At 39.1% G+C, this 70,010-nt stretch overlaps 5 protein-coding genes across 11 annotated transcripts; 4 read left to right on the top strand and 1 right to left on the bottom strand.

The window, feature by feature from the left end:
* Positions 1-1,548: 1,548 nt before the first annotated feature.
* Positions 1,549-5,341, bottom strand: fam167b (family with sequence similarity 167 member B). The gene is made up of 2 exons (XM_028001020.1): positions 4,936-5,341; positions 1,549-4,261 (listed from the first exon to the last, which is right to left on the bottom strand). Exons 1-2 carry the CDS (start codon positions 5,233-5,235, stop codon positions 3,998-4,000), a joined length of 564 nt encoding a protein of 187 aa, XP_027856821.1. The 5' UTR covers positions 5,236-5,341; the 3' UTR covers positions 1,549-3,997.
* A 3,438-nt stretch (positions 5,342-8,779) lies between these two features.
* LOC114134665 (myotubularin-related protein 9) lies at positions 8,780-15,535 on the top strand. 2 transcript variants are annotated; one of them, XM_028001388.1, is made up of 11 exons: positions 8,780-9,305; positions 9,612-9,668; positions 10,023-10,131; positions 10,237-10,362; positions 11,201-11,374; positions 12,368-12,585; positions 12,669-12,830; positions 13,240-13,381; positions 14,729-14,949; positions 15,041-15,192; positions 15,292-15,535. In XM_028001388.1, the coding sequence occupies exons 1-11, from the start codon at positions 9,121-9,123 to the stop codon at positions 15,390-15,392; spliced, it is 1,647 nt and encodes a 548-aa protein (XP_027857189.1). In that variant the 5' UTR covers positions 8,780-9,120; the 3' UTR covers positions 15,393-15,535. The 2 variants fall into 2 exon arrangements, with proteins under 2 accessions (XP_027857189.1, XP_027857190.1); XM_028001389.1 differs by lacking the exon at positions 9,612-9,668 and having other exon boundaries at positions 8,782-9,305; positions 15,292-15,534.
* A 2,042-nt stretch (positions 15,536-17,577) lies between these two features.
* Positions 17,578-21,814, top strand: tdh2 (L-threonine dehydrogenase 2). The gene is made up of 9 exons (XM_028001390.1): positions 17,578-17,693; positions 17,789-17,995; positions 18,587-18,629; positions 18,705-18,775; positions 18,865-19,014; positions 19,093-19,265; positions 20,184-20,274; positions 20,375-20,644; positions 21,156-21,814. Exons 2-9 carry the CDS (start codon positions 17,803-17,805, stop codon positions 21,299-21,301), a joined length of 1,137 nt encoding a protein of 378 aa, XP_027857191.1. The 5' UTR covers positions 17,578-17,693; positions 17,789-17,802; the 3' UTR covers positions 21,302-21,814.
* Positions 21,815-22,462: 648 nt separating this feature from the next.
* Positions 22,463-34,868, top strand: srrm1 (serine/arginine repetitive matrix 1). 6 transcript variants are annotated; one of them, XM_028000886.1, is made up of 17 exons: positions 22,463-22,596; positions 23,181-23,270; positions 24,296-24,418; positions 26,944-27,114; positions 27,362-27,456; positions 27,963-28,172; positions 28,267-28,458; positions 28,548-28,667; positions 28,820-28,992; positions 29,117-29,197; positions 30,876-30,962; positions 31,166-31,301; positions 31,428-31,514; positions 31,596-32,066; positions 32,157-32,358; positions 33,755-33,928; positions 34,025-34,868. In XM_028000886.1, the coding sequence occupies exons 1-17, from the start codon at positions 22,576-22,578 to the stop codon at positions 34,133-34,135; spliced, it is 2,544 nt and encodes an 847-aa protein (XP_027856687.1). In that variant the 5' UTR covers positions 22,463-22,575; the 3' UTR covers positions 34,136-34,868. The 6 variants fall into 6 exon arrangements, with proteins under 6 accessions (XP_027856687.1, XP_027856686.1, XP_027856685.1 ...); XM_028000885.1 differs by having other exon boundaries at positions 28,817-28,992; XM_028000884.1 differs by having other exon boundaries at positions 28,784-28,992.
* A 1,035-nt stretch (positions 34,869-35,903) lies between these two features.
* On the top strand, positions 35,904-53,255 carry clic4 (chloride intracellular channel 4). Its single transcript, XM_028000891.1, has 6 exons — positions 35,904-36,352; positions 47,223-47,332; positions 48,986-49,111; positions 50,273-50,379; positions 51,219-51,400; positions 51,667-53,255. The coding sequence occupies exons 1-6, from the start codon at positions 36,284-36,286 to the stop codon at positions 51,829-51,831; spliced, it is 759 nt and encodes a 252-aa protein (XP_027856692.1). The 5' UTR covers positions 35,904-36,283; the 3' UTR covers positions 51,832-53,255.
* The last annotated feature ends 16,755 nt before the right edge of the window (positions 53,256-70,010 follow it).

Raw genomic sequence — 70,010 nt, 5'->3', positions numbered from 1 at the left:
AAAATAGATTTGCCCTGACTTTTTTTTTTAATCTGAAGTCCAATCAAATCAAACTTGAAGAAACTGATTTTATGTATCATATCACCAAACATCACTTTCCTTGAAAAGATAAAAATAATAAAATAAACTTCGCATAACATGGGTTTGTGAGGTCTCTCTCTCTCTGAGCCCCTACGTTTACACTTCAGACACCTCAGGCTGCGGGCCGCATTTCTTCTCTTGTGGTGAACGGATGCTGCTGTAGAGCTTGCACTGGCAGGAAGTCAGTCCAAGCATCACAGACAGTGCACAGAAATATGTGCTCTGAAGGCTGCCACAGCTTAGATTGAGTCTCGCTCTTGACAAAAACCACCCGAATTCTCTCCTTTTTTCCGTTAGAGTGAAATTCTGCAAAAATGTACTGAGGGTGTTTAAGTTTCCCACATCGTGATACACTCCAGAGACTTTCTGGTAGCTGTTTTGACTAAATCACCTAATATATGTGTGTAAACAGTAGCAGAAATCCTCAAATCAGATGGCTCAGCCAGCTCAGGGTATTCCTGCTCCACATTTGTCACTGCTTCCAAACGTGGTTGGAAATCACATTCTGTTACGCAATCAAACTTAGATGCTATCGACGCACAGAAAGTTTTCCAGTCCTCCTACAGCCCGCTTTGTGATGCAGGTGCAGTCTTCTTTCATGCTGCCGATGCTTACTACTCGCACACACCGTATCAGCTTGAGCTGAGAGCTGTGCATGCTTTATTTACTCTATTATATCAGCTTTAAAGGATGTGTTAGCATTAGGTATGCTGAAGAAAGGTCAAGGGAAAATATCTGAAGGGCAAACTTGAGTGGCGTGAGAAACACAAAGGTAAAGAAAAAGGTTTTGAAGGTGCAATAATCCAACTTTTTTTATTTGATATTCACCTTCATGTCCGATTGTTCTGAGTTCAAGTTACACATGATGTCATGTGTCCTGCAGCACTCCATATTATGAGGACTGTCTGCTCATTTGCCTCGGTAACAGCAATCTGCCAAGGAATATTTTGTTTCATGTTCTACAAGTTGTGTCTTACAAAGTGTCTGATTCGGCACAACCCTGCAGGAAATGAACAACAAGACATGAAAGAACCAGGACACTTGTGTGCAAAATCTGTTTTTAGTAGAGGGGCCAGATGATAGGTTATAGTCTGTGGTAATCTTTACTTTAAATAACTTTCAGGTTTTGCGCTGTGCAAGGTTCTTGAGTCATCTCTGATTTGTTTATCTTATTTCTAGAGAACAACAACAGATTAATAAAGCCTGGAAGACTGGAAAAATCTGGTTAATACAAGTAAAATATTGAAAATGATGGGTGGTTTAAACTTTATTGTGAACTTGAATATTAGTGGGGAATTTAATACCACTTACAGGATTTCATCAGGGTAAGCTTGGAAAAAAAATAGAGTGTGGAAAACATTATATGTTAGTTAGATTCCAGTCCATCCATCCATCCATCCATCCATCCGGGAATTTAAGTTACTCTTATTATTACTAAGCATTTTTGTGCAAGAAAGAAACGATTCAGCCAAGGTATTTTCTTTTATACTCACATGCATAGTAGATACATTTACAACAGTACTTAACAACCAAAAATCTGCATAGAATTAAATGTTATACATTTTACTAAAATACATCAGTATACGAGGAGCAAAAGTAATCAGTCGTGCATTTGTTACTTAAGTATAAAGCAAATCATTCATCTTGGGTGGGAGTGTGTGCTAAGGGGGAAAAAAGCAACACTTGGTCAGCTTTATACAATCAGTGCTCTGCAGCATCTCAACATGTCACTGGGAAACAAAACAGCCTCCTGGCTCTTGTCACAACCATGCTGAGGTTGAAGAGATATTTTTGGTCCATGAGGGAGAGGTGTAAAAAAAATCAGGAGGGTGACCCCCTGCTTCCTGGTAGAAACTGGTGAAGGCTTAAAGTGTACTGCTGTGTGAGGAGACGTTGTTTAGCATAGAAACTCGCTGAGCATTTTCTTTATCTGATTCTACGGGGCCCAACAAATACACACCGGCTCTGAGCTCTTTGATTTCATTAAAGCATGTGACAGCCTGAAAGGATCTAACTTGTTGGCGCCTCGACCCTCAACCAGTTCAGACAAAGTTTGACCTTTTGTCTTCTATTTCACTTTCACCGCTTTGATGGCCAAATTCCTTTTCGCTTCAAAAATTATATTTTACCTCTCTGTTTGAAGATTCTGTCAATAATTGGTCCCTGGGTCTTTGAGAAAATAAACAAAAAATGTCTCTGGTGAGTCACGTTTCAGTTAAATAACATGTTACAATGTGTTGCCAAAAGTATTCAGATACTCACCATGACGTTTACATCAATTTAAATAGTTCCCCCACACATGTAAGATTTAACAACCTCAACTCCTCTAGAAACTATTTCCACAAGGCTTAAGAGTGTGTTTATGAAAATATTTGACCTTTATTTCAAGAGAACATTTGTGAGGTCATTCCCAATGATCTGCTTCTCAGTCTTCACTCTAATTTATCCCAAACGAACTCTATCAGGTTCTAGTCAAGGCTCTTTTCAGGCCAGTCAAGTACCGCTACACCAAACTCACTGATGTACATGGATCTTATTTTTGCTCTGGTGGGCAGTGGAGCTGGAATGGGAAAGCATCCAAATATGCTTGTATTCTGCAGCACGGAGAGGACCTTCAATGAACCTAATGGGGTTCATTGAAAGGGGTTGCTCCTCAGCCCCATTCCTGAGGAACAACCACACACCATAATACCCCCACCACTAATATTTATCCATGACACAGAGCAAACCCTGGCAAACCCAAACTCCTCCAACAGCAAAAAAACCTTCAAGATCTTCCCCACTCAGACCATCTCCTATAATCAATTCTAGATTTAACAAACACCATTTTCACTGGGGTTACTTTGAATAAAGATCTACACACATCAGATCCTTCATATTTATTCTGCAGAGCATACTAAAAGGAAACACAAAGTTTAAGGAATCCTCTTTTCATTTACAGCTTTTCATTTAACTCTGGGATTCTTGAGGTGTCTGTTCTGCTTTGGTTTCTAAGGCCATTTGGATGTGTGTGTTGCAGATCTGAACTTCAGATTTACAGAGGTTCTGGAGGAGAGTGCGGCAAATCTGGGTGGTGACTTCACACCCAGGCCCAGCAATGTGCTGGAAGGCATGTAAATATGATCGACAGAGCAAATTAGCCACTGCCAAGCAGAGATTTTCCAGTCCGGCAGCTGCATGCTTTACACCACAACATCCGAAGGTTTAACTATGTACTTGGACAGAGGTTCTTGTCCATGGAAACCCATTCCTTAAAAGCCCCTAAACACTGTTCTTAATCTACTCTGAAGGGCGCATAAAGCCTAAAGGCAAATAGAGATTGACTCCTCAAGATAGGTGACAACTTGTACACACTATGTGCCTGATTTTATGATTTTACGTTGTCTACTCAAAACAGTTTTCACTTCATTCTGAGGCACCAAACAATTTACTTTTGTGCAAGCAGGATTGTATCACAGTACTACGCTTGACTTCACTGACATCCTGAGACTGCTCTAGAAATATTTGCAGATCCAGTTTGCTGCCTCGGTGTGGCCATGGAGGTGTTTGGAACAAATTAAATCAAGGACTTGGAGGTTTGTCTTAATGCTTTTGGCAATATAGTGAATCCATTCAAAGTTATTGTTTCTGTGACAAGTCTGTGGTATAAGAAAGCAGAATCAGACTCGGACCAGCAGGATGTTCTGGCAGTAGCAGAGGTGTGCATGCCTTCTGCAGGTGAGTACATAGATACTTCCTCATTCGTGTCATACCCTGACACAAATCAAGGCAGACATTTTCACTGCTGGCAACAATTGCCGCCTGCCTCTCACCAGTCCGCTCTTGAAAAGGAAGTAACTCTAGTGACTTGCCTTGTACAAACACAGAGAAGAAATACGAGAACATCTGTTGCTGTGTGGGTAAAATTTGACCCTTTTCAACACAGTGAGAAACGTCTGGAGTTGATGTTCATTTTGGTGAGGCCTAGGTGTTTCAGAGGCGTGGAGAGAGCAAAGGCGGCCTTCATGGGGATGTCGCACAGTAGGTCAGACTCCTCTTCGCACTCCTCCAACTCGTAAGTGGCATCATCCAGCATCTCCTTGTGACGGTGGCACACCTGCTCTACTTTCAGACGGTGGATCTCCCCACGAAGGCGGATCAGCTGCCGGGCCAGTCGGTTGTCCTGGACTTGCATCTCCCTCTGGGCAGAGAGAAAAAGAAGTGGGAAACTGGGGTCAGATGTAAGAAATCAGTAGTTTTATCTCTATAGCAAAGAGTGTAGGGTAGCACGTTCTTGATAAAAAAGGGTATTTTTTTATATTCACTATATTTAATTAACCACCAACAAGTCTGATAGGGTGTGACAGCCAATCACTACAGTTATAAACTTAGTTTCATTCTAAAATATTTTTTCTCATATAGAAACATAAATGTTTTCAGAACTCTTGGTATATTTCGCAGATTGTTGCAAATAGTCCTACCCTTTGATAAAGCTAAAAAAAAAAATAAATAAAAAAAAACAACTGAGGGCAGATTCCACATTTGATCACTTATTTAAACCTCATATGTTCACTTGTGCCAAACTAAAATTATTTACATTTGGATGCTTCCAGGTAAAGGCTGTGAGAAAACAGGCATCATATTGTTTCACAAGGTGTTTGTTTAAACTGAGTTAAGCATGCCATCATTCATGCTATCCTTGAAATGAGAGAGGCATTCATGCAGACACCGAGGAGATGATTATCTACCTTATAGTGAAGTAGAAAGCTGCCTCTCTCCTGACTTTATCAGATTTTGGTTTTAGATGGCTGAGAATTAGCTGGAAATCATTCATGTCAAGTTGCAATAAGTTAGTTAAACATAAACCCAACTCACCAGCTCTTTCCTCAGAAACTCCAGCGCATCATCAATGGTATCAAAGCCGCATATGTTGCGCACAACAAGCTCTGAGTTGTCATTTCTCAAAATTGCGGGCATGGAAACGTCTCCTTCAGCGGAGTCCGGACAGTCCGTGGGGCTCCTGTCCGTCCAAGGGCGACTCTGCAACCGTTCCTGCCACTCCAGATAGGACGGTCTGCGCGTCTGCAGTTTCAGCTTCTCCGTCAGCGCCTTGACGCTGTCCAGATCCTCCGCGTCTCCCTCCGAGCAATCAGCTCCAAGCTCTTTAAAATCCATTCATGCAACGGGGAAGCGAAACTTTCTGAACTCAGTTTGACAACGGCTCTCCGGAGGGTGCGGAGAGCGCAACAGGTCCATACCTCCTTTATAGGGAGAAGTCACACAGTGGCCGCCCATCCCGCAGAGAACGGGAGGGGTGGATAATTTATTAGCTGTTTTATGAACGGGGAAGACGGACCTTAAGACCTCAGCAGAGAGTTTCATTTCAAGAAAAACTTCAAAACAAGTATATACAGTATATATATATACAGTATATACGGTGTATATATATACAGTATATACGGTGTATATATATATATATATATATATATATATATATGTACATTGGGGGGGGGGGGGGGGGGGGGGTGCAGGGGTGTGTGTGTAAACAACCCAATTCTTACATACATGCAAGTGTAAAAAGTCAAAGTTCCTCACGAAATGTAAAGTAGAGTAGTCTCTGTGTATTTTGATGCTCAGATTTGACTGAAGGCCCAAACTCAAGAAAATATAACCCAAAACATAGAGGCACCACCAGTCCGGCCAACTGGTCAGATCCATGCACATGCGTTGTTCGTTCAGAACTCTGACCCGATATATCTTACAGCTGAAGTGAAGAATTATTGGGTCAGGTTTAAATCTTGCATTCTGTAATTGTTTAATTTTAGTGAGCTTGTAGGAACTGTAACTTCAGTTTCCTGTTCTGAACTAACACCCGATGTGGTTTTCAGGTGCCGTAGTTAAAGAATTTTGCATTTTGAGATTGTATTCTGCACACCTTAGTTACAGCATGTGTTCACTTGAGCTTCTGTTGCCTCTTCATCGTCTCAAACCAGTCCTCTCTCTTCCTCCTGTCCACAGATATCAATTAGGGGGATTCATTTCCTCTTTTTCTGACAAGTTTAAAGATAGTTGAGAGATGGATGAAAATCTCAGTAAACTGTCAATTTCTGAAATACAAATACTGCGCCACATTCAGAGTCACTTAATTCCCCTCTCCTCCATATCTTGGTCTTTGGTTTGAACTTTAGTAGCTTATCTCCAGAAGACTAAACCTATTCAGTTGCTGTCGTGTGATTGGCTCATTGTGTTAACAAGCCATTGAAAGGGTGCATCCAATAAAAGGCCAATGAATGTAAAATGGCATGTACTGTTCAAATATTGTCAAGTAACAACCACAAACCTCACATCTTATGTAAGATTTTATGTGATACACCAACACAATGAAGATTTGTAAGGCAGAAAGAAAAAAAGATTTTTAAGAGAGCACCAGAAGACCAAACACTTTAGAAATCAGAAGATCTAAATCAGTGATGATGTGTAAGGTAAAAGGTAAATGGATCTTATCATGGGCTAACTGATATTTCTGTAGCTTCAGGAGAGAAATAGTTACTCTAGTATTCCAGTCTCTCTTGGCCTCAAGCACAAACCTCTAGCATCAAGGTCCCAGCAATTGATGACCAAAACAAAATATTACTTTTTGTTTCCTTTTCAGACAAAAAAGGCTGAGGCCAACAGATGGCTTTCCACATTCTTATGCAACATTAGTATTGTAATATAATGTAACACATTGTAATAATTAATCTTCACAGGAAAAAGTTTTATAAGTTATAAATAGTTATTTCAACTAGCCAAGATTCCACCCTATTATTCATATAATAAATCTTACTAATGCTAATCAAAGTTGTACGTTTTTTTATTTTGACTTCCCAAACGGATTTGCTAAGATATTGCGTTTACACATGAAACTCTCAGGATTTATAGAGTTGGTTGACTAAAAATTGTGTGGCACATCTTCAGAGAGTGGGACACCTGGAGGTCATTTTTAGCTGCATCTGTTATAACAACAAATATGATGTTTTATTTATTTATGAAAGGATGAAATAAAATACCAGTCTTGTGTTTTAATCATATTTTACGGATTAGCTTATTGTATAGTAATGAAATACATCACATGTGTGGTGGTTTTGCATATAAGCTCCCTGTGTTTTATGCAACATATCATAAAATATGACTGGGTTGTGTATTTGGGACATTAGTTAAAATGTTCTACTTCTAAATCTGTCATATGTCTGTAAAACTAAGTAGAGTCATACACGTATCCTCAGCATTGTATTTTAATTTTGTTTTCATTCCTTTGTGTTGAAATTCTTTTCAATAATTCTTTATTCAGTTTCCATATATGGGGAAGTTATTTTCTTACTTTAAATCAACTTATTTGCATGTGTGGGATGAGACAAAAACAAATTTTAGTTGACTTTGCACAAAAAATAAAAATTCATCCATTAATTCATATTTATATGCTTCGAGAGTCGAATTTGTACACATGAGGTTAGGTGAAAAAAAAAAAAACACTATTTGAGTTCTTCTGCTTAACACTACACCATCAAGTTGAAACTGAAAAAAATCTTGCATTTGTTATGATAAATGAAAATATTGGCAATTGTGTTCACAACAGGGGAAATTATATAGCAGTTGACATGCATTATATCTGAAAGATACCAGGGAAAATAAAATTATGTTTTATAGCTTTTGTAGGTACAGACAGATTTAGAAAAGCTAGAGCAAAATAATTCTAATCCTCTAATCCACAGGTGTCAAACTCCAGTCCTGGAGGGCCACTGCCCTGCAACGTTTAGATGTGCCTCTGCTGCACCACATCCGAATAGGATAATTAGGTCAATAGAAAGGTTCTGGAGAACTTATCTACATAAGAAGGACGTAATTAAGCCATTTCATTCCAGTGTTTTGTACCTATGGCACATCTAAAAACTGCAGGACAGTGGCCCTGGAGGACTGGAGTTTGACACCCCTGCTCTAATCTAATCTAATCTAATCTAATCTAATCTAATCTAATCTAATCTAATCTAATCATTGCAAAAGTCTTCAACTCCTCACCAGAAGCAAAGATCTGTAACCTGAGGCCCCAGAGACTCAAGTGGCTCTTTGGACCTTCCACAATGGCTCTTAATAAGTTTGGCTAAAACTGACTAAGAACTATCTATTGTTTTTGTTTTTTAAATAGATATGATAACAAATACTTTTCTAAACAGTGTTTCGGATTTTGTATCATGGAATAACTGAGATTAATTTAATAGTTTTCCACAAATATCAACATCCAATCTAACAAAATGAATCAATCCTAATTTTGAATGAAAACATTGATGTTGTTCTTTATTTTTTTAAATTTATTTCAGAAACTAAAAATAGAAATAACGTGCTTTACAAATTTCCTATTGTCAATATTTATCAACAATTATATACTGTCCGGTTTTTTTGTTGTTGTTTTTTTGTTTTTTTCAAATAACCAGGCACATTTTTTTCAAATGACCAGGCTCATTGTTTTCAAATGACCAGGCTCGGATGTCAGCAAATGTTACACTGACTGAGGGCAAAATTGCCTCTCTGGGTCAGATTGCAAAAAACTTGGCCTACAGCTAACTTTTGTTGCCTTGTGGTGCCACATGGTGGCCGTTTTATGTATTGCATTCGCACCTCAACTGCTTCTCCGTTCGAAACTGAACTAAACTTAACTTAAATGTCACATCACTCTGGGTCGCTTTTTGTCTCAGGAAATGCGCACTTCCGTCTTTTGTTGCCTCAAGTAACTCATTTTCCATTTCCACACCAGACACCAGCTTAACAAGTAGTAACAGTAAAAGGTGAACCCGCATCTGGTTCAGCTATGTTCAGGCAAATATGAAGTTTCTTCTATTTTTAGACGCCTTATCGTCAAACCAGCAGTGCAACTGCAAGACAGCCCAGCTAGCTCTGAGTACAGAAGAGGAAGCTTGCTTTCATTTTCTTAAACAGAGGCGAGTGGGTGATTTGAAGTGAAGTGCGGGGGGTAGAAAGAAGAAAAGTTCGTTTCTGTGAGGGTTTTTCTGAAGTCTGAGGGGGCTGATGGAGTTTTCTGACCACATTAAGACGGCCAACGTGGAGGATGTTGTGCTCCGTCAGCCGCTGCACCCACCGAGCAGAGGGACCCTGTGCGTCACCGGTCACCACCTGCTCTTCTCGGACAGGGAGGAGGGAAGCTCCAGGCAGGTTCTGCTTCTTCTCAGGAATATCGATGCCATTGAGAAAAGGTGAGATTGGGAGGCGTCCAGAACAGCGAAACTTTACTGATTAAAGACAACATTTCTCATCACCTACTTGACTTCTTAGAATAAGGATTTGAAACAAGCATGTTGGTTTCATCTATTCTTCATTCCTTGCAACTTAAATCAGACTGTTAAATCCCTCTAATATACCAACTGATCACTATGCCGTCGACTTGGAATGACATTCAGAGTTATTGACTTTTACACTGCCAGGCTGACGAATGAACTAATCATAACTGTGTCATTTAATCCCACTATGTCTAATTCGCTTCCTTAAATCTGTCCAACCAGTGTGGAAAACCTTTTGGGCTATTCCGGCTTCCTCTCAAAAGCAGCCCACAGTGACAGGTTGGAAATTGTTGGTGTTGCCATGTGCCTGCTGTGTTCTGCCTCTGCTGAAAAAGGAAATTTCCTAACAAAATTGCAGCCTCTCTATGCAACTTGCTGCTGGCCACATGTTTTACTGTCTCCTGTGCCTCTTGCTGAAGCTTGATTTCAATGCCTTGTGGAAGTACTTCTGAAACCACGTGAAACTATTACGGTTCACTGACTAAGAGAAACACACCTTCAAAACAACCATTTTTGTTTCCTCTTCTGCTGCAAGTCGGGCAAGGAATCCTTGCATTGGTGGAAGCAAAAGCATCCACCATCCATAGAGTGTCTGTATGAAAAAAATGTGTATACTTACTTTTACATTCACAGGATGCCTGGATCCTCTGGGACAATCACCATCAAGTGCAAAGATCTGCGTGTGCTTCAGCTGGACATTCCAGGCATGGAGCAGTGCCTCAACATTGCGCACTCGATTGAGGTACAGTAATACCTTAACAAAAGCAAAGGATCAGTATATTTTGCCCTAAATTGTTATGTTCTTGGATTACAACATTTAGCAGCCAACTCTCTTTTTTTTCTGCAGACCCTGTCCTGCCTGGACAATGTGTCGGAGATGTATCCTTTCTTTTACAGGCCCAATGACCTCAGCCTGCGGGAGCAGTGGGGTCTCTCAACCCCTGAAAAACACTACACTCAAATTAAGGAACTTGTAAGAAACTACAAACCTTTTTTACTTGCCTAACAAAAGTTAAGCATCGCATGTAGTAAAGCATGACACAAAAGCTGTAAGAAGTAACCATTTTTTCAACAACAGTCCAGCAGGCATATGACAGGAAAATGCCAGGGAGGGTGGACGTAAAGGTCACTTTTCAGGATATCCCTGTTGCTTAGCTTTCATTTGTTTTCCCCTAACGTCAGAACATGCAAACACACAGCTTGAGTTCATGTCTTTCCCTGAGAATAGCATGTCGCCATGACAAAGGGTTGGGCAATAAGGATCTTAATTGTTGGAAGTGTTTATGAGCACAACATTCTTCAAGTAGGTGGAATGTATGTATCAGGGTGGCCTGGTTACTGGGAGAAACTTACTGGAATTTGCATGTCTAGGCATTTCTTTTCCCGTTTTTTCTTGTTTTGTTTGAAGCCTTTCTGCAGCACATTTCAAATAATAAAATTTACTGTTATCTATATATCTTGAGCACGTTAAAGACCCTATATTTTGTTTAACCGCATTTAACCACATTCTGACTGACTTTTGTTGATGTCTTTTTAAGGCCTCCCAATGAAATGCAGTGTTTTTCAATGTGCTACTTTGTCCAAGACAGCCTCTACATTAACTTGTCAAGCTTTTCTGTTATCGAGTTGTTAGATGTGACATGATAACTTACTATATTGAGTAACAGTCTTTTTTTATTCAAACTTCCTGAAGCCTAATTTAATTTAAGATGGTCGTGAGCCACCCTTCTCTAGGCATTCTAGCAGATTTATTTATTTATTCAGGAGAGTAATTTCTGACCATATACTATGTCATCTTTCTTTATTTTCAGCATAAGAAATGGAGGTTGAGCAGTGTGAACAAAAAATACTCCGTGTGCCCTTCCTATCCTCCGGTAGTCATTGTTCCAAAAGGCATCGACGATGAAACACTGAAGAAAGTGGCCAAATTTAGGCAGGGTGGCCGCTTTCCTGTCTTGTGCTACTATCATCGAAAGAATGGCATGGTAAGGGGATCGTGCTGCCTGATAGAATGGCTTTCGAGATTATACAACACTCTTGAAATTTCTTACAACTTTCTTCCATTTAAAGGACAAACTTCAATTTATCTTATTCCAATTTCATCATGTGACAGACAATGTAGTTCATGATTGTGGAGTGGAAAGTAAAACAGATATTGTTATACAAAAGGCTCGGTGTGCATTCGGATTCATCTTAGCATAATTCCAACTGTTCTGCAGAGGCCTGAGAGAGTTGTTAGAGAGCAAAACCATGAAAACCAAGGAACACAACAGATAGGTCACAGGGAGAAATGTGTGGAGAGGTTTTAGTTTGTGAAATATTACCCTAAAGCTTCAACCTCTCACAGATCACTGTTCAAATCAGGATCCAAAAATGGAAATAGTACGGAAAATTTGCTAACATAACAACACATGACTATCCAAGTAAATTTAAAGACAACTGTTAGGTGAGTACATAAATCTGTTCTTTATAAAAAAAAAAAAATTGGCAAGAAGAAAGTTATTGTTAAAGGAAAGTGATGAAACATCTGGTATACAGATTTTCACAAGCTATTCAGGGATGACAGCAAACATATTATACAAAGGTGAGCAGCTCATTTGAGAATGAACACTGAATACATCTCATAGTGAAACATGGTGGTGACACCATCATCCTGTGGATATTGTGTTCTATAGAGGAGGTAGGGAAGACCTGATGTAAGGTTTTCCAATTTCAGGCTTTACGTGTGAAGACCCCCATATATTGCTGTGGTTGGACACAGTGTCCAACTCGGACGGGGTTAGACAAATCCTAGTCTCACTTTTCAGACTTTTATCTGTAAATAAATCATGAAAACTATCACACAAAATCCCAATAAAACAAAGTTAAGTTTGGATTGTAGCCTGTCAAAATGTGGAAACGTTCACGGAGTATGAACACTGTACAAGCACCATTTTATGCACCATTTTATTTCTAACCTGCGTTCTGTATTTACTCAGGTGATCATGCGCAGCAGCCAGCCACTGACGGGTGCCAACAAGAAACGCTGCAAGGAAGACGAACTCCTCCTTCAGGTTGTGATTGAGGACTCAGATAAAGGTTTCATTATTGACACTCGTTCAAGTCAGCAGGTTCAGCAGGCTCGGATGACAGGCGGCGGCTTTGAGTCCAAATCGTGCTACGGCCACTGGAAGAGGCTTCACAAACAGATGGAAAGGTATGTGTGTTAGTATTTTATGTTAGTAACTTTGCAGATCTTTCTCCCTAGCTTCTCATTCTTCTTTGCCTTTGTGGGCCCAGGGGTAAGGCCCTTCAGGAGAGCCTGATTAAACTGGTGGAAGCCTGCGGAGATGAGTCCCACAACGTGGACCGCTGGCTCAGTAAGCTGGAGAATTCAAAATGGCTGTCTCACGTCCAGACTGCTCTGTCCGCAGCTGGCCTGCTGGTAGAGTGTGTGGAGAGGTAGGAGCAACACCAACAGTACATGTCCGTGATGAGATTACACCTGGTGGGCACCTAAATTTGCATAATAACAACTTAATAAACTTCAGTTTGATAAACATTTAGTAGAGTAAACAAGCATGGCAACTGGGCAACAATTAAAAGCAGAATAAATATGATAAGATGAAACGTAATTTTTTTTTATTGCTAAAGTACTAAAGAAACGTGAAATTTGTAATTTCCATTAGCAGATATTAATAAAATAAAAGCACTAAGTCAAATAAAAGGAGCCAAATTACACAAAGATTTTGGAAAAAAATTAATAATGAAGAAAGGATGTCTGTGTCTTGTACCCAAACTTCCAAAACATGCTACATTAAGGAATGAATGCATATGACTCTTTTTATTAAACTGTATTGTTTTTGTCCAGGGACGGTCATTCAGCTCTGGTCCACGGCTATGAAGGTACAGACTGCACTTTGCTCATCTGCACTCTGGCCCAACTCATCATGGACCCGAGCTGCCGCACTCTGGAGGGTTTCCTGGCTCTCCTGGACAGGGAGTGGCTACAGGTGGGGCTACAGTGTGTATGAGAGAAGAAAGGAGGTTCAGAGCATTGTTTCCTTATTTATTTTTATTTTTCCAGTGAAGACTGTTTTTAGTGGATCATATTTTTGTGAATATATAATAGTTCACGAAAATAATACTAAAATAATAAATTTTAGCAAGCTGTCTTGCTTGCTAAAATTATAAGCAAGACCCGAGCTGCCTTGCAAAACTTTTCATACTCTATGAGATTTTCACATTTTGTTGAGTTATAACCAAAAAAAAAAATCTTCATTACTATTGCTGAGATTTTACCAACTAGTACAAAATCGTGAAGTGGGAAGAAAATTATTCTTGGTTTTATTTTTTTCCAAAATTATTGCATTTCATCCCCAAGCCATTACTTTGCAGAACCAGTTTTACTGCATTTTCAGATACAAGTTATGTGTGGGGCAGTCCCTTTTATATCTACAGCTCTTTTTGCTCCTTCTTCTTAACCAGCTCAAGCTTAAGGTTGGATGGGTAGAGTCTGTGTGCAACAACTTTCAAGTCTTGACACAAACTCTTGTTTGAAGTCATTGAATTGGACATTGAATTTGCCTTTCTGCGACATGAATATGATCATTCCATCGTGGCTCTGGTTGTTTACTGACGTTTGTTGCAGTTTGAAATGATTTCCAGAAACAAGTAGGAATTCTTCCAGAATTGTCCAATTTGTATCTCTACTCAAACCATGATAAACATTCTTGCACCTGGTGAAGAAAAGCATTCCCTCTGAATTATGCATACGGTATTTTACATGGTGTACTTACAGTTAAATTGTAGTCCTGCCTGGTCAGAGCACCTTCTTTGACATATTTGCCAATTCATTAATATGGCCTATAACTTCTTATGGCTTTCCATCAACAATAACTGTCTTCTTGCCATTCTTCCACTGTAAAGCCAGTTTTGTGAAGTGTAAAACTAATAGTTATCCTGTCAACAGATTCTCTCCATTGAACTGTAAATATGCCAGAATTACTATGGGCCTCTGGTGGCTTCTCTGATTAATAATCTCCTTTCCTAGTCTAAAAAGGCTTTCTGATGCCAAGTTGTGTGAAGTTTTTTTCCATTTGCAGATGACAGATTGAACAGTGCTCCTTGAAATGTTTACAATGTTGTTTAATGACCCAACCCTAACTTAAACATTTTGTTAGCTTCATATTTGAGCTGTCTGCTATGCTCCTTTGCACTTCATGATTCTGTTTGTTCAATCATTTTCTCCCAAAAACCTTTGAACTCTACATAGTACAGCTTACATCGAGACAAAAATTTCTGGTTTTTGCAAGACATCATGTTTTCTTGTTCATTTGAGTGCGTGGCCTATCCTGCAGGCAGGACATCCGTTTCAGCAGCGGTGTGCCCATTCAGCCTACTCCCACGCTCGCCTCCAGCAGGAGTCTCCAATCTTCCTGCTGCTGCTGGACTGTGTTTGGCAGCTTTGGCGCCAGTTCCCCCTGGCGCTGGGTTTCTCTGAGACGCTGCTCCTCAGACTGGCAAATGAGGTCTACGCTTCAGACTACGGCACGTTTCTGTGCAACAATGACCAGGAGAGGTCAGTTCAGCACCGGCGGGTTTTTCACTCAGTACAGATTGCAATGCAGAGCTCATCAGTGTTGATCATTGAAACTAACAATCACTTTCAGGTGTGCCATGCAAGTGAAGGACAGGACTCACTGTTTGTTCCAGGCCCTGCTGAGGCCGCCTGAGAGAGATTACTACTCAAACCCTCTGTATGAATCCAACGAGCTGGCAATCTGGCCCTCAGTTCACCCACAGTCCCTGCAGCTCTGGAGAGGTCAGCTGGAGTCCGATTAATCATACCACTTTAGTATTACAGATTCTGATGCGTATTACATGACAGTGATTGGTCTTGATGTTTTGATTTGACCCCCAGGCTTTTTTCTGAGGTGGACGCAGCAGGCGCGACATCTAGAGGCAGTTCAGGAGGAAATAAGGAGCATGGTCATTGAGTGGCATAGGGTGACCCAGAGGTGACACCCCTACAAAGAAATTAGGATTTGAAAGAGAAAATTATTTCACAGAGCCATATTTTAATTTTTTCCATGTTTAAATGTACTGTATTTTTTTTTGCCTTCATAAATGTCCATCCTTTTTTTTCTTTCTAAGAATTGTGTGTTGTTGTCATTTTTATTTTTTTTTCTTAGGATTTTATAAAGAAATTTACAGATCATTAATATGGATTATTATGAGAAAATATTGGATTAAAATATCTGGTAATTATTAATACCTGCCTTAGTACAATATAAGGACAAATACCTTTATTAAACCTTAATCAAACCTTCACATAATGGGTTTTTAGTGTTTTAAGACTTGAGATTTGAGTGTTTTCCTTTAGCAGCTAATGACTAGCTTAACTACTACAAGATAGTTATTACATTAAAATATCTCTTTCATGCATTGTGGTCCCTCGAGTGGACAGCTATTTCCATATGTATATGTGTGGGTGATGGTAAATTTGCATATACACAATTTAATTGGACTCTAGCGTGTTGTTCCATACTCGGCATCGACTGGTGAGCCTGTGTGGGTTTATCTCTAAAAATATATGTAACACAAATTAACAACAAATGAGTAAACAATGGGCTGCACAGTGGCGCAGTTGGTAGCACTGTTGCCTTGCAGCAAGAAGGTCCTGGGTTCGATTCCCGGCCGGGGTCTTTCTGCATGGAGTTTGCATGTTCTCCCTGTGTATGCGTGGGTTCTCTCCGGGTACTCCGGCTTCCTCCCACAGTCCAAAAACATGACTGTTAGGTTAATTGGTCTATCTAAATTCTCCCTAGGTGTGTGTGTGTGTGTGTGTGAATGGTTGTTTGTCCTGTATGTCTTTGTGTTGCCCTGCGACAGACTGGCGACCTGTCCAGGGCGTACCCCGCCTCCCGCCTGGAACGTAGCTGGAGATGGGCACCAGCAACCCTCCCGACCCCATTAGGGACAAGGGTGAACAGACAATGGATGGATGGATGAGTAAATATTAATTGTTAGGGTTTGACCCTATGTTGGGATTACATTTTAATTAATCATCTTCATGTTAATGTGCATATTATCCATTGCTGGCAATATTGCATGTAAAACATTAGCAATTGTTGTGACAATAATGGTCTTGAACAGATATTAGCAGCTAATTGTTCTGCAACAATTAGAACATGTTTAGTGCCACCTTAATCATGGCACTAAACATGTTTTATTTATATGACTTAAATGCTCAGTAACATTGAAATTAATGCTGTCTGTCAGACTGTAAAATAACAACCTAGAAGTGGGGTTGTGAAGCTAATATTCAGTTCAAATGAGGATAATAATTGTGATGGAGAACATCAATGTCTCAAAAAGAAAAAAACAAGAGCTGAGGTAACAGACGCTGATGTTCCTGAAGTAGCTAAGGATTTTGATTAAGCTCAGGATATACGAGCTCTAAGACATAAGAAGGTAAACTATCAGAAGCTCAGTGTGTTTCAGTGCTTTAGTGATGTTTTTTTTGTTCTTTATTTGTGTACGCAGTTTATACATGACTTTCATTTCCTGTTTATTCAGTTTCGTGTGCAATATTTGGGTTGTTCTTGAAGAAATGTTAATTTTAAAATACACAATTCAACAAGGGATAGGAAGAAGAGCTGAATTAAAAGTAACAACAGTAGAACGTAAGAAATGTGGTGATTTGTATTATTTTAGAGTTCTTCTACGCCTTAATAAAACTTTTCTAAATTCATATTATGAACTTAGGTGAACATAAAGAGCCAGTTGGAAACACGCATAATAAATAATAATACATGTATTGCACTTTTCTTAAAGACAAATATAAAAAATAGGGGGAGAAACGTAAGTGAGGTTATCACAGTTCATTCATAAAAATGATATATAACCACACACATTACATAGTAGAAGGATATATGAGAGACACACCTCGCAGTCCTGTTAAGCTCAGCTAAACAGTCTTCACAATGCAAATCCCTGTGCGCAGCAAGTCAGCATGTTTGTCCACACGGAGCTGTGCAGGCTGGAGACTGTAGTCCAGTGCAGTCGGGAGGCACAGGCCGCTGTGATTACACAAAGGTAGGCCAGAACCACATCGCCCAGCATGTCTCTCCACACCTGCATGTTTACCCAGTGGTTACTAGGAGATTTAAAAATGAAATTCTAGAACACACAAATGCAGTCTTGCAATCTTTCGATTTCTAGTTTTGTTGTGAGGAACTGTTGTGGATTTACCGAGTTGCATCAGCTGATTTTGAAATCAAAAGTCACCTGTCGGGGATTTCTGAGTTTATCTGCATAAAGGTAATTTCTGTCTTCTGTTTCTGATGTGTAAATAACTTAACTATGATCATCATAGTAATGAATTTAACCCCTTTTGGTATTTTAACTTTCCTAAGGACTGCTACTGGACATGCAGCCTGGCCTTCAGGTGTGTATGCCCACCACTGCGTTGCTGGGCCTGCTGTGCCGAGGCTGCCTCAGCAGGGCACACAATCGACCCAGTCGCAGCTTCAGCTCTTGGCCTAGAAAGATGACTAGGTGGAACAGTCAGGAGTCCTGCAATGCTGATACACCTCAGGAAAACCCACGTGTGCTCATCACAGGTGAAGACGATTTCCAGCCTTTATTTAATCAGAATTATTTATATCTGGTGGACATTGAACATCTCTGAATTTAAATATGATTAATACACCATTCCACTGTTTTCTGTTGTTGGACATGAGTTGTTACAATAAGAGCAGAGAGCTGTGGTGATGAGCATCTAGTGGGCGAAGTAAAAGGAATAATTCCCCAGATCTTTTCTAAGCAAATTCAAGCAGTCACATGTGAAGAAATGTTGCAGTTTAAGGATGAAGGGCTGGTGTTGTTGAGTGATTGTTGTCAAAAGCAGAACACGAGAGACATGTGGACTTTGTTTTCAATCTGCACTTGCAGCAGGACCCTGTTTTGACTCATCACAAAAGAGTGGAAACAGACAGTGTTTGTGAGATGAAAGGGAGGAGAATAGTAGGCTTGGGTGACTTTTTGTTCTGTAACAAAGCCTTGGGACAAACAAAACCCTTTTGTGCCATCCATTCTTGTCTATCTTCTAAATGCATTCACAGCCAACTGACTATTGATGTACCAATATCTCTGTATGTTTGTTTTTGTTTTTTTCTTGGAGAGGTAAAATATACAAATATTTCTATCTTCAGGTGGTTTGGGGCAACTGGGAGTGGGGCTTGCTCAAATGCTTAGGTAAGTTCTGCACAAACTTTTTGTATCTCAAAATTAAAATGTTTGAAATTTCATTAGAAGTGTAATAATGTCCAGGAACCAGTATGGGCCAGAGAGAGTGATCTTGTCTGACATCAAGAAGCCCCCTTCTCATGTTTACACCAGTGGTAAGGAAACATAATTTGGTTTTCCCCTTTTTCTGATATGTTTTATCCTTAACATGTTTTTTAGTTTCCACTTTCTGATTATTTTTTAGGGCCATTTGTGTATGCCGATGTGCTGGACTACAAGCACCTCAGAGAACTGATCATAAATAATCGCGTTACTTGGCTGGTTCACTACAGCGCTTTGCTTAGCGCTGTGGGTGAGGCTAACGTAGCGTTAGCACGAAAAATTAACATCACAGGTCGGTTTCGATGTCCGTGGTTTTCCATCTCTCCAGGTTTTAAGCTACCCATGTCTGAGTTTCTGTTGCGCCTTCCAGGTCTACACAACGTTCTGGATCTGGCCCTGGAGAACTGCCTTCGCCTCTTCGTCCCCAGTACCATTGGGGCATTCGGTCCTTCTTCTCCCCGTGACCCCGCCCCTGACCTCTGTGTACAGCGTCCTAGAACCATCTATGGTGTCTCTAAAGTGCATGGCGAACTGATGGGGGAGGTAAGGTTTAAAAACACCCCTACAAAGAAATTAGGATTTGAATTGAACTGCATTGTTCAATTTATGCAAGACTCTGTATTGTTTATGCAATACAGAGTCTTGCATAAGCATTTATGCTGATACAACGTTTTCACATTTTCTCACGTTACAAGCACAAATGCTAATGTTTTTGTGAAACACCAACAAAAAGTAGTGCATCACCATGACATGGAAAGAAAATGATGTAATAGTGTAAAAGAGTTTCGCTAATAAAAGTTTTAAACCGATGCTGTGCATTTGTATTCAGACCATTTTATTTTGAAACCCCCAAATAAAATTGAGTGCAACCAATTGCCTTTAGTCACCTAACTTTTAAATAAGTTATGTAATTTAATATCAGTGTAGAAACAGATGTTTGTGAAGGTTTAACGAACAAACAGTGTCATGACGATCAACGAACTTAGCAGACACATAGAGGATGAGGTTATTGAGATGTTTAAAGCAAGGTTAGATTAATAAACAATATCTAAAGCTTCAGATATATCATGGAGCTTTGTTCAGTCCATCATCTATAAATGGAAAGTGTTACGCAAAAATGTTTGTTTCTAGATGAAACTGGTAGACAGAAATCTCTAAAGATTTACAACTGCAATTGCAGAATGGAGTGGTTCTAAAAGGTATTGATACAAGAAGACAGAATACAAATGTATGCCACACTTTTCAAAATGTTTTAGGTAACAGGATGGTTTACAATTTTTTACATTGCAAATGTATATGTAATTTTCTTATGCACTACTTTGTGGTGATCTATCACTTGAGATTCCAGTAAGATTGGAGTTTTTGGCTGTATTGCAACAAAAGGTGGAAGTGTTCAGGGCGTCTGAACACTTGTACAACCCGCTAATGGTAAAAACTCACTAACGCATTATTTTTCTCAAGTATCTCCATCATAAATATGGCTTGGACTTTCGCTGCCTGCGTTACCCTGGTGTGATATCAGTCAACACTCCTCCTGGTGGAGGAACAACAGGTATTACTCACCTCATAAAATGTCACCTCACAAGAAGCGCAGTTCCACGGCGATAAGCTAGATGTGATTGACTAAAATCTTTGGCCTTATGTTATTACAGACTATGCAGTTCAGATCTTCCACGATGCTCTCAGCACTAGTCACCATGAGTGCTACTTGCGACCTGACACCCGTCTTCCCATGATGCATATCTCTGACTGCCACCGGGCCACTGTAGAGTTTATGCAAACTCCAGAGTGCCAGCTGTCTCTGCGCACTTACAACATAGCCGCCATGAGCTTCACACCGGAGGAGGTGGCCCAAGAAATTCGCAAGCATCTCCCACACCTTAAGGTCACCTACAATCCAGACTCAGTGCGCCAAACAATTGGTATGATTTCTTTTTACTGCTTTGCTAACATAATGTAACATAAACACAGGCAGTTTTGTATTTATATTGCAGACAAAAAGTAATTTGAGTAACTCATTGATGTGTTGATTCAATTTTCTTTTGACAAGCTATATTAAGTGAATCGCAACATGTGTCACGACAAATGCCATTTCCAGGCATTAACAGGTCCCAATCCTGAGGAAGCATAAACGAAAACTCCAACAGAACCACAATGCCAAATGCTGGAAAGTGCACAAAGTTAATGGCACCAACAGCTCCATCACACATGATCTGCTATGAAATAAGAGAAACAAAGCCAGAAGGTTACATTATTTCTTGCATTCCAGGTGATGTGTTAACTAGTGTGACAGTTTCTGAACCAACAAGTTTTTCAGTCCCAAATAGCACTTAATTGTATTTCCACCCCTCTCCCAAGCTCTGTGAAGTTAAAGACTGAACTTCTACTGCTAACATATTCTTACTGATGAAATGATTTTGTGTAACTTTCCAGCTGACAGCTGGCCTGTGAGATTTGACGACTCCAACGCCAGGAGGGATTGGGGCTGGGCACCAGCCTTCGGGCTCGAGGAGCTGGTGAAAGACATGCTGCGCTGCGTCAGAGACAAGAGGACCAGAGAGGGATTTCCTGTCAGCTAGCAGTTCCTTTTTGGCAGCTGATAGACAAATACTTCACCACTGGCTTTTTCAACCTGCATTTATCAACAACTTTCTTTTACTTCACTGCGACAGAGCATCAGTGAACTCTTTTAATCAGAACCTTTTAGTTTATAGTGAAACTTGCTCAGTCTACTTCAGGAAATCATACACTGTTGAAGCTTTTCACATTTGTTTTTTGTCTTGTCATAAGCATCACTTTACACATCAGAAAGTTGCATAAATTACAGAAAAAAACCACACATTGCTATTTTTAAGGAACAGAGATCTCTAAATGTTACGTTTCCCGCATGCAACAACATAATATTCTATTACAGTATATTTTTTTACAATAGACCAGAGGCAACCTTTAGATTTACAAAACTGTTGTTTGCCAGAATATTCTGGTATGGCCGCTCACCTAACTCTGGACTGCTTACCACATTGTTCATTCTGGCTGCCTTTAAAACACTCTTTTATGATATCAAAAATAAAGCTACTTGATGTAGAATCTGACAGGAGGTCGTCATTTATTTATTTGATTTTTTGCCAGAGTTGTGCTTGGATGACCATCATCAACCTTTAATCACTTTGGAGAATAGTGCATGGAAATGTGGTGTACGCTGAACAGTTACCATAGGACGGACGGATAATCAAAATGTTTTTCTGCCAAAATTGTGTTTTACTCTATCTATAAAAATTAGAATTATGCTTTATATTCAAATGTAAATAATATGAAAGTAACATTTTTACCATTTAAATTAGTCAACTCTTCAAAACCCAAATAATGTACATGTTATATCTCTTGATTTTACTGTTTCATTTAAGAGAGATCTAGGTTTTCTCACAGGAATGCTCTGTATTTAGTTCCACCTATCTTTCCGTCAACTCTGGCGTGATAAACAAAAATATCCCCACATTATTATGCTACCCCTACCACGTTTTAAAGTCGGGAAAGTGTGTTTATGATCACTTATTTATATATAAATATCTACAAAAGGTCCCACGAAGGTGCTATGTGATCTGGCTCTAATCTAAGATTCTTGTTGTCTTAATGTGAAACGATACTCATGGTAAACAGTGTGAATTTATATAGATTTGCTTTTGTAACTTTCGTTCTCCAAAACCATTGGACAGAATAGGAACTACTCCTCGAGCTGCAGTACCGGTTCCTTCCTCATGGGACGCACGTTTCATCCGTCTTCCCACTCAAGAGTTTAACCGGGCCGACGCACGTCCTTCTCCACTGCGCCTGAAACAATCATATTTCAACAAAAATGGACGCGGGATTTTTCCGCGTAAGTGCTTTAAGCAAGTAGTTAATGCGTTATCGCCGGTTTGGTTGGTTGCATGTTCACATATTGTTGATCTTTGTCGTGAATCTAGCGTGTGTGTTTAGGTAGGAGGCCATACTGTTAGAAGCAGTGCGGTCGTGGCTTCGTCTATCAACTGATGTCAAATAATTCGGGATTTCGTTATGGGTCTTCTTTGAACTGAGGCATCTCAGGAATGAATTAGCGTTTATATAACAAATGTTTATTACAATACTCCATCATTAAATGCTACTTTGCCGGTTTAAAATGTTTTTAGGTTATTTGTAGGCAATATTGCAGGAATTAGACCAGACCTTGGCTTAAGATGGCGCCTGGCCGGTGCGTCGCTAATGTTTCGAGAGCTATTCGCTAACACGTTTGCGCCGATGTTAATTAGAAATGTTACACACGGGTTTGTTGACTTCTTGCTTATTAATGTTCCTACCTTGCTTTTAATGTGGCGACTACTACGAAACCATTATCTTCCTGTTGGTGACTTAGCAACTGATCATCAGGTGTGACCCAGATTGACTGAAAAATGTTTGCCTGTTTTTATTCTATTATTTCAGGGCACGAGTGCGGAGCAAGACAACCGTTTCAGCAACAAGCAAAAGAAATTGCTGAAGCAGCTGAAATTTGCAGAATGTCTCGACAAGAAGGTGGGCTGTTATCTGACAACGAGCTTTATTACTAACATAGGTGTCTATATTCTAAAACACGAACTTGTTACATTAACATTTCTCAAGTATTGGTTACATGAAAATTATTAAACCGAGGTTACTTCTGGAAACACGTATACTGGACTTCCTTGTCCATTATGCATAAGGTTCTATTATATATTAGTACATGTATCAGTTCAGGACATCATATTAACGTAGATTAATAAAGGCATTTAATCTTAAGCTTGTAAATAAAAGCTTGTGATGCTGTTGAGTCAATTTGGTTGAAATAATACCTCAAATTTTGTACATAATGTTGCCATTTTGTTTGTTCCTACTTCCAAATTGTGCAGATAACAAACCATCTTTCACCTCTTAATTTTTAGGTAATTTAAAGACTCCCGGAGATAAAGAAAACATACAAATCTTTTATATTTTTGTGAATATATTGTATGTTCTTTTTTTGGTACAGTAACTTGCAGCAGCAGTTTCAGGTTTCACCACTATGCCTCATAACTGCTTATAAAAAATTATAAAAACACCGTGTGAATTAAAAACTGAATAAATCAAAAATCAACGATTATTGATGTCGACTGATGTGAAACACTTGTATCATGGGTTTTTCAGCCATATCTCCCAGCCCTACTTTGAAGTTAATATTTCAGCTGGGACAACCTAGTGTCCCAGCTGTACTTGAATGCAGCGTGTGTAGTTTTTGGAAAAATCCCTAATCATCAATGAGATCCCTCCAAGTTAAATTTTCTAACATGTGTAGAGATGTTCTGGCTGCATGCTGGAGGCAGCCATTTGGACATCAGCTGAATTTATCTGTTATGCTTACATTCACTTGAACATTGGTTCAAATTAGTTATTTAGTGTAGTGCAGAGTGAGCCATTTACCTTATTGTTTAAAAATATGTACGCTGACATAAGTTTTTTTTCTTACTTTTATAGTATTTATATATTTAATTAACATATTTTCTGTATGTTTACATTTCCACAACTGTTGCTTGTTCTTTCCGTAGGTGGACATGACCAAAGTGAACCTAGAAGTCATCAAACCATGGATCACTCAACGTGTGACTGAGATTCTGGGATTTGAGGATGATGTGGTCATAGAGTTCATATTCAACCAACTTGAAGAGAAGGTAAAGTCATTGTCTTAATGTTTTGTTGTTGTTTTCTTATTGAAAGAACTGTTGTTAATTTGAGGGTATTGTTAAGCCAGTAAGAAGGGACATGAACAAATATTTACAGATCCTAGTGACACTGAAATTGAATGGGTAAAGTAAAAATTGGTTTAAATCTGACTTGTGTTAAATTTCCATGTTTTGCTGTTTTGTGACAACATGCCTTTATTCAGCAGTCTTCTAATGATGATGTGATTTATGATTTAAAAGGCCTGAACCAATATGGATGTTATACCTTGCATCAGAAGTATAGCACCAACATCTAATTAGCTCTCTCCTGAGCCCAAAGTCTCTGAGCCCAACTCTCCCTTCATGATGCAGTGTGTGTTTTGAGGTGAGTTGTATATAGGGATCATCCATATCATGCCAGTGAAAGACAAAACTGAACAGTACCATAATCATACTGTCCGTATGTATATATAGTTTACAATTAGGCTGCTAAGTTTATATTTAACAATGTTACAGATGAAAAATAATACAGAGAAAGGTAAATAAAAAAATCTGTAGCTTGTTTCTTGGTATAATTAATATTTATTACTTTACTTATCAAATCCAAAACTGAAAAGTATTGTCTCACTGACCCCCCTGATTGCAAGTTTCACCTTTAGCTTTTTAGGGTGGGGTCTGAAGTTGCTCTACACCCTGCCGTAGCTTTGTTTCCATCTAATTGTGAAAAATAACATAGGCTTCTAAAAGTTGCTAAATAAAGAGTGAAGCAGTGTTGCGAGGGCCAGTAGGGATCATTATCAATAGCCATAATTTGTTAAAAACTAATAAACAATGCTGTTAAGGAAGGAAAAAAACAAATCTTCTCACCTTAGTCATTAATTGGAGAAAAACTGAAAGTGAAACTGTTTGTAATGGTATGTAAAGGCCATAGTAACCAATCACAAACTGGTGCCTTAAATTTTTTCTAGCTCAAATTTTTACTAAAACCTTAACTGCCTATTCAAGTTTACTTGTTTTCCTTTTTTTAAGTTCTTGATTTTTATTGATCAGTTTCTCTTTTTTTAATGAGCTTTTTATTGCACATCTTTAAATCCCAAAACTCTCCTTGTTTATAGATACAAGGAACAAGTTTTACATTTGTAAGTTGATAACTTCAACCACTGGAGGTCAGCAAAAACAAAAACTGTTTTAACTACTAGAAACAATACTTTTCAGCTACATATCATCTTATCAATGCACACATTCATTAAACACTGTTTATCTGTTCCATAACAAACTTTAGTCTAAGAAGTTTAGTCTGAAATTTGCACTCCTGTCAGAATAAGCTATCGCCTTTTTTCCCCTCGTACGTTTTTTGTTTAAAACAAGGAAATAAAACAGACAAGGTTTTTTTTTTTTTCCGTATAATACACAAGCCTCTTGTGATGTCTACTATTGACTGGTTATGATTGCACACACATTTATTTTTAGTAATATAAGGCCAGTGTGAAGCAGAAACTCAAGTCATTAAATAAAAAAATCCTAAATAATATTTTATTAACCCATGGGATACCCTTTGCAAGCATCTATGGATACTGGCCTTGGTTAGGACCTTGATTTTTCTATTGTGTTCAAATTCTTAGGCATTTATTTCACATGATGTTTGTTTTGACAGCAACATAGGTTTTAGCTAATGTTCTACTTTAAATTTTAGCTTGGCTTAGTTTTTTATTTGCAGGGGTTGTGTTAAAAGCTAACTGTAAAACAATTACTTTTGCATTGTGGAAAGAAATTGTACTGTAATAGAGTTGAGATTATGATATGTCTCAATTTTATCTAGTTTGAATAAAAATATATTTTTTTGTGTAACTGTGTACTCATTATTGCTTGTTCGTCTCTTGCAATTTAGATAAATGATATAACATTATGCTCAAGGTGGTTGAGTCTCAAGCAGTAGGGAGGCGGAAGCCAGCCAATGGAGCTCCGTGCCCACTGATCCCACGGGACTCACTGAAGACACCGGAACTGTACTTGCTGTGTTGGGTTTTGATGCACTCTGTATTGTGCTTACTTGTTTAACCTCAGAACTATAGACTGTGGGGAGACTGGAAGAACTGGGGTTGGTTAGTGGCACAGGGATGAAAAGTAGTGGGCTAGCTCTGAGAAATGCAAATAATCTCTCAAAAGATTGCTATAGGGTTTACTGGGATGTAACTAGAATTTTAAAACATTTTTTGCATGCATTTTTATTACTAGATATGTCTCCCCTCAGCTAACTCACATCGTCAGTCCCAAGAGATTGAGTACAATACAGTATGAGTTAATCTATTAGTTTTTTTGTGTACAATTCTAATAGTGAAACCCTGAGATGTTAAGTTTTGCTTTCAGAGCTGTACATGTTTTTGATAAGGCTAATTATAGCTCAGGATTAGCTTAGACAGGGTTAGAAGGTAGGTCACCCCATTTCTGGGGCCCTGCCTCCCTCTAGATGTTTTCTTTTCAATTATTTAAATGGCCATATTTGTTTCTCTCTCCCCTTCATGTTTGTGTTGCAGCACCCTGATAGCAAGATGATGCAGATCAACCTGACGGGGTTCCTGAATGGGAAGAACGCCCGGGAGTTCATGAGGGACCTTTGGCCCCTGCTGCTGAGCGCGCAGGAGAACATCGCTGGCATCCCCTCTGCTTTTCTGGAGCAGAAGAAAGAAGAAATCCGACAGAGACAGGTGATTATCTTCACAACAGAACAGCTTGGGGTTGTGGGGAATCTCAAATTTGAATAAATAAATAAATAGTAAAACTAGTTGTTTTTTTGTTGTTGTTTTATGTTGTGTTTTTTCCTGATTAAAACATTCCTGTAGAAATCTGGACTGAAGTGATCCAGTTTACCTCAGTATTTTTACACTGATATTATTAAAAATCTTATAAATTTCCTATTGCAACATCATTTTACATGCGATTCATATCTGGCAGATTGAACAGGAGAAGCTTGCTTCCTTGAAAAAGGTTGACCAGGATAAGAAGGACAAGGACACAAGAGAAAGGACTCGATCAAAGAGCCCAAGAAGGTATGTGTTTTCTCTTTTGCTTCTTTGGGCTACTTTTGCTTTGTGTGTGAATTTGCAGACATTTTTTGTTGTTGTAATGAAAGTTATCTGAATTTATCTTCTTTGCTAATCTCAAAAGCAGTTAAGTGACAATATTGTACTCTGATCAGCATACAACAGAGCTTTTTATTTGCCTCTTTCAAACCAAAGATTTACACTTTTACTCTGCGTTTGGGGTCTTAAATTTTAGCCCCAGACAGGTATACTTTAGGTTTGCAATGACCTAAAATATACCTTTAGTAAACATAAACATAATAAACATAGTAAACATAAAATATACATATTTAGTTACAAGTTCTTTGAAAAGTGATTTTAAGGATTGCGATGTCAGAAAAGCAGGAAAGTTGATGTCAAAAGCTGTAGACAACTTAAGGATGCTTTTCCTTAAGTTAAACATAATTTAATCCCCTATTAAACATGTGGATTTGTCTCTGTATCGAAGCTAACGTTGCTGCGTGTCTGATCAGGTGGAAGACAAGGTCTCCAGGGAAGCGTGAAAGGAAGCGTAGTCCATCGCGATCCCCAGTGCGCAAACCCAGTCCAGTTGTTGGAGACTCCCCCCCTCCACCTCTGATGCAGTCCAACACTAAAACGTCACAGCAGCCTGAGGAGCCAGACACGTCAGGAACAGGCCTGCCAGAAACCGTTATCCAAGAAGCTTCGTCTACTGGGTTAATGTAAAACTCCCTGTTCTGTGACCACTAGATTTTGCTTCTTTCTTCTTGCATACTTAAAATGTATTGATTCATTTGTCCTTTTTTTTTTTTATAGTGACACAGTTGTAGAGTCAGTTAAAGCAGACTCTGTGGCCGAAGTCAAAGAACCGTCCCCAGAGAAATCCCTCAAAAAAGAGGAAAGACCGAGGTCTCGTGAAAGAGAAAAGGAAATGAGGAGGGAAAGACCCCACCACCGCTCTCGCTCACGTTCTCACTCTCGTTCTCGCAGGCGACGCTCCTGGTCTAGGTGATGCTTTCTCTTTTTTTGCAAAAATATCACAAAAACAAATGTATAAAACATGTAATAAAATTCTGTTCTCTCTATATCTATATTAGATCTTACTCCCCTCGTAGAAGACAAAGTCCCAGAAGGAGAATGTCTCCCCGTCGGAGGAGTCCCCCTAGACGGGGCCCCACCGGCTCAAGGCACAGACACCGGCGGTCTCCTGTTCGCAGGTCAGTCACACCTTCACAGAAGCATCAGATATTTAAAGTCCCCGAAGATTAACTTAATTAGATTTGATTTCATTTGATTAGGTTTTCCTAAATTACTGGAAATATGTTAATTTTAGGAGGCGTTCCCGTTCTGCTTCATCTTCTGGTAGCAGCTCCTCAGGGTCACGTTCACCTAAGAAACCTGTGAAGAGAATATCTGCCACGCCGCCCCGGAAACAGCTCCTTCGTCCTGGCGCTTCTGTAAGCCCCGTTGGGAAGGACAAACGCTCGCCGTCTCCTCGAGCCAGGAGAGGCCGGGGCTCCGCTTCCCCGGCAAGATCATCAGGTAAGACCTTCACCTCTTGTTCTGCTGAGCAAACGTTTTTACTACAGTCAGAATATTTCACCCACAGATCTTCAGGTTTCAGTTACAGCAAATGCATGTTGAGTTTTGAATCTGTCACTTTTAGGTGTAAAGCGAAAACCTGGAGGAAGGGGAGATTCTCCACCTGATTTTGTAAAGGCCAGAACCTCTGAGGGGTCTGAGTCAGGTAAGAGTTTGTCGTCTTAAAGAAAAAAATACAACGACGAGCCCTGGACTTTAAATGGGTTTTTAAAAAAGGACTGGTGTGGAAAGCCATTGAGTTTATTTTTTTTACATGTCCATATAGTAAATTGCTGATCTTCTGACAGTTCCACTAAACAAGTGTTCCTACAAACATATTCTGTAATTTATGAATATTTTTTTATTTCTATTGAAGCCCAGTGTTTTTTTTTTATTATCTTAAATTAGAGTGAATGCTAAATTTAATACTGGTTCCAAAAAATGGTGCTAAAACATTTTGGATTGGTTCTTGGTTTCTATGTCCACACCTCCAGCTTCTAACAAAAATACTAGTACTGAGTTATCACTAGCACCAGTTTAGCACTGGAATCAGTTTTGTGGGGAAAAAAATACTATTTGTCTAAAAATGGCAAACATGCTGTGTTACCATGATTTAATGTACACCACTACTGCTGTTTGCCTCAGTACTAAATCATGATAATGTACACTAATACTGTTTGCAAAGGTGAGTTGTGAAAATGCTGTATAAAGTATCAAATGGTCATCAGTAGAGAACATAAATGACAATTGTCACACCAAAGAAACTGTCCAGGTATTTGAGAAAATTTAGGTCCAAAAATAGCAAATATATAGCAGAAGGTTTAGTAAAGCTTTACTTAAGAATATTTTTATGAAGCTTTAATTTTCTTACTTGATCCAAGTTTTGTTGTGAGTGTACAGAAATGTGTCGAAGTTTAATACATCTTGACCTTTTTCATATTTTGCAACCACAATCTTCAGGTTTTTTTTCTTTTTTTGGTTGGGATAAACAAATACAGAGCAGTTCAGTATTGTAAAGAAAAAAAAATGATTCATGATCTTCAATTTTTATAATTATAAATGTAAAAAGTTTAGTGTGAATTAATATTCAGCCCTCTTCTTTACTCAGATATTCTTATTTACATCTAAATAGACTGCACAAGTGTGATATTTTATCTCTTTTTAGATGTAGAAATTTAAAATTGAGTTAGATTATAAAATAATATTCCAAGCTCTGAGCATCTCATAAAGCACTATTTAATTCATAATCGGAACATGGAAATTATGGCCCAGCTTTAAGACAGTGAGAGAAGTGGTGGGCAGTATCGACCTTTAATTTTTCTTTGAATGCTCTCATGGAGAAAATTGTAAAAATCTATCAGTTTAAATTAATTTTTATATTTTAAAAAAATCCAGATTCCTATCATAAGAAATTAAAAATTGTCACTGCGGCAATAAATGATCCAAAATGCCTTAGTAGCCCTTGGTAATTCTGAAGGACATGCAGAGATTCAAGACTGCTGAAAAAAATCTGTTTAAGATTTCCACTTTACAATTCTTAACTAACTTATATTTGTCATAAAATCTCTTGTAGTTTCTGGTTGTCGTGTGTCAAAATGGGGAAAAGGTCAAGGAGTATGAACACTTTTGCAAAGCAGTGACAAAGTCAGTTTATTGAACAAAAATGGAACCAGTCATACAGTATAACTTCATAAAGGAGTGCAGCACCCCCCATGTTGTTGTATTGCACCATATTCTGACAAAGCCAACTGTAAATGCTGTTAAGTACTTTCTGTAACTCTTCCTTGGCACTCTGTTCATGGCCTTGCTCACACTGATCAGACGCTCAATGCTTTACATTTCAGAGGAGGATAAAAATGAAAAAGGGGCAACAGCAGATTCGGTGCAGCAGCGACGTCAGTATCGCAGGCAGAATCAACAGTCCTCTTCAGGTTAAGAAGCGTTTTTGTTTTTCCACGTTATTTTTTTCACCCTTCTTTCTAACCGAGTCTCCTTCTGTCGTCTTGCCTCCATCGTCTCATGGACTTTAGAAGCTGTGTCCTTGTCCCAACCTTGGTGTTGTTCTTGTCTTTTCAGCAAAGCGTAAAGTCATAAGAAAAAAAAAAAAGTTAGATTTTTGTTTTCTTTGTTTCAGATTCAGGATCTTCCTCCTCAGAAGATGAAGAACCTAAGAGGTCAGCACCGGGGCCAGGCGCCAGAAACGGTGAAGTAAGGAGGAAACGCAGCCGTTCGCCTTCACCTCGTAGGCGACATAGAGATCCCTCCCCAAGGTCGGACAACTTGATTTTTAATCAGCTAGATTATTTGATAGTGATTTGTTCTGCATTTAATTTTCATATTTTTCCTAATGTGAAGTAAAACACAAAAAAACAATTGTTTGACACTTGTACCTTCAGGAGGAGACGTTCTCCATCTCCTGGACGCAGACGTCGCTCTCCTTCTCCCCCTCGACATCGTAGATCTCCCTCCCCTCCCAGACGCAGGTATAATCTTGCTACTGATGAAGAACATTATCATTTAAAATTTGAAAAACTGGTTTGCTTTATAAATGCCTTTCTTCCCAGGTCTCCTTCCCTTCCTCCCCGCCGTCGCTCTCTGTCCCCCAGACGATATTCTCCCCCTATCCAGCGCCGCTACAGCCCCTCACCTTTGCCTCCGCAGAAGAGGAAGCTGTCCAGTTCTCCCATGAAGCGCTTTTCTCCAGGCCCTAAGCGACGCTCCTCCAGGTCACCTAAACGTAGAAGCTCTCCCGCTCAGCGGAGACGCTCGCCTCCTTCCTCCTCGTCTCCCCCGAGACATAGAAGGAGCCCGCCGTCTGCTAGGCCGAACAGGGACACCCGATCCCCTCTCATGTCAGCTAGACGCCTCTCCCCCTCCCCCGCTAACCGAGGTCGCCCTGTTCGGCGGTCCACTAGTCCCCAGAGACGCTTTGATTCGTCCAGCACGTCCCCCTCCGCCCAGCGAAGACAGCAGTCCCCTCCACACAGCAGTAAGCTCATCCGTAGGGTGTCTCGTACCCCAGAGCCGCGTAAAAGGTGACTTTAGAACAAGTTTTCATCAGATGCAGATTTAATGTTGCTTTTGAATATTTAGCCTCTAAATGTCTCTCGTTTTTTTGTTGATAGAATCTCCCCCAGTCCGAAGCCTATAAGAAGAGCTTCGTCCCGATCCCAATCTCTTTCTCCTCAACCGGCAGCTCAGAAACGTCCGGCCCCAGCTCCGGCCTCGGCTTCCCCATCACCTTCCCGCTCTGCCAGCGGTTCTCCACCTCCTCCTCCCCCGGCCAAAAAGGCTACCAGTGGTTCTGGCAGTCAGTCTCCCAGCAAGGTTTGTACAATACAGTTGCTTCTCAATAAACTAGAATATCATCAAAGCTAATTTATTTTAGTAATTTAAGTAATAAAGGAAACATGAGTGGGTGCATTTTATGCAACATCATAAATACCACGTGTGTATTTCTAGTCATTTTGATTAACAGCTAATGAAAAGCTTTTAGAAGTATTGAGATCAATTTCTTAAAACTAATTTGAGAGGCTCTGAATCTGAGCTGCTTGATGACAAATGTTAATCCTCCACAGTCTGTTCTGATTTGAGGAGCCATGTCATCTGTTGGTATTTGTCTGAATTCTTTGATCAAAACCACAACTGCACCAACAACATATTTAAAGGGCTTCATGCTTCTCTCTGCTGAGTTTTGTGAGGATTCTGATTTCATTCTCCAGCAGGAACTGGAGTCCTGGTGCCTTCTTTAATGACCGTGATGTCATCGAGCTTGATTTCTGAGCCTTCTGATCTCAATTAAACCCCATAGAGAGTTTACTAAGTCTTAAAAGGAAGATGAGACACCAGAGTTAGTGATGTAGATGAACCGAAGGCCAGTATTGAATACTGTTGTCACAAAATTTGATACTCCACCATTTTAGCTACTGAAGTAACCTTTTCTGAAGTCGCAGGATTCTTTCTAGTAAAGAGCAAAAGAATATAAACTGTTACTTATGATGTGTAACAATATGCTTACTGTGCTGCTAATACACATTTTTTTCGTCTTACAAGGTAGACAAGATCTTGTCTTTAAGAAGGTTATTTTCCTGTTCCTTTGACCTCATAGACAAAATACTTCAGATCAGTCATCTCCAGATAAACTCGCCTTGTTGGTGGATTTTTAAACTTCACAATTAAACTGATTGTTTGGATGAGCCTTTGCAAATGGCTAAAAGTGTCTGTTTAGCGAAGTTTGTATCAATTTTATTGAAAAATCTGTTTCTGCAAAGAATTTACAATTTTAGTAGCACATATATGAAAATATAATTTATTTTGACAAATGTAACATCAAAGCAACATGAGCCTCCTGAAGTCAGCAGAGCCAGAGGCTGTTTTTCCTCCATGCAACACTGCAATGATGCATTATTCCATGCAAAAGAAACCCCGACCAAGCACTGAGTGCATGTACTGTGCAATACAAGGACTTTCCAGTTAGTCAGCACTTCTACGTCACACTTTTTTTTTTTGGTCTTTCATATATAATTTTCTGTGCAAGAATTCAATTTTTAAATACTAAAATCATTTCACATTTTGATGATGCTTTTTAATTTTCTCAGATGCGCCTGTACTAGAATTTGACAGAAAACGAAGCTCATGACTTAGACAAAGTTCACTTCTATGGAGTATGCGAGGTTACATTTACATTAATCATAATGTAAACATCTATTTGTTTTTTTTTCAGAATTCAGATGTTGATGGTGGTGGAAAGAAAAAGAAGAAGAAGAAGGAAAAGAAACACAAGAAAGATAAGAAGCACAAAAAGCACAAGAAGCATAAGAAGGAGAAAAGCAGCGCTGCTGTGACCGGCGACGTCCAGGAGAGTCGACCTGCAGAGGAAGACGGTGATTCAAGAAAGGTAAAGGTTTCTTTTGTAGTTTTTTGCACCTACGACGGCATGATGTCAAAATTATTTTTGCTAAATTTTAAAGAAGATGTATTAATCTTTATGCAGGAATCGGAGAGTGAAGTCGATGACACCTTGGACGATCTGGAAAAGCACCTCCGAGAAAAGGCACTGCGCTCAATGAGGAAGGCCCAGACGTCTCCTTCAGAGATGTCCTGAAATATGAAGCTTTTGAGTTTTCCTTTCACTTTTGGTGTTTGTCATCATCCTAGGTTCAGCTTTAGAATGTACAAATTGTTGATTCTCGAATCTTGTTTCTTTTTACAGGTTTGGTACATTCTGGAAAGTGAGTTTCTTTTAAAAAAAAAAAAATGGATCCATTAGATAGTTTATCTAAACTGTAAAATTTGTGTTGTCAATACTTTCAGATTGTTAAACAGGAGAAATTTTTAATTTCATAGGTTTGAGTTGGGCAGGTTAATGATATGTCGATGTACAGTAGATCATTTAAGAAGCGATTGCATGTTCAGTGATTACCTCTGATGTGCATGGACCACTGACCATATGAAGAGCGTAGGGAAATAACACCATACAATAAGAAACTGTTACTAATGTCTTTTCCCAGTGGATGCTGCGTCAACGTCATGCGCAGCTGAAGAGGCTTTAACAAAACATTCTGTTTCATATTCTAACTTAACTGAGATGTTGGATCATTTAACCTGCTTTATTCTGACTTTGAAATTGTCTTATTTGAAAATGAAAGCAATTTGATGTGAAACATGCTTTATTTTTTTTTTTTCTAAACTGATTGATATGCAATTTATGTTGATGCCCCTGACCTGTGCTAATTTCTGTGGGACTGCTATAGTGTATGATTTGTATTTAGTAACCTTTTCTCTCGTCATCCTGTCATGCTTTCAGAATTAAAATTTTTTTTAAGACACAGCGTAAACATTTTTGTTTAAAACTGAATTTTGTCACTCGTGTTTATCTACTGAAGAAGTATGATTGGCAAAGTGTAAAACAAAGCACAGCTCCAGAAGTTTCGAAAAGTTCTAGCACATAGATGTTGAACGTGGCTAAGTACAAACACCCCTCTGCCACGACTGACTGGGTTCCTTTTGGATCTGATGCCAAGTAAAGAAAAGGCACAGTGTCACCCAGCAGAGGTCTGACAGAGCCATGGCGCCCAGCAGGGGGATTCATGGAGTGGCCATGCAGTCATCACAGTGCACTTCCTTTTTTTTTTTTTTTTTTACTTGCGCACTTTTGATCAAATGTGAGCAAGTAAAACTATATAACATATTTCCAGAGAAACATTGCAAAGTGCTTCTTAAGAAGATAATACAACAGCTTGAGCCAACAATGCATAAAACAAGTTATTTGTAAAATTAAATATATATAAAAAGATAAATTTGTAACTTTTTAAAGAGCCCAGAGAGTTGAAAGGAAGAGAGCTCCAGAGTCTGGAGGTCACTAAACAGAATGATCTGTTTTTCAGATTAGTCTGGGGGATCATTCAGCAGCAGTCCCTGATTTGATGCAGTAGTCCTCAGATACCCTGGTCCATGTCCACAAATAGCTCTTTAAGTCAGTAAAAGAAGCATTTTGAACAAATTACATCCGTTCCTGGAAGGTTTTGGTTTTTGGGTGATAAAAACTTGTCAGGAGGGTTTCATTGCTGTGATGTCAATAAAAAAAATTTCTGCTGATTGTGCAGGAGTATAGCTAATTATTTATATGCCGTTTAAAAAAAAAAGGTAACTTAATTTTTCAAAAAGTAATTTAAAGTCAAAATGTCAGGGATATGGGGAATTCTGGACTTTGCTTTCCCCAGCATTTAACGTAAAATGAATAACTATTATGCGGTAAATTAGCTTGCCATACCAGTCGTTCCTCTGCAGCCAGCCACCAAGCGGCTCCGGAGGGATCACGATCTTCAGCACAAGCTTCGCCTCCCTCCCACATTTCTGAATGACATCACGCTGCTCAGTATTCCCGTTGCTTCTTCCCACCCTGACCCATCACGGTTCTGCCCCACAAGACCAGCAGAGACAGCTTCGCGCTTTTAACGACACTTTTGCAGCTACGTTAGCTCAGTTGACGTTGAAACAGTTGTGCGTGGTGGACCCGACCCCTCTGCCCGTTTTCCTCCTTGTTCGCTTTTGTCTGCTTCTAACCGCCGCTCCTCCTCGGAGGGGAAGAAAATATCCACGAGGTTTTGGTGCTAAAATTACCAAAAGAAAGAGGGGAAAAAAAAAAAAAAGAAGTAGTGGGGGGGGGGAAAGAACCGAACTGATTCGGGCGTGGTAGCAAGGGGGAAAAAAGTCATTTTTTTTGCCCTAAAACTTGAGAGAAGCAGCCACAATGTCGTTGTCGGTGCCACAGAACGGAGTAAAGGCGGACAACGAACCCGTTATCGAGCTTTTTGTCAAGGTAAGACTGCAGTACAAGTCGTACAAGTTTATATATATATATATATATATATATATATATATATATATATATATATATATATAGCGAAGACTCATTGCTACAGTAATTTGAGTGAGCACTTTGATAATTTAAGTCTCCTTAACACATTTGGAAGCAAAAATCGTATTAATACATTCAAGTGTTTTTGTTCAAACGTTTTATTTTAGCTAGCCTATGTCTCGGTTGAGGACTCTTTTTTTTGGCGTTGTGACATGCCAAGTGTTTTTGCCTCTTTTAAATACATATTCATATTAAATAACTGGAACCAGGTGGAGTCCGCAGCGTGTTAGCCAGGGTGGATGTAGGTTTTACCCGCAAAGGTGTGGGGGGGTAAACTGGAAACCAACAAAGGCTCACTGCGGTCAGTCTGGGTTGATCAAATAAACAATGGGAATTATGCTTTGTACCATTTTCATTGTGCTGCGTTTATTCCTGAAAGGTGTCGTGTTCTAAAGCAGTTGATTGTGTTGGAAATCAGTTTTTTTTTTTTTTTTATGTTTTGGATTGTGGGTATCAGGTGGTCTGTGAAGTCCCCAGCTTGTTTTGTTTAAAGGCAAGCTGGTTTTGTTTTGACACAAAATTATCGTTTTTGTTTTAATGCAGGATGTCTTAATTTAATTTGCGTTTTCTATATTCTTCTATACTAGTTGTTCAGGCCTGCTACGTTGAGGCCAGTTCATGCAGCTCTGCCTCATCAGTGACCATGATGATGGTGAGGACTTGTGAATGGCTGTTTTCTTTCTTTAGCAAGTGTTTCTTTCCAGGGCGGGAAAATAGTAAATGGGGGGAGAAAAAGGGGGAGGAAAGGAGAGAGGGAGATTGGGGTAGTGGGAGGCGGTCCTGCATTGAGCAAGAAGTTGTTGGTTTGAGAGCACAAATATTTGGAAGGGATGGACATACCAAAAGGTTTGCAACTTTAGGAAATCTCATGTTAAAGTGGTTCTTTTTATTTAGTTTTTGCAGCATTGCAACTCTTGCACCAACCACTTACAGGGTGAACGTAAAGCATAAAATAAACAAATAACTTTACATAAGAAATGTTTTCTCCTTCAAACAGAGGCTAATCAACACAGACATGCATCCACCCATCCATTTGCTTGCGCTTATTTGAGTTGGATTGAGGGTTCACGGTACCCAGCCACCTCCAACACACACTCCAGGTCCTTCTGGGGGATTGCTGGCATTCCCAGCTCAGAAAGAATAAGTGCTCTCTTCAGCATCTGTAAAACCTCCAAAGGGAGGTGACCATAATAATCTTTCAAACGTGCAATGGGAAATATTTAAACTGAAACTTATTATAAGGAACTAAGAATATGAGCACAACATGCCATCAAATCCAAATTGACCAGGTGATACTCATTTCACCTCTTTTTCATTTCATGCCCGACTCTTCACAGATGCTTACTGTGAATGTTTTGCATTGACCATCCATCAATTCATGTTCAAACTGTTTTCTGTATTTTACTGAAAGGAAAGGTGAGTAAAATGTGAGCTAGTAAACAAATATTGGATATTGAAGTAGGTTTGATGTGAAATCTGACAAATTAGATGTGGAATGTGCCTTTAAGCTGCAGTGTTCATGCAAACACTGCAGCTTTTTTCCTCCTTTTTTGTCTGAATGACAAAGAAGTTCAGTTTGGAAAAAGTCCAAGCCTTTTTTTAAATCTCTGCCAGTATGTCGATACTTTTAAGCATTAGTGTTTACTTAGGTGGCAGACTTCCATGGCAACATTGAGGAAAAACTGTCTAAAGACAAGTCTGTGTTATTGGAACTAAGCAACAGGCTTAACCCTCTCTTTATTTCTGATTTCACATCTTGCAGTAGAGGTTGCATCATCCCTTGGTCTCAAAGGTTTAGAACTGTGGTCAACTTTTGTCATCTGCCTCTCCTTCTTTGCTCCATGCAGTCCAAACATTTTTTTGCAATATATAACTTTTTTTGTTGTTGTTTTCGGAGCTGCAGTGGCCCGCATGTATTATTGATGATGTTGTTCTCACTTTGCTGCATTAAACCCAGTAATGGGAGAAAATAGCAGAGACACACAGGTTGCCATAGGCTCATTACTGTGAATTGGGGTTCAGTAAGTTGTCCACGCAGTGCGGTGACTTATCTGTCAGATTACTGTGAAATTTCCAAGTTGACTAATAATCTTTACAGAAAAAAGACTCGACATAAACTCTTTATGAACAGCTTGACTTGTTTACCTTTTAGAAGAAGCCGACACCCCCAGATTGGAAATATTTTTGATGGTCTTACATTTTCTTCTACCTGCCCTTGTTTATAGCAACAATATTGACATTGCCATGGCAGCATTTCACACTGTTCTCATGATTCCTTGTTTTTATAGCTTCGAATTGCACATGGCTATGATATAATGGCTTTGTAAGTGGGATGGTCCAATGTTGACCTCATCAAAAGATTAGATAACATTTTGGTTTCAGTAGTATCCTCCTGCTGGACGTTGACTTCCTGTCGTCTGCTCGTCTGTTTTATTTGGCACCTCCACTCATCGAAACGTCAAGTAGGCAACCTTCATCAAGTGTCACTTTGTGTGGTCATAGTCTCCATGTGCTAAATGTAGCATGTGTCTAATGTGGTCCTGTTACAACTATAAACTTACAAATGTTTTGTTTGACTGTTTTTTTTTTTTCTGTTCCCCTTTGCCCAGCCTTTCAGTTTATGTGGATGGATATAACTTGGATATGGATTCAGAGAAACTACACACGGGTGGACAATATTTACTGATTATATGACTTGTGGTGAAGTTGGCTTATTTGTCAGTATTGATTTAAAAGGCTAAATGAATGACACACTAACCAGTTTTTATAAAACCATCAATGATTATTTCTTTCCCATTTATGTGCTATTTTGTCTGTCACATGCAGCGCTAATGATATAGATAAAAGTTTGTGATGGGACAAAATGTGTATTTAAAAAAGAAAAGTTCAATGGGTACCGTAGGCATATTTTTATCAGTGACTGTTGCTAATTTAGAAACGCTCTCCGCCTCCATCCGACCTGACCGAGTGGAAATGAGCAGAATACTGATGAGTCTGGGAAACAGGCAGTCCTTATCTCCTTCTGCACGCCGAGACCGTGCCAGGGTCACACATTAGGGTTGCAAAGCCTTCTGCTGCTGCCTCCAGACTTCCAGCCTGCTGCCAGTAAATGTGTTCTAAGAAGTGCTTTTAGGTCTGGATGGCAGAAGAGCCCATCTGTGTTTGTGTGTGTCCTCTGGGACGGTCCCATGGGAACCATTGGAGCAGACAACAACTTAGCGTTTCTGTTGTCGTCGATGGAGACGGGCTCTCAGTCGGGTTTAATTTAATCGTCTTTATTCATGAACCTTATGGTAAACATTAATGCTCACACGATCTCTGTCCTGTGAGATTTACTGTGAGACCCGAGGGACAGTTGCTCCAGTGGTGTGCTATCTGTTGCAACATGTGACGATCAGACATGCCTTGTGATTTGCCGGTTTTATGGAAACACAAAGATCTTCTTCTTCAGTAAGCAAAGTGGCACAGTTCTCTTTACTTCCTATAATGACATCCAAGGTCGAATGGTGTCTTATTTTTCTGTTTTAAGCTATTCTTCATCTCATTCTCGGCAACCATTTCTATTAGTAAATCAATAAAACAGTTTATTCATCTGTCAGCATTATGAGTTAGAGGACAAAGATTAATGTCTTGTCTCACAGGTTAGTCACAGAGTTTTGCTGTGTGTTGTTTACGCTTTGTTAATTTGCTTCTGCAGCACGGCCTTGAGCTGCTTCTTCTGTCTGGTTGACTGAGTCTCTGGCTGCTGGTGTGTTATTACACCAATTTGAACAGGTGCTGTAGAAGCAAATCCCTTTAATTTCTATTAAACCAAAACTAATTTGTGTCCATGTCCTTAAAAAACGCAACTCTTCTTGACCACATCAACAAGGTTAATTCTGCCTGTGAAATAAGATCTGGTGTTTGGGTACCAACAAAAGAGATTGTCTTAATGTAGGAATAGACAATAGATGTACAATATCTATACAGTTTAGTTTCATTGTACTAACAGTATTTGGGTCTACCATTCTCTGTTTACCATTTGATGTATGATGCAGCCAGTTTGATGCATGAGTTTTGTCAAGATCTTTCATAAACTTTTAAAACATATATGTATAAAAAGGAAGTCAAATCATAATCAATTTTGAAGCTTTAAGTTTAAAACTTATTTCCACCCTTTTACATTTCAATGACTAATCTGAGGATGAGTGGGTCTGTCCAAGTCACTCAGGGCTTACGGAAATAAATGTGGCCTCTCCTTTTCTGATCAGAATTTGTTGGCAGTTTTTGTTGGAGATTTCACTTTCTAATCTCTAACAAGGCACACAGATGCACCAACTCACTGTTTTGCAGTAGAAAAAGTCTAACAGTGTTAGACTTGGACATGGCTGACTGGTTAGTTTGGTCTCAGAAGAAAAAAAAACCTTCCATTTCATTTATTTCATACAAAGGTGCTCTGTGCTTGTTTTGTTGTGTATGATTGGGCAAAATTTCATCATCCTTGTCATACGACATAAAAATTGGTACATGGCAGGCAATAAAGAATATTTTAATTAGGTGGTAATTTGGTGCTGTTGGTGGATTTCCCTGCCTCCTATATTGCATCTCATGCCATGAGATCCCATTACACCCTTATTTATTACTTTATGGCTGTTTCCTGTGGTAGTAAAACACAAAGACAAAAACTTAGAAGAAATGTTATTCAGCTTAAGAGAATGTTGATTGTAACCACAGATATGTGGAAGAGAAACAAAAATGACCAAAACGCAAACTTTTAGCCTGCATTTTCATAAGTTCAACATCAGGAGATAAAACATTCAGGATTAGAGCATTCTCATGAAATAATAAGCTTAATGTGAGAGTAACTTGTGTTGTTTTCTTGCTATGTATTCACAATTCATCTGCTGAAAAGAAATAGGGTTAAAAAAAGAATATGTATATATATGTATATATATACAGTACAGACCAAAAGTTTGGACACACCTTCTCATTGAATTCAATTAGAAAGTGTGTCCAAACTTTTGTCTGTATTGAGTACGGACCAAAAGTTTGGACACACAGTTGTGTCCAGACCTTTGGTCTGTACTGTAGATATATATATACAGTATATATAGGTGTGTGTGTTTTTAGCAAAGAATGTTGATCATACCTTTCAGATCTTTTGATAGGCTTGAAATAAAGTATTTTCATACTGTATGGAAATTAGAAGTACAACACTAGTTGAAAGGAAAGGGAAGTAAGATGCATAAAAATAGTCTATGTACTGACCCATTCAAACTTGCAGACTGGAGCATGAGCTGTTGCTTTGCATATTTGATTATGTATAGTGTTATAGGGAAAAGCAAGATGTAGCAGATTACCTGGGAGGCAAATCTTTGGCACATCAGTTTGGCCTCTGTCTGTTCAGCAGGGCTGATAAAACCAGAGTTTCTGTGGCATTGATTGGCACACTAGCACTGGAATTAAGGACTGGTTTCCAGCTGTAAAGGTGAAACATTTATCTCCTGTTTTACCTTTATGTACCCTTCATTTCTGCTCAGAGGGTTTTTTTAGTCTTCAGGGTCAAAGTTTCCACAAAAATGCATTGGTTTTCATGGACTAATCCAGGACAGTAGTCAGACAACTGACTGGAAGGTTCTGAGTTTTCCACAGTGACGGCAGCCTGAGTCAGAGCCACACTAAAGATGTGTTGGTGTTCCCATATTCCAGCTGAAAATGACTCCTGTGTACACTCATTTTTCTGACTGTGGTCAGGACTCATTACCCACCCAGTCCAGTCTGAGTCATTCACTCATAAGGCCAAACCTCACCTTTTTACCATTAAAGAATTTTTTTTAGCTTTTTTTTTTTTTTTTTGTCTTTAATGCCTTGAAAAAGTAGGCATAGTCCTTTAAACTTTTTCAGATTTTCTTACACTGTAATCAGAAACTTCTGTGTATTTCAGTTTTATGATAAGTCAGTGAAAATTAGAATGTTACTATAATGTGGAAAAAATTTTGGGTAACAAATCTGAAGTGTATTTAGCTTTCTGAATTAAAATAATTCAAAACAAAATATGCTGGGAGAATCTAACACACAGGAGCAGCATAGTGACCTTAACATGCACTACGTTATGTAGATGTATCATATCAAATCTCAGCTTCACAAAGTATGAACACATTCAAAGAGGTGTGCATAATTTTGCAAGGTGCTGAATGATTAAAAAAATATGCCCCATGAGTAATTATTACACTTTAGTTTTTTCTATCTATAAAGTGAACAAAATTCCAGTACAAGCTCTGTAATTATGTCAGAGTTGTTCATTTCATATGTAGTCAGGGTTTATTTTAGTCACCCACCAACTCTGGAGACTTTTCCAGAAAGCCTCAAGAGGCGTTGCCCTTCAGGTTTACATGGCTGCATTCCTACTGTGTGAAAGCATCAGGAGGGGAAGCTGTGGCGCTCGTTACATCGTCAATTCCTTAGTTCCTTATTCGGTCAAGTGTGGCTTGAACCTTCAGAGCAGTCCAACCAATTTAGAAAAAGAAGTGTGTCAGGGAGGGGAGCCGCACGGGCTGCCACGTTACTAAAATTAGCTTTCCATACCAGAGGCTGAGCGGACTGTGCCCTGCATGAACAGGATTCATTATTGTAGCATATTGTCACGTCACCGTTCTAGAAACGGAATGTCGAGCTTGTATTTTATCCTTGTAAAATGTTATGGGCTTGGACTTGGTGCCTGGGAGTACATAACCAGCCACATCCTGAGTACTTTTGTTTGGCCTCAATGTCCGGGTCATCATCTCCTAGATACGTCACACTCACACCCTCCACTGTAACGATGTGTGTGTTTGGAATCTGTTGATTTTTCTTTCTGCTGTTTGCAAAAGTCAGCTGATTCTTACTTCCTGTTTCAGATATTATTTACATTTTTTTCCAAAGTTAAAAATGTGTACAGCTGCTGGAAATTTCTACCACTGGGGAATACAAATGAGTACAGTTGTGACTAGTAAATATTTCTACATGCTTTAAGAAATCAATTGAATTAATTGGAAATAGGACTGAAATGATTAATTGTGTTGAATTGATTATTGAAAAAATCAGCCACTAATTTAGTAATCGATTAATCATTAACTGGAGCATACAGACTGCAAAAGCCAATTTGCTTAAAAAAACACACACAGCAATAGTTAAGGCAAAACTGTTCAAAAAACATACACATTTAAAAAAAAAAAATCATTTAACTACCTCTTCACTTCTGTGAACTCCTCGAGTGGCATAGTTTTAGCCTTACCCAGTTCAAATTGTGTGAAAAATCTTCTATTAAGCACCTATAGCTATCCAATTATTTATCGGTTAATCCAAGACATAATCAACAGATCAGATCTATTGATGTCAAGTCCAACAGAAAGGGCTGAGCTTTTCACATATTGATGTTAGTATTTTATTAACTGCAGAAGTGTACACTAAATGAATGCTGTTAATGCATTTTAGGCAATCAAATGCTCATTTAAAGTAGCAATGTACTGTATGTATTTATTTACATGTTTAATGCATTTCTAATATTGCATAACAAATAAAAAAATCAGCATAATATGCTACGGTTTTTTGTTTTTTTTCTTTTTCCGAATAATCAGCCCTATTTGGAAAAGCTACACCTTTGCCAATTCATGTGCTTTGCCTTTTATGGGTACATAACTTGTTCATGTGCATGAGTTTTATTTGTGTTTTTTTTCCCTTCCTCTCACTAAAATATGATCTAAAACTTGACAAACAAGCCATGCTTTGTGCTGGTGTGTTACAGAAGCCTCTCCAGAAACCTTCTCCTAAATGTCAAACTCTGGAAAGTGTTAGTAGGACGAAGGCGGCACTGTTTACAAGGCTTCCCAAACCTCTTCTGGGTTATGAATTTTCTAACCCTAACCTTTTAATGGCAATACTGAGGACAATATCATTCTGCTGTTCTGTACAGTAAAACGCTTCTCTCCCAGCATTACCTCCTAAAATAAGGAAGGCATCCTGGTTGGGGGGGTGTAACAGGACATTTCTGGAATAGTTTCTCCCTTCTTTCCAAATGCCCCCCCCCCCCCCCCCCTCCCCCCAACTCCACAGAGGGGCCCAGGATGAGGGGAGAAGGGATTAAAAGGGAAGAGGAGGAGAAAGAAGAGGGCTGTAAGTCAAAGAGCACATTGCTCGTAGAGCTTGCTATCTAACCTCTTCCTTTCATTCCCACTTAAAGCATCCATTACCTCTCACACTCCTTCATGTTTATCAAAACATTTGATCCTTAATTTCCTCCTGGCTTCCTGTAACGTCTATGGCTCTCGTCATGCTGCTGATCTCTCCTGGCAGAGAGCTGCTGCCTGCCACTGCTCTGAGAACAAGGAAGAAAACGGTGCCATTTCTTTCTCAGGCCTACTGTGCCCTCTTTCTTGATCACAGTGCCTCATATGAACTATTTTAAAGCTGCTCTGTATCTTGAATTACAGTAAACCCTCTTTTGATTTACAAATGCCATTTTGTCATGTGCTTTGCATTTTATCACTGCTGACAGAGAGCGTGCTTCAGACAGTTCACCTGCGTAATTCTTCCTCTGCATGGTGGAAGCTCTTCTTTCCATGTCATATGTTCCAGCCATTTCTATGGGAACGGTTGCTGTGTCGCGTTTCCACCCTTGATCTAGACCTGAATGCTTCTCTGTATGCGCTGCGCTGGGAGATAATCATCCGGCTGATGTCCTTCTGATCTAGGTCTGACTGCCCCGAGGCCGCAGCTTTATTCTGGAGCTGATCATAACACACGCTTGAGGGGAATTTCATTTACCAAATAATGGCTGTGGGATTTAATCCCAGCGTTTCAGATATTGAATTCAAAAAGGGAAAGGGAGAGGACAGCCGCTGTACAATGGGAGCCAGCAGACAGATCAAACAGAGCCATCCCACAGGGCGTCACACAGAGGACAACAGCAGCAAGTCTCTCCACATGAGCAAAAAAATGCTGGGTTTGGTTGGAACAAAGTCCTCTATTGTCCACAGATCAGACCTGCATCTCTGATAGGAAAGTGTTTATCTAAGATGCCAACTGATTTTAAGCAGTCACAATGCTTGCTCCAAATCTGTTCTATAGTAACTATGAGTCTTATGTTTCGACCCACTTTGCATGATCTTTGCCGTTTCTTAAAGACGTGAAACAGCCTAAAGGAGAACTGCAGGGAGAGGAATGCAGAGTTCTGCAGCTCTACTGTAATGAATATATTCCAGGGCATCAGCATTCAAATGACCTCAGCTTGTGCTCTGCAGAACTGATGAACAGAGTTACAGAACTGCTTTACATGCACAAACACACCCACCGGCACGCAAAATAAATATGGAACTTTCACCTTTGTGTTGTTCAACTTTGAAAATAGGACGTTGTTCATTTTATTCAATTTAAATAAGACATTTTCTAAATTGGTTAAAGAAAAGAGTGAAGGCATGTTGTACTTGGTTCTGCAGGATTTACTTTATCAGTTTGGCCTGATTTGGAGTTGTTGGGGCTGTGGCTCAGCTGAGACGTTCAGGAAGATCAGGTTGCTTTTATAGCACTCCCAGCTTGTCACCATTGTTGAGTCCGGCGCCTTATGTTCCTCTCCACAATGATTCCTGTGGTGTTTAAATCAGAGAAATTTTCTTGTCGAACAAGAACAGTGATGAGATGATCATTAAACCAGGTGTTGGTACATTCAGCAGTGCGAGTCCTGCTGTAAAAGGAAATCTGCTTTTGTGTTGTGGATACAGAAAAGTTTCAAAGTGCTTATTAAGACTCACCTTCCTTGATTTCCAAGGGGCATGCACAATTTATATTCATCTGAATAGAGTTTGAACTGCCAAGCAAGAACTGGATCCTTTTTCTCCTCAGATCATGTAAGTCAGTTCTGATGAGGCCTCTGGTCCAGGTGTGGCTTTACATGTGACCGGTCTAGCCCATGTCCAACATAAAACTCTGTGCTCTCTTGAAGAACTGACTACTAAGTGCATGTTTTCCCACCACTTTTCTTTCTTCCACTTAACTTTCCATTGACATGCTTGAATACGGCACTCTGAAAAGAGCAATGATGGTCTGTTGCTTACCCTCCTTGTAGAGAGTCATCAGTCTTCCTCGTGAATATTTAGGCTCACATTCCTGTATTAAAAACCTTTTTCAGATTAGATTTTTTATTTATTTTTTTATTTGTCTCTTTGTGACTGGCTAGCTTTGATTTTTTTCAAGCCCCTGGTTTGTTTTGATCCCGTCGTTAAACAGTATTCATCAGACTGGAAGAGTTTGTTTTGATTAATCACCCTGCTCAGCTTGTTTGTGCAGACATACTTATTCTTTTTTTTAATAAAAAAAAGTCTTATTCTTAAGTTTCTCGTTACTCTGAAGTGGTTTTGCAGATTGATGAAGAGGAAAATGTGCTGAAGTCTTTAGGACTTAAGAGTCAGTGTCCAGCATTTCACTCCTACTTATTTTTTTTGAGGCAGAGAGTCTGAAAGAATCATTGTCTGAAACAGACCCTCACTTGGGGAGTGAAGTGAAAAGCTGTGAACTTTGAAAAGGTTGTATAACAGAGATATGGTCTCTACTTGTTGAATTATTGCAGCCTTAAAATGCAAGCCAAGTGCATTCAGAGATGTTTAGATCTTAACTGTTAGGATTTCCATGGTTCTAGCGATTAAATCTGTTTTGGTTTTTTTGTTCTTTTACCCATTTTGTCCTCTTCTTTCTAAAGAAAGGTACGTGAAGTTGTTTGGTTATTCTTCTGCTTTTCTAACTCTCATTCTGATTGTTGAAGGCGGGAAGCGACGGCGAGAGCATCGGAAACTGCCCTTTCTCTCAGAGGCTCTTCATGATACTCTGGCTTAAAGGAGTCGTCTTTAACGTCACCACAGTGGATCTGAAAAGGTGAGGCCTGCTTGTTTTTAAACTTTGCATAATTTCAGACAAAATGCGTTCTTCCATCTTTTTGATTTCTTCCTGGGTGCAGCTGTTTGATCCAGCTCCACCCTTTAACACGCTCGCTGCTTCCTCACTCCTTGTTTGGTTTTCCCATGACCCCTTCCCAAACTGTAGAAAATGAGAGAAAAATAAACATATAGGCTCCAGAGAAGCTATTTAAAGCTCATTGACTCGACTCCCTTCCTGTTTGGTGTGGAACATGTTTTCCAACCACTTGGATAAGAAAACTGTGATCTTCTGAATTTTTCTTTAGTTTTGCCTCCCAGGTTCAGGAACGTACTTTTTCCAGGGTCCCGATTATCTTCACTTCCGTCCAGGATTAAGATGGATGATTTGCTTTCTACGTATTTTTGCCCCTTTGTTTTGAAACATTGTTTGCTTATATGACAATAGAAATATGATTGGGCTTCCCCCTAAAAAAAAAAAACAATGTATCTTTGAGTCACATTCCTCTTGGTTCCTAAGCAAATCTATCAATTTTTTTCCATCCATTCCTGTATCTATCTGTCTGTTTAGATTGTTAATTAATTCCTCCATCTTTCCATCAATTTATTCTTCCATTCATCCATCATTTTATCATTCATATAATTTAACTCAAAAGTTCGACCAAAATCTCTGGAATTTGAATCTCAAAAAGTGTGCTGGAAGTTAAAGCCATGCCTATTTGGCTAGTTGTCAGGCTTTACTCGCATGCCTGCACATTCACAATTAGTTCAAAGGTTTAGATATATTTGCATATATTTCCCTTTGTGACTCCTGCAGGGATGCTATAAAATACAGCCATGTAAAGCAGTGGATGTTGCTCACTATTTTTTTTTACGATTTCCCCTTTCATCCGGTTGTAATTCTTTCTTGTTGCTATATTTTTGTTTTTAGAATGAATAACTCATAGATATGCCTTTCTCTTTGTCATTTGGAGCCTTTTGAGCTAACATGAAATGCATGTTTTTGTTTATGGTGGTTTTACTGTAGAATTTAACCAGTAGTGGAGGCCATGTTGAACTTGTTTAACTGGAAAAACATGTTTTGCATTTATTAATAACAATTCTTTGAAATTTCTTAATCTTCTGATTGGTCAACATGTTTTTACTTTCCTGGACTGTGTGGGCACCTTTTTACCCGCTCTCCAGTGATATCACTTGGGGACTGTACCACACCCCATTAACATGCCAAAGAGTTGAGGTCATTTCCCCTTTTTTCTTTCCCTTAAATGGCTTTTCTCAAACTGCAGCCACCGTCGTCACCATGAAAACATTGAGGATCTGTGGACGTTTGTTTTTGTAGCCCAGAGCAACATCGCTGCTGTGTTTCGTGTTGCTTTTCTAGCGAGAGGATTTAACAGGCTGTTTGTGTTTGACCACTCACTTGTGTTCACACTCCTCATTCAGCACATGCTCATTTCTGTTTGTGTCTCGGCCTCATCTGCCTGCCATCTGGTACAGAATGTGCTGGCTGCGAAGGCTGCAGAATGGAGGACACACACAAGCGCACAACACTTGGTTAGAGAGACAGCAGCTGGAGCTGCAGTGGGAGAAATGCCTGGACGGCTTGGTTTAAAAAAACCAGCTTTGACTGAATCGAATGGTCTTGTTTTCACAGGAAGCCCGCAGACCTCCAGAACCTGGCTCCCGGCACGCACCCGCCCTTCATCACGTTTAATGGCGAGGTCAAAACTGATGTCAACAAGATCGAGGAGTTCCTGGAGGATGTTCTCAGCCCACCCAAGTGAGTCCTTTCTGACCCATATTATAATGGCACACCACACCTATGCACCAAATGTAACTCATTATAGTCAAAACGCTGAGCATAAAATGGGAGTGAAGGCCTCAACTTAAGTCATTTAAGAATTATGCCATAACGTGTATAGAAAAAGGGATTTACACCAGTGGAGTCCAAATGTTTTAGCATCAACAATAAATTAGGCTTGCAGTATGTTATTAAAACAAGTAGTTGGATTTATTTGTAGGAAATGTGAATCACTACATGTCCGAAAGGTTTTTTGAATGTTTGCCTTTTATTTAGAAAAGAGGCAACAAGTTTGCAAATTATTTTGGGCTTGATTTGAAAAACAGAAGAAAAAGTCTCTTTTTCAGCAATAAGAACGAAGTTTGGGTCACTATTTATTTGAGAGTTCTCACTGCATTAAGTTTAATGAATGAATTGAAAGCACATTTTGGTGTACCAGTCTGTTTTTGAGTAAAAGCCCCTGGATAGATTTCATGTGATACACAAACACAAAATAGCCCATAATTGTGAAATAAAAATAAAACTATACATGCTTTAAAACATAATTTACTAGTAAAATCACAACTTCCCTGAGTCCATATATATATATCAGCTTTTTTTTTTTTAGACAGACGTGTTTGACCATTCTTCTTTGCAATAAAAGAACCTCAGTCAGTTGTATGAAGTGTGTGTGGGTGTGTTTGACCAGTGTTTCTCAAGTCTGGTCACTGATTCTCTAGTGGATCTAAGCTTAGATTTCAAGGGAACCATTTCAACACATGGATCTGCTTTAATCTACATCGTTATGTCTTTTGATCTGGTTGCATGTTGAGGTTTGTCTTGTGTGATAAACCTACATTTGTCTGAAGTCTCTCTCTGCTTTTCTCCTGAGAAAGACAGCTGAATCCATCTGGCCTGTTAACATTAAAGAAAAGCATAAACCACCTTAATTTCACCAGGATGATGTGCAGTTAGTTTTATGCTCTACCTGGGTACATTACTTTTAGACTATAAATTACATTGCCTTACTCATTTTAGGTATTTTTGGGCAACTGAAGATTGCTTCTTTGCTATGTCTGTTGTGATTGCTATAATGACAAAAATATTCTTCTTTCTCCTTTGTTAAAGCACAGACTTTGTTTTATATGCTGTTTCTTTTAGATACATCAAGCTTGGTGCCAAACACCCCGAGTCTAACACAGCCGGCATGGACATCTTCGCCAAGTTTTCTGCCTACATCAAGAATTCCAAGCCAGACGCAAACGAGGGTAAATGACCTGTATTTGTCTTTCACACTCGCATTCTCACACCGGTGTGTAAGATTAACTGCATCATGGATACCTTTCAGCTGTGAAGGGAGTGCTGTCTGGTCGCTAGGCAACCTTTGTAGCCCTGCCCTGATTGGCGGATTCTGCCCTGATTCAGGAACACAGCTCTTTTGTTCTGCTGCCGCCTCTTGTGTCGCTCCTCATCTCACCTGGAGCTTTCCAGAAAAAACCTCTTAATGTGGAGGAGCAGCCAGTGCTCACAGTCTGCTCCTCCCTGTTATTCTACCTTAACCCTGCAAAGTAAAGCATCTCTCAGTGAGTCTACAGATTAGAATATCAAGTCTTTTAGAGGTTGCTTAATCTAGGTTAGGTTTCTTGTTACGGATCTTTATGGAGAAGTCCATATCTTGCTTCAGCTCCCTGTGCTCCACCTTGGGAAAATATTGATCCATAGTGAGTTTAGACGAGGGCCACAAGGGTTGTGTCAACAGTGAGAGGCTGAATCTCATAGTTCACTGATAAGCGCTCTAAAACATAGCAGCTGTTGAACCCCCGAAGCTTTCTTTCCCTCAAATTCATCAAATTTTTTCTAACAATAAAATCTCTTAAACAATCACAGATGATAAAATGTGTTTTGTGTAGAATTTGCCTTCCATCCTAACGGAATGCAGAATATTGCTAAAAGAAATTTCTAATCAAATATACATATGACAAAAACAATTTTTTAGTTAATGTACATGTTGTATGTTACTTGATAAATGCTGCCCTCGTGTGGTTGAAAAGCATACAGCCTAAGCAGCTGCAGTGAAATGATCTCCGTTTTCTGTCACTGTGTTCAGCTCTGGAGCGTGGGCTGCTAAAGACGTTGCAGAAGCTGGATGACTACCTTCGCTCCCCGCTACCCGACGAGATCGACCACAACAGCATCGAGGACATCAAGTTCTCCAGCCGCAAGTTCCTGGATGGGGAAGAAATGACCCTGGCGGACTGCAACCTGCTGCCCAAACTGCACATAGTTAAGGTAAACATTGATGGTTTAAGCAAGTTTGAGTCATATTAGATTAATTTTACTGAACCTGATTAAACCCCTCAGGAGTAAGATGGATTTTTTTCTCACTCAGCAGTATGTATCATAACTTTTAAGTTTAAACAGACTGTGATGAAGGGTTTTTAGAGGATATGAAGACTGAAAATACCCCTAGACATTTGCATCTTCATCTCAGTTGCCTGCAGTTCTTTGTCGCATGCTGCAGGTTATTCAAGAGAACTTCGAACTTTCTCTTTTAGGTTGTGACTAAGAAGTACCGAGGCTTTGACATTCCCAAAGAGATGACGTCCATCTGGAAGTACCTGAATAACGCCTACACACGTGAAGAGTTCACCAACACCTGCCCCAGTGACAAGGAGATAGAGATCGCCTATGGAGATGTAGCCAAGAGGCTGGTCAAATAAACCTCTCTTTACGGCCCACATTCCCCACTAAAATCCCAACCCACTCCCCCCTTCCTCTCTCACTGCCCCACACCTCCCACTCCTCAGCATCTGGACTGATGTGCCTCATTTATGAGAAAGAAGAAAAAAACAAAACTCTGGACTTCTTTTCCTTCTCTGCTCATCCTGTTGTTGTTTCCCCCTCTGGTCTTATGAAGCTCTCTCTTAGTTGAATCAGCAGAGGTCACCCTTGTTCCACCTTGATCATTTAATTGCTTTTGTTCTTCACTCACTGTTGTATGTGTGACACATTATAGCGGAGCTTATCAATGTTAAGAGTTAGATAAGTGACCTTTCAGTTGACTTTGTCTCTGCCAGCAGAAGAAATGTCACAAGCCTTTGTTTCTGGAAGATTAAATTAGATTCTTGTTTTTCTTCTTGGATTGTAACTGAAAACTTTAAGTTTTTTCTTTTCATTTTCGGCTGATTCAGAGATCTTGTGAGCAGTGTTGAAGCTTCAGTGTTTCTGCCTACAGTATTTAACAGGGTCAGACTAGAAGCTGAAAACAATACAAACCTGAATGCAGAGATGTTTTGTTAGAAAAAAAATTGTAACAGACTGGCAAACATGCTTTGATTTTTTTCCCCCTTGTTGCCTCGAGTGGTTAGGGGAGAGTAGCTCAGCTCAGAATTGTAGGAACTGTCTCAGGACTAATAAACCCTGAGATTTATAAATATCCAAACACATGTAGCTCATAGTGAAGTATTCTTATTGCCTCGTTGCTGCAGTAGTTCAAAAAAGCAAAGAAACCTGTTGATTTTTTTTCTTGATGTAGGTGATGCACATTGAACCAAAAAGAAGCAGATTAACAGCTACTTCATAACGTACATGGTGAAGGAGACAATACTGCAGTCGAGCAAAACTGAAGATATTTATGAAGTAAAAAAGGAACTCAGTAGCGTTGGAATAATTAGAACCTGGTCACATTTCGCGTTCCCTCCAGGATGAAGGCAGATCTGAAGTAGCAAATGTACGCATAAATAAAGTAGCTCCGGAAAGTGCTTTAATGTGGATGAAACAAAATGCTTTTCCCCCGTTTGCCACATGTTTTTCTTATTCAGACTTTTGTTACGAAACAAATCTGATTTAAAAAGGAATTGTAAATATCGTTTTGTTTTTTCATTGCTCTGATTTCAATATGTAAATTTATTGCATATCATCAGAATTCGGAGGAAAACCAGGCCCATTTATCGCCTGGTTTGAATTCTAAGGAAACATTTTCCAGTTGGCCTTATTAGTTTTCTCTGCAGATGTTTAGCAGGAAGGATTTTTTTAGATCATTTCAAGCAACTAGAGTTTGTATAAAGAAATATCGGAGGTATTTCATGGCTTTTTTTTTTTAACAATATTGACTGAATTTAAATAAACTTCTTATTGGCACTTAGACTTGTGTGTTTTCTTTTACATCTGAATAGTTGTTAACAATAATAGAAACAGCTTGCCTCTGGTGCTGAGGTCTACTCTGCAGCTGTCTCAAATTACTGTGCATAGTCCCAAACAATGTCCAACGCCAACTCAAACAAGTTCCCTCTAGATATCCAAGGAACATTCAACAAAGCTTTTTCTTTGGGTAGGATGAGGTGGCAGAGGGGATAAATAACAGTTTATCTGGATGTTAAAGATGCAGTCTAACCCTACTACAGAAATAATGCTTTTTACTGTTTTTAGGGTTTAATCAGGGTATAATAGAAATGATCTGGTCTATATTCTTTACCAGGTTGTAAAAATGGTTAAATCTAACTTTAAGTGTAAAGAAATGACAGATTCCATACATTCATTTTCACCAGGGTTCCTACACAGTTTTAATGTATGAAATTCATTATTTAATATTTTTTCATAAATATAAATATAGAAAAAAACCAAAGTATGGAAAAATATTAAAATCTCTGGACTCTTCCTAATTACAGCTTTGGTAACAGCTGTAATAATCCAAGCTGAGAATGAATCAAATTTAATCATCTGATTCATTCTCTTTATGTACATTCTTTATCGTTCCACTTAAGCAACTGTATTCTGTTTATTTCAGACATAAGCAGAAAAAGATTAAATTCTTAAGCTGTTCAAAAAGTAAACTTGGCAAATCAGCACAAATGCCTCATGCAACTCTTAAGCATGGTGGCAGAGGCATTATATTATGGGCCTGCTTGCAGTTTCAAGAACTAGATGCCTTGCAGTCATGGGTTTGAGTATAGACAGACAAGGAGATGTTTATTGGTTCAGTTATCTGAAAGTTGGCCTGAATCAAAAGCTTTGGTTGGACTTTAAGACAGTTATAAACTGTTGTAAAGTAGACTGGGTTACAATTCAACCATGAGAAAATGTCTACTGGGGGTTGTGCTGCTACAGGTGTAATGTCATCAGTTTGTTTTTTTTCTATTTTAGCTTTAGCTCTGTTAAATATATAATTATCCTGAAATGGCTATGTATATGTGCACACTTGCAGTTAGACATACAACTGAAACCAGATATTTATAAGACAATTATCCCTGATACTGACCAATGTTAATATGTAAAAACGAATAGAGGTTGTACTTTCTTTTTCCCATAACTTCATATCACTACTTTTCTACTTTACTACTTTTGTTATGTCTGATCTGAATGCTTCAATGCAAATGTTTTGCCTTTTTTTTTTTAACACAGCCATTTTATTATTTTCTGGGTGACTGACTAAAAAAACATAGCCCACTTCTCAGAGTTGCAGAAATTCCATTCCAAAATCAACAATGCTGGTGGTCAGTGCCTCACAATATCATCCATATTTTAATGTTTTCCGTTCTGCTTCTGAAGAAAACATTTGGAACCCTTCAGCCAAGACATGTTTGTTTACAGCTCACTGTCAGTCAGGAATGTCTCGTGTGGGTGTCCACCCACTGTGGCTTCCACCTCCGCCCGAAGACACCCGCTTTACAGTGAGACTTGACTCTGTTTCTCAGCTACTTTGGCACACAAACATCTATTCTGCAGGGCTTATGGCAGCCAAAGTTTCACAAGAGAGGATGAAGAGAAAGGAAAGGGGAAAAAAGAGGTGTGGGGGCGAAGAGCTTTCTGGATTCCCTCCAGATCATTAAAGTCTCGTGTTTCAGCCTCAGACATTCCCTGCTCCCTACTAACTGAGACGCTGCCTTTACTTGTAATTCTTATAGAGGAAATCCATCCAGACGCAAACAGACTGCGTTCGTGTGTGAGGGGGTGTGTGTGTGTGAGAGGGAATGTGGTAAGAAACAACAAAACAGGCTGGCTATCATTCAGACCACACAATCATTACAAGCAGGGCGAATGTAATTGGGTAATAGAGGTGGGGCCAGGAGGGCTGAGTGTTGTTTCATAAACATGTTGACTACGTGGTTGAGTGTGTGTGTGTGTGTGTGCTTATGTGTTTTTATTTTCAGAAATGTTGAAGTTTAGACCCCTAAGGACTAAAACAATTTTTACTGGTTTATGTTTAGACTAAATGATGGGTGAAATCTTGGTTAAAGTTTAGTAAAGGATAAAAAAATACATAGCATGGCTATTTTACACCTTTAAATGGAGTGTAAAATAACATTGAGGTGCTGTGTTAAATTATATTTATGTTCATAAATAAATCAGGCTCAATCTATTACAACTAGTTTGAATAATTAATTATTTACTAATCTAATGAGCAAACTTTATTACAAATAACCGAAGCACTGAGATTTCTGTGTATTTCTTAAGAATAAGATTTATTTTGCATCAGCTTTAAAAATTCCCTTTAATTTAATTTAATTTAAAACAACGAATTTACAAGAAAATAATGGAATTGGAAATCAGTCTGATCAAGAATTACCATTATTGATAATCTATCTGAGATATATTTATTGTATATTTCAGTAAAAAGACACTGGAGGTCTTAAAATAAATCTAAAGAGCAATCCTCACACTCTGTCTCAGATCTCTGTGGTTTTTTACTTTGCATTTAAAACTGAGTGACAAGTTTAAAGAAACTGACATTGAGTAACCTCCCCTCACTCTCTACTCCCCAAAAAACAACGTGTGCATGGAAATTGAAGAGAGAGTGTAAACTCTCTGATAGCACAGAATTTCTGCTGCCAGGAGAGGAGATATCACAAAGGCCTGATAAGCCAAAGGTTAAATTAAGTGTAGGCTGTATTCTATGATTTTCTTTTTCTAACCTACATTTCTTAAGCAATGGGGAAACCTAGCAAAACTATCCTTAAATTTAAAATACAATCACACGATTAAAGTTGTTTTCACATTCAAAGCTTTAGACATTCTTTTGAAGAAAAGACATGAATTGTTATTTGAAGTCTTCCATATTCATGGAAAATGCATTTTCATTTCATTTCATCCACTCAACAATAAATGCAAACAGTTAATGCGACACCTAAAAGATATTTTCACTCCATAAAATTAGGCCAATGAAATCATTAATACAAAGAGATCATTCTAAGTGTTGTGAGAGGCATTCAAACCAAACGGTTTTGAGCCTAACTGTTCAAGGTGATTCAAAGAAAAAATGCGGGGATGATGTGCTGAAGGCGGAGTGTTCGAAAAAGAGTAGGAGCTTCTTAAAGACACAAAGACTCAATTTCAAGGTGACAGATTACAAAGTCAAATATATTTTAAGTCATGTTTGACATACAGCATTTGTATACCAACTGAAGTTAACATGATTGTGCTATAGAATGGCACTTTGTGCCTGAAGAATACACAAAACTGCCTCTTTAAAAGAAATTTTATTCTGCTTTTTTTTTCTTTCTTTCTTTTTTTTTTTTTTAACAGTGTAATTCAATCACACATGTATTTTCATCACTCAATAGTTGAGTAGAGGCGTTTCTCTTTGGCATTGACTCTTTCCCAGCACTGCCAGCTCACTTTGCAGCTTTTTACACAACACCCATTTATACAGCTGACTAAATATTTACTCTGGTAAAGTAGCTCGCTCAAGGGTACACAGCGATATCCCGACTGGGTTTTGGACCTACAATGTGTGAAAAACTTTCTTTTCATATGAACTCTGTGCACCTGACATTTGATGTGGTTAGGGGGCTGCTTGTATTTGATTTAGCACGCTGATTGACAGTGCACAGGACTTAACAGAGGGAAACAATAAAACCATTGTGACGCTCTAGAAAGTATTAGTGATCATTTTCATGAGCATAATATGCCATGTAAATACATTGTCTGGTTTCTGTTGTGACAGTAAAGTGTGTTATAAAGGACGTATTTAGAGCTTTTCAGTAGGAAAAAACAGGCAGAATGAATCACTGAACATCTGAGTCAAGATCTGTTTATGGCTTAGACAACAGAAACTAAAACAATGTTGTTGTTTTTTTTTTAAAGTATTTTTTAGTTTCAAGTGATTCCTCAAAACAAACTTATTTGGAGCAGCCACATGCAGTCATATCTTGTAATCAGTTTAGGAAGGGGATTATATATATTTTTTTACTTTACCTATTTTCTTTTACACTAAAAAGGAACTGCAGTATTTGCTTTTTAGTGTTATGATGGCTTTTGAAGTCCAAATAATTGTAGTGCTTATAAAAATATTCACCCCCTTGGATGTTTTATCCTGTTTCTTGCTTTTACAAATCAATCACAAGCAACAAAACCCAACTTTTTTGACAAACAAAATGACAAAAAAAATCTGATTTATACAAAAATAATGACAATTCAACAAACATATTTTACTCAAAATAAGTGATTACATAAAAATTCACTCCTTTTAAAGTGACTGATCCAAATCAACAAATGTCCAGCCAGTTGGTGCCAGTAGTCTCACTGAGTGAAAGAAGCATTATGGACCAGGTGTGAATCTGCCTAGATCAGGACGTCCTGACGGTGCAAGAAGAAGACTAGAGGGAGAGGCCACCAGGACATTGTAGGGTTAGGCTTAGGGAGACTGCAAAATAGCAAGTCTCAAGGAGACGCCATGTTCAAACTGAGTGAAGGTCTTTGGTTTGACGAGACCAAAATGGATCTTTTTGACCATCAGACAAGACGTTAGGTTTGGTGGACAGCAAACTCTGAACATCACCACAAGCACAGCATCCCCACAGTGAAGTGGGATGCTGTGGCGACAGCATCATGTCTGCAGCAGGCTTTTAAAGGCACAAGCTAAAATGAAGGCAGCAAAATGTTAAGATATTTTGAAGGAAAATTAGTTTCAAGAGAACTATTGCTTTTTTGTTGTTAATGTTGATTGTGATTGATTTGAAACCACAACAAAAGGGGAAAACATCCAAGATGGTGAATACTTTTCATTGTGACCGTATTGACTTTTTTTTTTTAAACAGAATAAAATAATTAAACTTAAACTATTCTTATTTTGTGTTTTTTCTCCTCTTACACTTGACAAAAATGGGTAATGGGACACTTATTTTAAAATATTGCGTTGTGCCAGCAAGTGGTACAACTTCAGCCAATACAAATTAGCTACTTTTTGTAACAAACGACCATCCTTGGTCTTTGCTGTTTTTTGTTATCTGTGGGTGTTACAACACTGGCCACACCAAAATAAATCTACTTTACTGTCTAGAGTCTAGACAAATTGTTGAACAGAAGGAGAAAAGCAGTCTTATAAGGCTAGTAGCATGACGCGGGCAAAACTAAATGGGACGAGACCATAATTAAGTTAATCGCTTCCACCTGCGCCAGCTCTGCCTCGTCCACCTGTGAGAAGATCCAGATGGAAGTTGACTGCTCTCGCCTGAATATTTCTAGAGGAGCTACTCGGTAAATACTCAGTAATATGTGGCTAAATCTATTTCTCATCAGCTAATGACCATGTTGGAGGCCTGTAGCAGCAGGAGCAGCTGCCAGTTTGTTGGTAGACCGCAGCGCTGTTGTTGTTGGACAGAAGTGAGCTTTAGGCATCGAGACTCACAGGCCGCATAGCTTCCCGAATACTCAATATCTGCTCCTTACATCTGCAGTAATATCGAGTTATGTGCGGAGAGAAAGGTTTGCACCAACTCCATAAACTGCAAATCCAACAAGGTGTATTTCTTGCCAAGCTTCTGGTTGTGAAAGCTGTCACTGCCCCATCAAAATGTCTCTTTATTTGCAGAACGAGGTGGAGTAAAATACCCATTAATATGCGCAATAAGTGAAGGGGGGGGAACCTAAATCTCCAGAATGTTCTCGGATTTTGTCTTTCACATCAACAGTGTTCAAATTTATCCATTGGAAAGTGTAATAAACGCCTTTAAGAGGGGATCTTGAGGGATTTATTCACCAAAGTAACACTTCTCAAGTTTTATGTCTCTCATGAAATATATTGTATTACTCAAAGATGATGGGAGTGTAGCAGCTGGAAAAAAAATCTTGGTTGAGGCCAACTGTATCCATACCCCTAGTAGTGTTTGTTTTTAAAATGATTCTTTTTTTAATTATTCTTAAATCAAAAATTTTTTGTTTCTGATCATAAATGAGATGGGCATCTACAAGAAGATGGTGAAAAATGTAAAATGGAGTATCAATTTACAAAAAGTAGAATTTAATTTGTATTTTTGTTGTCAAAGTCCAAATTTGTTCCTGCTCAAAAAAGCATCCCTAGTGTGCTTCACTGCAGAAATGGTTTGTTTGGGTTGATATTGTCTTTTTTTTTTTTTTTTTTACACTCAACGTTTTGCAAGTTAGCTAAAAATGCCAATATTGTTCTCACTTGTGCAGAGCATCTTTTACTATGTACTTTCCATGTTTATAAAGAATTTGTGGTTTAAACAGTGAACATACGGGTTTCTGTGAAGGCCTTATTCTGAGGCCTTCACAGAATAGCTGTGATAGTGGTGAGATTAAATTAACAGAAAGTGGACTGTATTTAATAATTAGGTGAATTTTGAAAGGAGCCGTTTTTATTATGGAGGTGAAGGGGGCATGATACAGTTTTCAATTTTATATTTGTAAAAAAAAAAGTTTAAAAATCATGTGTCGCTTTTTCATTTTACAATTATGAGTAGTTTTGTTGCCATTTTAAAAAAATGTGAGAAAGTTCTGGTGGTTTGAGTAATCTCAGTATATGTACATATAAACGTTGCAGCATTAAACCTTCCACTCACCTCTCTTTTTTGTGTGTTTGGGGCAGATATCCAGATGTCTTGAAACTTGCCACTAACTATGTGCATGGCAGTATCCCACCACAGGTATGTGAAGTATTTGTGCAAATGTATCCTTTGACTTCAGCTGTTTGCAGAGTGTATATTCAGCTTGATCATGCAACACTGTCTCCTCATTATGAGGGCCCAACGTTTGCATATGGAAGGGGGAGATTACTGTGGCATCACCAGCAGCCACATCAACCCCACAGACCACCAAAGCAACAGCACTGGCTTATCTGCTGCGCTCCAGTGCCTGCAGTCAACCAGTCAGGGTGGATTTATTTTGTGTGTGTGCTCACATTGTTTATTTTAGCCACTGTTAATATGTGGTGCCTTGGCTTTCTCTCTCCAGGGCTTGGTGGCTACTGTGGTGGGAAGATAGGGGGCTGTGGCAGACCCCCTTGGGCGGCCCACAGAAAAATAGGGGGGTAAAAATAAGCCTTACTCTTTTCCTCCCTCTGCTTTGCCACTCACTCCATCTGGGTCCTGCAGTCACACCCTGTGGCAGACTTGTGGTTTGCTGCAGCTGCTGGCTGGTGATGAGGCACTGTGAGGGTTCTGGGATTCAAACACAAATGCTGCTTCTCTCCTGAGCCACAAGAGGGCAGTAAGTCACAGGAAGACACAAGTGGGAGCTGGGGCTGTTTTTATGGAGGCATCTTCTTGCCTCCTGCACACAGTCAGCTCATTTTCTTTACAAAAAGCTTTACAAGGCTTTTTGTTTTTATGGGAGATGAGATGTCATTATAGGGTATAATTTAATTGATTTAGACCGGATTGTCCTCATTTTAATGAACTAAAATGGATTTTAATGTATTTAATTAGGCACAAACATGTTCTTTGTAAAGTCCCTCACGATAATACAACTGAAGTCATCAAGTATAAAATGGTGAGGAAAAGGATGTTATTGAAGGACAACTTGTGACACCAGCTCCGATGCCTCTAGCTTTTCCAAGCTGTTTAGTTTCTTTGTAAAACGACAAAAGTGGTTTGTTTTTATTTTGTCTGTGATGACAAAAAAGAGGAAAAAAACTAGTAGACATGAAAGAGTTGTGTCCTCAGCAAACACACCCGAAACTTTTACCTTGCAGAGCCAGAGCCTGCAGCATTTGTCTGTATGTGCTGGATTATCGTTGGCTTTACAGGTAGAAATGTGCCTAGCATTATAAGTCTGTACTGTATGTGTAGTTTTCTAAATGCACAATAGTTCTTGTAAAGTCAGGAAATGTCTATCTTGATAGTTCCAGGTGTGTTTGTGGGAGTATCAGACAACATGGCTCTATGTGTCTTTGTGTTGAAGTGAACCAGCAGGTTCCCTTTCAGTGTTCTACTGTACAGCACATCTAAAGAAGAGAAAGAGAAGAGGTCTTTGAAGTTTTGGTTTTACCATCCGTCTTCGACTCTCTGGCTTTCTTTTCATGCCAGCCTCAGCAGGCCTGTAAAAAGACACACTGTTGCCTTCCTTTCCTCAGCATGCTCCTCCCTGCTTTGTTGCCATGCAAACATGGCTACAGACTACACTCATGCGTCCTGTCTCGCATGAGTTTTTCTGTTTTTCCTGACATGAAAGGCAAGATGCTCAACAGACATGCACACTGGCCAATTTATTGGGTACACTTGCTGAATTGTTTGCTTATGTGGACATTAGTCATTCATTCACATGGCCACAACCTAATCAATCAATCAATCAATCAATTGACCCAGCGGATCTCCTTTGTGTTGGATGTAGATGGAACAAGAGATTTTATATCATAGACGGTTTGATACTGTCATATCAATATGGATCAAAAAGTGAATGCAATAGGGAACTTTTGCAGACAAACAGGGCCCCACTCATTTCTAGCAGTGTTACCTAGTGAATGTACCTAGTATGATTAAGTAAAGTGGCCAATTAGTGTACAGTATAGCTGAATAGGAAGCCGAGGGTGAAAGCTGCATCTTGCATAAATGGAGATGCCTTATATCGTTTGATGTACCCTCTGTCCATTCTCCTTGTGTAAACAGGGGCTTCCTTTACTCAGCAGATAAAGATACTTTGACATTCAGCTTTAACACAGGAGGAAAAAAAGCAAGAGCTGGAAGAATAAAATAAAAGAAGATATTGATTGCCCTAATCTTCTCCTTTCATAGTTTGTGTGCCTAGTTTGTGTTGGCTAAGCCTTCTGCTCTAATGGCTTTTAGTCTTCCATTAGGTTGCTGGGTTGCTGTAGCAGTGTGGTTTAAGTAAGTAAAAAAAGGCTCTGTCAGAGCGCTTTAAGCATTAATAGGATGGCCTGTGTTATTTCTCTACTCTGCCAGCTCATCAGGAATGCTCAAGTTTAGATTACGTTGCCTAAAGAGATTTGAGTTTGGGCTACCTTTGTTTTCTTTTTCGAGGCATGAGATGTGTTAACGCATAGACTTCTGGGAATTTGTTCAGTTCAGCTGTTAAAGAAATGGGCCGGTCACCCCATAAAACTTATGTATAGTAAAAGCTTAGTCTCACTCTGACAACTGAAATGCTGCCAGGAGCTCTAAAATTTGTACGACTCATTTGATGAGGAGAGAATTATAGCTTGATACTGGAAAAGAAAGCTCAATTTTAAATTAGATTTGGTACTGGATGGCAGCAACAGATTTATTTTTTATATAATTTTTGTGGTGTTCAGATGTTTACTTCTTTTAAACTAATTTTTGAAAAAAAGATTCTGTGGCCTGAACCCATTTAGGCCTGACTTTGATGTGGCACACTCTGGCTGATGATAATATGCATACACATGCAAACAGAACCAACATTATTGGTACTTTTTCCATATTCTGTGTCCAGTCTCACTGCTGCACCAATTCCTGTAAACGTCTTTCTTCTTTGGATCTTACATGGCATGTTCTGCTTAGTCTGTGTGTCTTTAATGCCACTGCATGCCTGCAATCTCTCAAAGTCCCAGGCTTTAATGCTTTCATTACCCTGCTTTTCCACCAGGATGACTTGTCACTTGCCGGGAAAGCGCTCCATCGTGTGTATGTGCATGCATGCATGCTCTTGTGCCATTTTTGGACGAGTCCCTGTGTTCTCTCTGCATCAGTGCTTGGGTTACGGAAGCCTCCTGAGCCTATTTCTTCTGCGGGCTGCACCACATACCCCAGAATCCTGCTTTGGTTGGAAATGCATCTGTTGTTTTTTCCAGCCATCATAAAGAAGACCAACTCACCCACTGTCTCCCCATCCGATGTTAACAGGCTGTGTTTGGCCCCGAACTTAACCATAACGGGCTCCTTCTATACCGCTTCTGGATACAGTATAAATCAACACCTCAACTACTTCAGATGGAGACTTTTCAACAGGGGGATCTAGTTTCATCTATGTACACGTGGCCAACACAGAAATCAGAAGCTGTTACTGATAAGAACATTTACCTTTTTTTGAAGAAAAAAAAAAGTAGACAATTTGAAATTTTGGTTCTCATACTCTGTTTTTGACTTAATTTTAAGTTACTGTTAAAATTTGTTCCGTCTCCTTTACTTATTTAGTGAGCTAAAATTTTCAGACATGTCTTATTTCTTTACACACCAATGAGCACCAATGTTTGACTGAATTGAATTGAAATCTGGGGAGTTTGGGCGCCAAATCAACAGCACAATCTTGTGGTGGTTTTCAAACAATTGTTCAAGGAATCTCCTCTTGTATAGATGATTGGATGTAGATGTAGATGATTTGCAACATTACATAGGTTGGTGGTACATATAAAACGTAACATTTGCATGAATGATAGAAGGAGCATCAGAAACATTTGTAATGTTGTGAGGACACATGTGAGGGCAGGAGTGGCCACATGCAACTCTTTTCTCTCTCCTTTGTGGCTCATATGGACTTGACTTTTCATTTTACCTCCAGTTTGTAGAGTATTTTATTTTGAAAAATCTTTTATTTTGAAAAATGTAAATCTCTGCCTCTGACTTCTTTCCTGCAAAGACGCTTTACACACATCTGCACTTCAATCATCTCTATTACAGTTAATATCACTATCACTAGCACAGCTATCCCATCTCATGACTTTTTGTCATAAGGTGACAGAAGGTTCTGTCACCTTATGAAACAAGCTACACATTGTGAGATGTCAATGAGACTATTGTTGCATTTTCCAGTTTTTTTGGAGCCTGCACTAGCTATTCGCTTTGCTGTCTATGGTTAGAGCGTGTGGTGCAGTGAGTTGTAGGTCCACCATTCCTTCATTGGGATACTTGTGTTTATTATCACCTTATTTTATACATGTATGCGCACAGACACACACACGGTGACGTCAGTTCTAACACATTCTTTTCTCTTAGGAAAAAGCACATTTAATATGTTAAACTCACTAACTGGTGCAATGAGGAAGACATAGACAGTGTTATTAAACTGTTAGTGTACTTAATGTTATTGCTTCTCAGTGTATTTTGCTACAGAATATCCAGAATTTTCTTTTTCACTTTAAAGACATATTCACAATCAGTGGTTGATCCTATCAACAATACTGAAGGTCATAAGTTAATTGGAACTTTTCCTTAATTTCTAAATTAGTAGTCACAGCCAAAATTATTATTGGCATCACAGTAATACACACCTTATTATAATTGCTGACCAACTTTGCACTCGTTGCCACTGGTATATTATGATGACCCACTTATTTATATTCCTTTATTCCTTGGTGATAATCTTCAAGTCTTGGACATTGGAAGGCCTCATCTGCTCTCATCTGCTTCCTCCAGTAGATTTAAATCAGGCCACTCCAAAATGTTAATTACTTAATGCTTGGAAAAAAAGGTCAAATTAAAGAATTATTTATAACCCAAATCTGCCCGAGGTTTCAACAATTTGGTGCTTAAAGAAACGTCTTTGAAATGCATTCAGCAGAATCTTTATGTTTTTGAGCATAACAGCTTGGGTCACAAGCTTCTCATGTTTTGAAGATCCCATGCTGCCACTCATGGGAATAAGGGTTTGTTTTGGTGAGACCTGTGGAAATTTCTGGAGGAAAATAAGTTGTGTAGGTGAAAGCTGAAATCTGTGAAAAGCTGGCCATGTTTCATATGTGTCAAAACTGTTGGAGCTGTAGCATATTTCATAGATCCAGCTAAAGTAATTGGATCTGATTGTGTTTGTGACAAGTTGCTGGTTTTAAACAGCTTTAACACAGTTTGAATTTAGGGGTTTTATTTGTCAGAGGACTTTGTATAGAATAGGTCACAGCAAGCAAATATGAGAAAGGTTAAGCAGAAAATAAATATTTAAGACAGAAATGTAGAACAGATTTAGATCAAGAGAACGTTAAGATGTTAGAGTCTCATTGGAGGCATAATGAAGAAATAAGATTCACAGATTTGTACAATACTTTGTTCCCTGCTGGTTTTCTGGCTGTGATTTCCTAGGATTGCCCTTTATTATGCTTTCAATCTCAGAAATTGACAAGGATGTATCTAGACTGGCCTGTTGTTGGATTGCTGCCCTCTGCCAACTGAGCATGGAAACAATGGAAGTGAGTAACAATGAGCTGGCTGCAGATCAGTGGAGGCCCACTTGGCTTCTTCCAGACACTATGTCTTATTTCCTCTTTGATTACTCACGCCTGGATGATGAGTGCCACACTCCCACTCCTCTGTCGGCCAGCCAATGAGAGAAATGAAAAAAAAAAGACGTTTTTTGTTGTTTGAGACTGGTTTTGATTTGGTGGCTGGTATGCCTTTGTAAAAATTCAACAAGGTTTTCTGGAAAAAATTAACTGAGGAGACTCACATTCAGGTTCTAGAAATATCTGAGTGTTTTGTGGCTTTGTGTGTAGAAGTGTGTTGCCATGTGGATTTAAGATAGTTTTCCCTAATGGGTTTCCAAGCTCTACTCTTAAACAGCTTTTAACTGGGGGAATAGGAGTGCGGGTCAAACTCCATCGCCACCCAAGCGAGCAGCTCGCCAGCTGAAAGCTGGGTTCCCTTTATTTAGTTTCTCTGCAGCTCTCGCCACCGTTCGTCACTCCCCCTCCTCTTCACCACGAGGCCGGAGGTAGGAAATCAAACCAATTACGGTCGTATTTAAAGAAAATTGGAGCAGGGCCGGAAAAGTGGGGGCATTTCCAAAAACCACAAAAAGAAAACTGCAGGGCCACTCTTTTGCAAAACACCTTTGACTGGGGCAGAGGCAAATTCAGAAAACTCTGGGAGAAAGATATTGTTTGAAGGGTTATTTTGAGATTTTATCTTAATTATACATATAAATCAAGTAAGAGGGATTTGTTCCCATTGAGATTATTTTATTTTTCCATGTTACAACCACAGTCTCAATGTAATTAATGGGGATATGACGTGCAGAACTGTGAACTGGAAAAATTAGAACAAATGTTTTTCTGTGGGTTTAGCTACCAGAATCTGAAAAGTGTGGTATTCAGCAAAGCTGATAGTTTTTATAATCACTTTGTGCTTCAAACAGAGGTACATGTTTTTCAAACCCTATAAAAGCTTTGTACATTGACTGAGTGACATTTTTACCCATTATTCATCTATGCTTTCATCCAAACCAGGAGTTTCAAACTCCATTCTTCAGGTGTGGAAAGTGTCTGCTACCATTATATACGTTTTTGCCTTCACACACCTAAAGCAGAAAATTACGTGATTACCAGGGACCTGTACAACTTTATTGCTTGCCGGGAATGGCATTTAGCCATTTTACTGGTTTGCTGGTCCAGAAAAGGATCCATATTCTTCATGGCCTTACTCACCTTGCTGGCCTGTTAAAGTTGATGGCCATGTCTTGGTAGGTTTGCAGCTTTAGTGTTTGCTATTCACTTCTCATTTTATAATGATAAGTTGAACAGTACTCAGAGTTGTTTGAAGTTTGGGATAGTCTTTTATAACCTCCCCCCATTTTAAATTTCTCTAACTTTTCCTCTGACTTGCCTTCTGCTTTTCTTGGCCCTCATGTTATTTGGTGATTTTTCAGGGGGTTTTTTATGTGCTGAAATCTTTTGGCTTTAATCTGACAATGCACAAAAGTTCAAAGGGCATGACTACTTTTATTAGATACTGTACTTTTACCAGCCAACCACATGTCAAAAACCTTCTATAGTTCATTACTTTGTCTGTAACAATCTGTTTCTGTGTCAATTTTTGCAGAGAGATTGATGGTGTTTGTTCCCTGGTGGAGCTGTTTGAAGGATGGATTTTAAGGACAGATTATGTTTATGATTAGATCTGATGTGCCCTGCTGAGAGTGGCCTGTCAGAAGGCCTTGTGTGAAAGAAATGTGCTAGATGCCCAAATCCTGGTTGGCTCACTCTGCTGCAGCGGCTCCTGCTGAGGTGTTATAAAATCTACTTTTTAAAGCACAAACACCTGTTGCCTTCCTGAATGAATCATGTCTTCTGTGTGTGCACCTTCAGCCAGTTTAAAGCATTCATGACAGCCAAAAGAAAAAAAAGTCAGGTAATTGCTGTCTCCTGATCTAATGTATTCACCCTTTTAACTCCCTCCTTCACTGTCTGTCTGTGATCCTCCTCTTCACTGTCATCTTTCAGGAAAACCCCCTCATTACCAGCTCTCAAATCTAAGTTCTTCATTTTCCATCACCTCGGAGTCGCTCTTTGTTCTGTGGCCCATTTGGCTTTTAAATTTCAGCAATTATTCCTCAGTCTGAGCATCAAAGTCATCCAGATGCATGAAAGATATTTTCCCTGCTTTATGTTCCTCTCTGCCGCCTGGGTAAAAATAAAAAGGCAGACATCAAAATCAAAGTATCTGATTTCTACAGCCCAATGCAAATGCATCATTTTGTTGCATAATATTGTGCAAACTAAAACACACCCTCCAATGGACCGAAAGCCTTTGTTGCACAGGTGCGCATGGGGGTGGGGGGGAAATCATGCAATCTGTTTACCTCCCATGCATTCATTATGAGGAGTACGTAAGATGATCCTCTATTAAAGCAGAAAACAAACCAGCATGTGGGAGGTGTCCCCTGAGGAAGTCCAATGTTGCTATAGTGGAACCATGGGAACTGGTTACTAAAGACCAGAGGGCATCCGTGGACAGACATGTGGGTGTCTGACACTACCCCACACATACACACACACACGCGCGCGCACACACACTGCTACTGGAGACAGAAACACCAAAGCAATGGCTGCGAGTCATTTCGGTTTGTCTGGGAGTAACAAGAGCTCATACTTTAATGGATGTTGGAAGCAGCCTAATTTTATTCGGGCGCCTGTTTGAGGAGAACATTCAGCAGCCAAAATAGGAAATGATTTTAACAAAATGTTCATAGAAGAAATTTAATTTGTAACAATTTTAACATTTGTCTTAACATCTCAGGGAATGCTTTTATTTTTATTTTTTTTTACACCAATATCAAAAATAAACCAACAAATAATCAGACTTTCAAAAAACAAACCTAACATGTACTTATTTATTTGAAGTTTAACCGTTAAACCTTTTAACAGTGGTCTTCATTCCAAGGTGGTTCTATGAAACAGGATTTCTGTCTTAAGGAAATTCAAGTCCAGTTTAGGTTTTTAGTGTCAAGATCTTCCTGCCTGGGTCTGTTTCCATGGCAACTAATGCAGGTTCTTTTTCCAATGTTATAGTAACTGTGCCTGGCGCACAGATATTCTTTGTCTCTGTCAACTTTATCTTCTTCTTCTTTTCTCTTGTTCTTCTTTGGGCACCAGAAAATTTGGGATGTTTAGACACTTTGCTTTCTGAGGTCATTCATGTCACAAAACTCAACCCAGTCATCTCACCAGAGCGCAATTATGACTTTCCACTTACAAGTAGAAAACACTTTAGCAACACTTAAGATTAAATTATTGCATGACATATTAAAAAAAAATTTTTGTAAAAAAAAAAAGTTTACTGCCTGCTTTGAGATTTTATTAATTTAGATTTATTTTGAAGATGGTGCTGAAAATGTTTTTAATAAGGTACTGCCACAAAGTTGTGGGATTTCTATGGGCATTTTATAAAAGTAGTTTGGTAATCAGTCCGAGAATAATATTTACATTTTCCAGCACATAGAAACTTTGGATAACTGCAAGAATATTTGACTTTTCTGCTTCCAATGCAGCCAGTGGGAAAAAGAAAGGGACAGTGTGGATTTTAATGACCATCCACATTCCCACGTGATCCAAACCAGACTTGAGCAATCATCCTCATTTAACTCGCCGCTCGTGCGTATGGATGGAAAAACAGTGAGGGAGATAGAAAGATAGAACATGTGTATGTGAACTTTCTATTTAGCAAGTTCCCCTGCTCAAGTTAAAGGAGACCTGGTCCACAGGGATCCCCCGTTTCCCCTTCTAGCCTTCTTGTTTCCCCCTCCACCCACCTAGTACCCCACCATGAAGGGGGAGTGCCTGGCAAGAGCTGCAGTGTGTGTGTGTCTGTGTGTTAATTTCCTGTTTTATAGAGGAAACCGGGTTTGCGTGTGCAGATCGTTATTCGGATTTTCTCTGTGAGAAAAGGGGATTAAAAAAAGATTTGTGTCAATTCTCATGAATCTGTATGGGAAACAGCGAGCATTTTTTCTGGGAAGCTGGCCTATTCACTTAGTAAAAACATATTTCAGTTCATTGGTAAAGCACAAACGCAGTGTCCAAATCAGGATCTGAAAAGCATGACATTTTATTATTGCAAAGAAATATCCTTCAACACTTCTAGCTATTATCCTTTTTCAGTGTTTTGCTCTCCTCCTTGACAGATTAATTAAATTAGGGTCAGATTGGTTACACACAGATAACTGTGGTCTTCATACAATGAGAAGAATCTAAATTGAGCCCATTATTGCATCCAAATGAAAGTTAGCCACTGTGGTCTTTACAAGAATACCCTCTAACCATGTTTGGGGCCACAGATCCGCCATGCAGCAGTCTGTTGGCTTTCTCAAAAAGCCACCGTCTGTGTCTGACTAATTCACAGTGAAAAGAGTTCAGTCATATGGAGGCTTATCTGCATCATCAAGTTCCCTTGCATTTGCGCATAAGCTTTACCTCATAAATGCAATTTTATAAGCAGCATTTCTCTGAATGGCTACAATTACAAGCACACATCCTCAGGCTAGA

Source organism: Xiphophorus couchianus, chromosome 19 (assembly GCF_001444195.1).
Source record: "Xiphophorus couchianus chromosome 19, X_couchianus-1.0, whole genome shotgun sequence".
NCBI classification, from domain to species: domain Eukaryota; kingdom Metazoa; phylum Chordata; class Actinopteri; order Cyprinodontiformes; family Poeciliidae; genus Xiphophorus; species Xiphophorus couchianus.
Note: the sequence above shows the minus strand (reverse complement) of the source record. Positions and strands in the feature narration are given on the sequence as shown.

Bases quoted from the DNA above. Each gene is read 5' to 3' on its own strand.
- srrm1 (XM_028000884.1), top strand. From the start codon at position 22,576: ATGGACGCGGGATTTTTCCGC. The intron at 30,963-31,165 runs GTTAAGAAGCGT...TCTTTGTTTCAG, and splicing joins GAATCAACAGTCCTCTTCAG to ATTCAGGATCTTCCTCCTCA. The intron at 33,929-34,024 runs GTAAAGGTTTCT...ATCTTTATGCAG, and splicing joins AAGACGGTGATTCAAGAAAG to GAATCGGAGAGTGAAGTCGA.
- clic4 (XM_028000891.1), top strand. From the start codon at position 36,284: ATGTCGTTGTCGGTGCCACAGAACGGAGTAAAGGCGGACAACGAACCC. The intron at 49,112-50,272 runs GTGAGTCCTTTC...TGTTTCTTTTAG, and splicing joins GATGTTCTCAGCCCACCCAA to ATACATCAAGCTTGGTGCCA. The intron at 50,380-51,218 runs GTAAATGACCTG...CACTGTGTTCAG, and splicing joins CAAGCCAGACGCAAACGAGG to CTCTGGAGCGTGGGCTGCTA.
- tdh2 (XM_028001390.1), top strand. From the start codon at position 17,803: ATGCAGCCTGGCCTTCAGGTGTGTATGCCCACCACTGCGTTGCTGGGC. The intron at 18,630-18,704 runs GTAAGTTCTGCA...AATAATGTCCAG, and splicing joins GGGCTTGCTCAAATGCTTAG to GAACCAGTATGGGCCAGAGA. The intron at 19,015-19,092 runs GTCGGTTTCGAT...TGCGCCTTCCAG, and splicing joins ACGAAAAATTAACATCACAG to GTCTACACAACGTTCTGGAT.
- fam167b (XM_028001020.1), bottom strand. From the start codon at position 5,235: ATGGATTTTAAAGAGCTTGGAGCTGATTGCTCGGAGGGAGACGCGGAG. The intron at 4,262-4,935 runs GTGAGTTGGGTT...CTCTCTGCCCAG, and splicing joins AGTTTCTGAGGAAAGAGCTG to AGGGAGATGCAAGTCCAGGA.
- LOC114134665 (XM_028001388.1), top strand. From the start codon at position 9,121: ATGGAGTTTTCTGACCACATTAAGACGGCCAACGTGGAGGATGTTGTG. The intron at 13,382-14,728 runs GTGGGGCTACAG...CCTATCCTGCAG, and splicing joins TGGACAGGGAGTGGCTACAG to GCAGGACATCCGTTTCAGCA. The intron at 15,193-15,291 runs GTCAGCTGGAGT...TTTGACCCCCAG, and splicing joins GTCCCTGCAGCTCTGGAGAG to GCTTTTTTCTGAGGTGGACG.